Source organism: Anas acuta, chromosome 1, assembly GCF_963932015.1.
Source record: "Anas acuta chromosome 1, bAnaAcu1.1, whole genome shotgun sequence".
In the NCBI taxonomy this organism is placed as follows: domain Eukaryota; kingdom Metazoa; phylum Chordata; class Aves; order Anseriformes; family Anatidae; genus Anas; species Anas acuta.
The window spans coordinates 49,550,297-49,622,385 of record NC_088979.1 but is presented as its reverse complement, the minus strand read 5'-3'; the positions used below and the strand labels follow the sequence as shown (position 1 = coordinate 49,622,385).

The 72,089-nt window shown below is 36.7% G+C and overlaps 1 protein-coding gene across 2 annotated transcripts; it reads right to left on the bottom strand.

The window, feature by feature from the left end:
* Positions 1 to 37,031: 37,031 nt before the first annotated feature.
* Positions 37,032 to 44,184, bottom strand: SLITRK5 (SLIT and NTRK like family member 5). Of its 2 annotated transcripts, none has more exons than XM_068676944.1 (2): positions 44,055 to 44,184; positions 37,032 to 41,549 (listed from the first exon to the last, which is right to left on the bottom strand). In XM_068676944.1, exon 2 carries the CDS (start codon positions 41,539 to 41,541, stop codon positions 38,668 to 38,670), a length of 2,874 nt encoding a protein of 957 aa, XP_068533045.1. In that variant the 5' UTR covers positions 41,542 to 41,549; positions 44,055 to 44,184; the 3' UTR covers positions 37,032 to 38,667. The 2 variants fall into 2 exon arrangements, with proteins under 2 accessions (XP_068533045.1, XP_068533038.1); XM_068676937.1 differs by lacking the exon at positions 44,055 to 44,184 and adding an exon at positions 42,535 to 43,446.
* Between the last annotated feature and the right edge of the window lie 27,905 nt (positions 44,185 to 72,089).

Sequence of the window (72,089 nt, the reverse complement as noted above, 5' to 3'; positions counted from 1 at the left end):
AGTCAGTCACATGAATGCATGCTAATGGTATGCAAAGTGTGAGAATGTTTCAGATCATCTAATTGAGGACCTTGTCAAATTGTGATGATTACGAAATAGATAGGAGGCAACAAAAACATAAGACAAAAAGACACAGACTTGCAGACAAGCAGTATTGGAGACAAAGACAAGAAACAAACCTTATTAGTCATAAAAATTGATGGGCTATCAAGAAACTTGAGTAATCATTTCAAAGAAGGTTATCCTGGACTTTGCAATTAAGGGTGCAAATCTGGAAATCTCAGATATTGGGACTGCAGAGTTGTTAATGAGACTATGAAAACCAAGTGCTTGTATCTTCCCTGAACTGGGTGGGAGTGGGACAGTACATGTGTATTTTTCATTAAACTTCAAGCTGGTCTAGACAGTGAGTAGGAGAGCCATGGAGCGGATTAGGATGGTTTGGGATCTGGGTAGTGGTATTAAATGTAGAGAGTCTGTGCCTGTGCTTGGAACATCCACAAATGTGTGTGTGCTGGTGAGCCTGGAGTTGTATATCTGCCTGCACCAGGGACCTGCTGTCTCTGCCATCCTGAGTGGAGGAGAGGACCTGGCTGTGCTGGTGCTTTGCTTGAGTCCTGTGTGTGGATGCTGTTGAAGACTGCATTGGGTCTGTAGCAAACTGTGTAGTCAGCCATGTTAGTTTAATTTGTGCATGTGTGTGTCTGAGGAACACATACTCAGTTTTACTATTGCTAGAATCTGGGAAAGAGAAAATAGCAGTCATAGCTTGAGTCTCCAGGCTTGGCTCCATTGACCAAGCAGGAAACATTCACAGACTTTAGAGTGCTTGGAGGTGACTGCTGCTTGTAACATCCCTTAACACCTATATAATGTGCCCTAAAGAGTTAAATAAATGTAAAATAATAATAATAATAATAATAATAATAATAATAATAATAATAATAATAATAATAATAATAATAATAATAATAATAATAATATAGAGACTATAACTAAAGAAATAAATAATCAGAATATGAACCTGAGTAAACAATCAGTACTTTCCAGTCAAGGCAATCATCCAGTGATTTTTGAATATTATAGTGATTAGACACAGCTTTGTCTTTATGAATTTGAAATGCAAAATAATCCAGGAGAAACATATGGAAAGACCAGAGTATAATTCAGTGACCTAAACAAAAGAATTTAATGCAGGTTTAGATGTTTTAAGGTATTCCAGCTCACCTCCATCTGCCACTCCAGTAAAACACCAATCTTTTTTAAACCTCATGTCATCTTATCAACCTCATGCTGTTGTCTTCAGAATTCCAAATGCACTCAGATGAGAAAATTAGAATATTATGTTAAAGAAACTGTATCCCATCATCAAAGCCTGAGTTAGTAGAGAACACCAAATAAACCTGCCCAGACTTCAATACCAGGTGAAAAACCATCCAGACAGAAACACATTTTCCAAGCACAAGTAGAATGCAAACAGCATAGCAAAAGAAAAATATCAGGAATGCTAATTTAAAGGATTTCCTCACAGCAGAAACTGATATAACTACATCTGAAACTGCATGGACCAGTAGCTCTAAACAAACAAACAAACAAAACAAATTACATTTATTTGCAGTCAGCTTTTCAAATCAGTGCGATACCAAAATGCATGATATTAACATTGAGTAAAATACAAAAGTTAATAGAAAATTAAGAAAAATCTATGAAGCACAGGTATTCTGGAAGTGACCTGGTACCTGCCAAGATTGTACTAACATGCATGTACAAACCATAAGATTGTACTACCAACTAACTGGACATTCACATATGAATCAGGAAAAAAAAAAAAAAAAAAGTGTCTGCTACTACTGAGTTAGTAGTTTCAAAGACAACAAATCCACAGCATCAATGGAGTAAATGGAGTAAAAAAAAAAAAAAAAGAACCCCAGAAAACTTCCAGTGAAGTATAAATGAACAGAAAACAATACTTTTCATTACCAATTACAGGAGTGATTGTGGGAAGGTGACATGTCAAGTACTTTTCTGTAATTTGTAAGAATCCTAAGATTTGCCAACTTTGTAAAACATACTACATTTTCATCTATTCAACAACTCTTTTGAGGAGACGTTTTTTTCTCCCTATTGCATTGTGTACAATATTTAATATGTTTCATATTGTTCATGTTACAGATGGTGCTGTAGTCAAAAAAAAAACAGTATTTTCAAAATGAGATAGAATATATTTTCTAAGAACTTTTAGATTAAAGATAAGGAAGCAAGAATGTAAATTTCATAGAATCATTGAGTCATACAATATCTGAGTTGAAAGGGACCCACAAGGATCATCAAGTCCAACTTCTGGGTCACCAAAATGTATTTTGGAGAAGAAAGATAACATGGGGATACATATAACATAATGGAACAAATATGTAAAGCAGAGCACCTTAAGTAGCTAGAACTTCAGGCTACCTGTACCCAGAACTAGAATTTTGATCTCTGCTTCCTCAGCTTCTTCTCCCTGAAGATCTGCGGTGTTACAGCTAGCCTGCTGTGGTGTTACAGCTAGCCTGCTGTGAATACATTGAATGATTTTTTAATTTGTATTTTTTTCCCAAGATCTGGTACTTATATATCAGTGAACTGAAAGCAAATTGTTATGTTATACATCAGCTCTTCTGTTAAATTAGTGCTCAAGCCCAACATGAAAAAAGTTTTGTCAGATTTCTTGCCTGAGTGATCAGCTTCATATGCTAAACAAAGTAATCCTTTTTTTGGAGACAGTATTTATTTATTAAATGATTTTGTTTAAATCATAGAAAGAGACTGTGTGCAGACATTTTATTTTGTTTTTAATTTGACCCCTTAGGGGTCTGTTTTGGACCAGTGTTTTTCCATATCTTCAGCAATGACATAAGCAATGGGATTGAGTGCACCCTCGGCAAGTTTGCAAATAAAACCATGCTGAGTGGTGCAGTTGATACCAAAGAAGGAACAAATGCTATTCAAAGGGACCTGGACAGGCTGGAGAAGTAGGACCATGTGAACCAAATGATATTAAACAACTCCAAGAGCAATCCCAGACAGGAGTATGGACATGGAGAAGAACTCATTGAGAACAGCCCTGCAGAGAAGGACTTGGGGATTCCAGTGGACAGAAAGCTCAACAAGAGCCAGCAGTACGCACTTGCAGCGCAGAGGGCCAGCTATGTCCTGGGCTGCATCAAAAGAGGTGTGACCAGCAGGGTGAGGGAGGTGATTGTCCCCCTCTACTCTGCCCTCATGAGGGCCCACCTGGAGTACTATATCCAGGTTTGGGGCCCCCAGCACAGGAAAGATGTGCTCCACAGAGGAGGGCTACAAAGATGATCAGAGGGCTGGAGCACCTCCCCTATGAAGAAAGGCTGAGAGAGCAGACAAGGTTGATCTCAGGTGGAAACACTTAGTTTTGGGGGTGTTTAAGGAAAGGTTGGATTTGGTGCTTAGGGACATGGCTTAGGGGGTGACATTGGTAGTAGGATGATGTTTGGATCAGATGATCTTGGAGGTCTTTTCCAACCCTAACAATTCTACAATTCTATGTTCAGCCTGAAGAAGGGAAGGCTCCAAGGAGATCTCTTTGCAACCTTTCAATACTTAAAGGAGTCTTATACAAAGGATGGAGAGGAACACTTTACTTGGGTAGGTAATGATAGGACATGGGGGAATGGTCTTAAACTAAAAGAGGTTAGATTTAAATTAGACATTTGGAATAAATTCTTCACTGTAAAGGTACTGGAACAGGGTGCCAAGAGAAGCTGTGGATGCACCATCCCAGGAGGTGTTCAAGGCCAGGCTGGAAGGCGCCGTGACCAACCTGATCTAGTGGGTAGCATCCCTGCCCATGGCAGCAGGGTTGGAACTAGATGATCTTTAAGGTCCCTTACAGCCGATTCCATTCTGTGATTCTGTGATAGTTTCCCAATACTGACAAGCCCATTATTATTATCTTCTTTTAACTTTTTCACATCACCAATATTTACAGGTGTGATCATACAAAGCTAAATCATTCACTACTAGTTCTTTGTGTATGAGATGGAAATGAATTATAAACAGCATTCAAAAAGACAATCTCTGCTTCTTTTACAATTCTTATATTGCATTTAAATAATGCTTTAATCTAGTGATCTGTATTCCTATACAAATTCTAAAGCTGCACAAATAGTTTACCGATACTGTTCTTCATATTAAGATCTCAGACTTGGTTAAACTTATTTTACATAGAAATTATGACTGCTTTAGAACCTGTTTGTGGTTTTGTTTTGTTTGTTAACTGTACTCAGTTAATCTGGCAGAATTAAGAATCTAATTAAGAATCTTTTTTTTTTTTTTTTTTTGGGGGGGGGGGGAGATGGGGGGACTTTCATAACAGAGTGAAAAATAACTGTAACATGGACAATAACAAATGATCAACACACTGACCATAACATAGAGGCTCTTTTCTATATTATCTGTAGAATTAAGGAATTGCAATTTCATCTTGCAGGTGTCATTCAGAATAAAATATTATGTTTTAAAATATAATTCAAAATTATTCAAAAGTATTCAAAATTATGTTATGTATATTAAAATTATTCAAAATTATTCAATAAATATTCACAATTCTGCTGCTTAGCAAAAAATAGCAGCACAAACATTTTTAGAGTAATCTTTGAGTTTTCATATTTAGCAGAATAAACTACTATACTACAGGCTAGTCATTTTCAAATTTTTCCCCCAGGAAAATCATGTAGAAGGCCCTCGTGGAAGCTATTTTGCAGGGGAGGAATGAACAGGGAATGGGCAGTATGGATTTACCATCATTTGCAATAAGCCTGACTGCTCTTTTATGATTGGTTTTCACTTCTTTGGGAAATACTGCAGAATACAAGACAGGAAAATTGATGAAAATTAATCCTCACTGCCCTGAAAATTGTGCAGTTATCACTGCCAAATAGGAGGGTAGAACCATCTCTGTAACCTTCTGACTACTCTTGAAATGCACCTTCTTGCAATGCACCCACAAGTGCAGAAGGAGCTGGTAGATGTGATTGTGTAATCACACTCTAATCAGTCATGGCAAATGGGAGAACTCCCCAAAGACTGGAAGAAAGCAAATGGCACTCTTATCTTCAAGATGGGCAAGAAGGAGGATCCAGGGAAAAATAGGCTGGTCAGCCTCACCTCAATTCCTGAGAAGATGATGGAACAGCTAGTTCCAGAAACAATTTTCAGGCACATGAAAGACAAGAAAACTGTTGGGAGTAGTCAGAGTGGATTCACCAAGGGAAAGTCCTCTTTGACTAACTTGATAAACTTCTATCATTTAATGACCAGCCTGATGGATGAGGGGAGAGCAATGGATATTGTATTCGTGGACTTGAGTATGGTCTTTTTTTTTGACACTGTCCCCGTAAGGTCATTATAGAGAACCTGTGGACATAGGGGCTCAATGAGCAGACATTGAGGCAGTTCATAAACTGGCTGAATGGCTAGCCCAGAGAGTAGTTTTCAGTGATGCAAAGTCTATTTGGAGTCCAGTAACTAACGGTGTTCCCCAGGGGTCAATACTGGCTCCAGTCTGGTTAAACATCTTCACTAATGATCTAGACGATGGGGTGGAGTTCACCCTCTGTAAATTTGTGGGGTGACACAAAACTTGGGTGAGTGCCTGGCTCACCAGAACACCATGCTGCCATCCAGAGCGCTGCTGACAGGCTGACATGGGCCAACATTAATTTCATGAATTCAACAAGAAGTGCTGTACCTGGTGAGAAAAAACTACAGGTTCCAGGACATGCTGAGGGTCACCCAACTGGAAAGCAGCTCTGCAGAAAAGGACCTAGGTGTCCTGGGGGACACCGTCTTGAACATGAGTCAGAAATTCATGTCTCATAACTCACCACTGCCCTTGCCACTAAGATGGCTAATGGTATTCTTAGATGCATTAGGCAAAATATTGCCAGCACATGTAGGTAGGTGACCATTCTCTGCTCAGCACTGCTGAGGCCACACCTGGGTGCAGTTTTGGGCCCCCAGTATAAGAGAGACATGGACATGCTGTAGAAGGTCCAACAAAGGGCTTCAATCATGATTAAGACACTGGAGCACATTACCTATTAGGAAAGGCTGAGAGAGCTGAGACTTTTTAGCCCAGAGAAGAGGAAGCTCAGGGGGGATCTTATCAATGTATATGAATCCCTGACGGGAGCTTGCAAAGAAAACAGAGACAGGCTCTTTTCAGTGGTTCACAGTGGCAGGACATCCCAGGCACAGGAACATCAGTGTGTTGGATTTACTGGAAAGATATTGGTAGCAGGGAGCTGCAGGAGTGGCCTCTGTCAGAAGAACCCAGAAGCTGCCCCATGCTAGATAAGGGCCAGTTTCAGCTGGCTCCAAAATGACCTGCTGCTGCCCAGAGCCATGACAATAAGTGATGTTGGTTGTGCCTCTGTGAGAACAGATTTAAGAAAGGGAAAACAACAACAACAACAACAACAAAACTACTGTACAACAGCAGCTGGAAGAGTGAGACATGAGAAACAGCCCTGTACACCCCAAGGTCAGTGCAGAAGGAGGGGGAGGAGGAGCTTCAGGCACCAGAGCAGAAATTAACCTGCAGCCTGTGGAGAGGCCCCTGGTGGAGCAGGCTGTCCCCCTGCAGCCCATGGGTACCACAGTGGAGCAGGTCTCCATGCGGCAGCCCATGGAGGAGACCACAGTGGAGCAGGTGGATCTAACCTGAAGGAGCCTGTGGCCTGTTGCCAACCCCTGCTGGAGCAGGCCCCAGGCCAGAGCTGCAGGCTGTGGAGAGGAGCCCATGCAGAAGCAGGTGACCTGGCAGGAGCTGCTGCCCATGGGGGACCCATGTTGGAGTTGTTTGTGCCTGATGGATGGACTCATGTTGGAGCAGTTCTTGAAGTACTGCTGTCTGTGGGAAGCCCACAAAGGGTCATTTCAGGAAGGACCGTATCCTGTAAGAGAGTCCACACAATGGAGCATGGCCAGACAGTGACCATGAAGGAGTGGCAGAGACAAAGTGTTACTCTTTCTCCCTCTGTGCTTAGCATACTTACTTGCTAGTCACCATGTTTGGTTTGCTGTTAATATTTTTCTATGTGATCCTGTTTTATGTTATCTATGCCATGTTTTCCCATCTCCTGTATGGAAACTAATCTGTAATCAAAGTTATGTGTTATAGGAAGACATTTGTAGTGGGTTTACGTGGCAAAGTTTTGGTAGCAGGGGGCCATAGGGGTGGTTCCTGTGAGAAAGATCTAGAAGCTGCCCCATGTTTGGGAAAGGCCCCATTGTTTTCCAGAGCTGAGCCAATAAGTGATGTTGTTTTGCGCCTCTGTGAGAGAAGATTCAAGACAGGGAAAAAAATGCTGCGCCACACAGCAGCTGAGAGTGTGAAGGGAGTGAGGAACTGCCTTGCAGGCATCAAGGTCAGTGTAGAAGGAGGGGGAGAGGTGCTCCAGGTGCCGGAGCAGAAGTCCCTTGCGGCCTGTGGTGAGGACCATGGTGAAGCAGGATGTCCCCCTGCAGCCCATGGAGTACCACGGTGGAGCAGGGTTCCACGCTGCAGCCCGTGGAGGAGACCACAGTGGAGCAGGTGGCCCTGCACCGATGGAGGCTGCCGCCTGTGGAAGACCCCTGCCGGAGCAGAGTCCGGGCCGAACCTGTCGCCTGTGGAGAGGAGACCACGCAGGAGCAGGTGACCTGGCAGGAGCTGCTGCCCGTGGGGGAGCCAGGTTGGAGCAGTTTTTTCCTGAGGGATGGACCCTGTGGTACGGACCCATATCTGGAGCAGTTCTGGAAGAGCTGCTGCCTGTGGGAAGCCCACGCCGGATCAGTTCATCAAGGACTGTATCCCGTGGGTGGGACCCCACAGCACAGGGGATGAGAGTGACCGAGAAGGAGCAGCAGAGAAGAAGTGCTGTAGACTGACCATAACCCCCATTGCCCTGTTCCATTTGCCGCTCGGGGGGAGGAGGTGGAAGAGGGTGGATGGGGGGGGAAGGTGCTTTTTTTTTTTTTTTTTTTTTTTTTCCTTTGTTTCTCACTTCTCTCACTTGTTAGTAGTAGGCAATAAATCTTACTATCTCCTTATGCCGAGTCTGTTTTGCCCGTTACAATAATTACTGAGTGATTTTCTCATCCTTGTCTCAACCTTTGAGCCCTTTTCACATATTTTCTCCCCATTCCTCTTTGAGGAGGGGGAGTGAGAGAGCGGCTGTGGTGGAGCTCGGCTGCCCACTCGAGCAGAACCACGACAACACTGCAGAACCAGTGACAGGTCAACTTCAGAAGGAACCAGTCAAGTGCAACAATGACTTGAGCTAAGCTGATGCTGGCATCCAGAAATACTTCTCCACCTGTCCTGAGTGACCACTTTGACAGATGAATCATCAAGAGCTCTTACAAACATTTTGGGAGAGGTCTATAGGATGAAAAGAAGTACCTATCCATAAATATGTTACACGACAGGGAGATGTGGTGATCAGAATATCAATGTACTGAATTATGTGGGACCAGACTGTAACACAAATGTTATGGAATAAGAGGTAGAGGTTGTATTAGGTCTGACTGGGAGGGAGTTAACTTTCCCTGCAGCAGCCCATACAGTGCTGTGCTCTTCACTTGTAACTAGAACAGCATTTGTATCATACCAATGCTTTGTCTATTGCTGAGCAGTGCTGGCACAGCAAACAGATTCTCTCCAACTCCTCCTTTTCCATCCCCCCACACCCCCCTCCCCAATGGCCAGCAGGCTGGGGGTGTGAAAGAGGTAGGGAGGTGATGCTGACCACCAGAGATGCTGACCTAAACTAAACAAAAGGATATTCCATACCATATGGTGTCACATTCAGCAATAAAAGTTGGGAAAGGGGAAGGAGAGGGGCTACTGTCCTTATGAAGATGTCTGTCCTCCCAAACAACTGCTATGTGCATTGAGGCCCTGCTTCCTGGGACATGGCTGAACATACCTTGTTGTAGGGAAGTAGAGATTTTCTTTTTCCTCCCTCTCTGTACTTCCACGTGGCCTTTTCTTGTGTTTTCCCTTTTCCTTTTCTTTTTAATTAAACTATCCTTATCTCAATCTGTGATTTTTTTTTATTATTATTTTTTTTTCTGGCACACTTTCTTCTCCTCCCTGTCTTCTGAGGAGGGGGAGCTGGGGGAGCAGTTGCAGTGGAGTTCAGTTGCCCAGCAAGATAAAACCAGCACAAGCTCTCATAAATATGTTAAAACTGTGTCTGTGCCACTAAAACTACAAATATACAAAGCTCATTTGAAATACATAGTTTGCTTTTCATAAATTAACAGTGTGTTCAGCACATGCCTTCTTCATATTTAATATAAAAATTGCACAATTTTTAAGACAGTTAATAAAAAATACAAATTATTTACTGTTCACAGTATTTTGCTATGTTTTCATCGCACACGTAGAGCTCAGAAATTATATTTAGAGCTATATTATATAGAGCTTAGGAAATATATTTCTTCTTTAACTTTAAATTCCAAATTATTTTACTTTGGGAATACTTTAAATATTACTTACTTAATAATTCATATTAAGAAACAGCAGGGTTTCAATTTGAATTCCTATAGTATGCTGCCAAAAACTTTCCTATGACTCAAAAAGATTAGATTAGATTTAGCCTATTCAACATAATTTATTTTGATTCTCTCATATGTATGCTTAACTATTTGTAAAGGAAACTCATCTTCTTTTCTGCTGTAATTAGTTCGGCTAAATGCTGCATTCTTTTTCAATAAAAAATATAGTTCTTAAAACTGCAGTGATTTTTCACCTTTTGTAGTTTTTGTATTCTCTACTTCCTGTACAGATAAAATCGTGTTGTTTTTTTTTTTTTTTTTTCTCATTAAATTAAAATTACTATTTGTATTTTTTTGTATTAGATTGTTTGTAGGATAGTTTCAGTATTTTTGATGATATCTCCCCAGTGTACCCACAAATAATATTTTATATGTTTCTTCCTTCTTTTTTTTTTTTTTTTTTTTTTTTTTTTTTTTCCTAGGGGTAAATTAATTTAATTAAACTATACTAGGTTTCTTTGCTGCCATTTTAAGGATATGTCAAAAATGCTGTCTGGCTTTGATCAACCCTACTTCTCTGCTGAAATCCTCTATTAAGAAAATAATGTAAAAATTATGCTTTAGTGATTATGTGGTTATTACTGTTTTAAAAGACAGCCCAGTCTTTTGTACTTTACAGGACTATTGTATAACAGGTTTTTATATAGTGTTATAAGAGAGAAGTCAGTTGGCAAATTTTACCTTGTGAAAAATACTTTTTCCTTTTTTAATCTACACAGGGAAAACATCAGTTTAGACCTCTACAAAAATCTCTTTCAAGGATCTCTTTTCAAAACACAGAAATTAGTGACTGTTTTATTCACTTCTCCAGCCTGGACTTAAAGGGAATAAACATTTACATCTTCTTTATATAAGTGGTAGAAAGTGTTTTAGAGTGGCAGCAGAGGTCATATAGCTTCAAACTGAATAGCTAGTGACTGGATTGAATGATTCACTTGTAACTGTTCTGCAAAATTGTTTTTTTTTTTTTTTTTTTTTGCATATTTAATATGCAATAAAACATAGAAGTAATTTTTGAGATTGTGTTTTTATATTTTAAGTAAACAAGTCATTTTACTTCAATATTCAAATAATATTTACTTAAAATATTAAAAGAAACCTCCTTCCATACTGTGTCTATATCTCATCCAGTAAATAAGATGAAAACAAAAAAAGAGGTCTAAATGCACAGTATGTCCTAGGTATTCTACTACTCTGAGCTGCTTTGCTGATGAAATGTAGCTGTAGCTATTTAGACATTACATTGCTAGACAGCTTTCTCTGCGCTGCTGTTATGAAGTAATGAATAAGACTAAGGTGGATGAGAACTTTAAAATAAAAACCCTCTTAACTCTGTAAATGTTGATTTTGGTTAGTTTTATGTTTGGGTGTTTGCATGTTTAATTTGTTTTAATGAAGTCAGAGAAGAAAAAAATAACACACCAAAATACAAATCTAGGAACAGATAACATACAAATATGGAACAGGTTTTTATTTATTTATTTATTAATACATTAATAGTCATGGTAATTAACCCAATATTAAGCAAAAGAAATATTGAAAAAATATGAATACTACCTATTGCAAACCATCTCATTATATAAACTATAGTTCAGTTGAAAGGGACCTACAAAGATCATATAGTCCAACTGCCAAGGCTATATAGTTCACTTATAGGGCTATATAATCCATTTAAGGGCTAACCAAAATTAAAATATATTGTCAAAGGCATTTTCCAAATATATTTTGAACACTGATAAGCAAATCACCATCTATATCCCTAGGGAGCCTGTTCCAGTGAGTTGACCACCCTCATGGTAAGAAATACTTCCTTATATCTAATCTGAACCTCCCTTGGTACAACTTTGTGACATTCTCATGTGTCCTGACTGGTTACCAGGGAAAAGTGCCCAACACCTCCCTCTCCATTTTATCTCCTTAGGAAGTTGTAGAGAACAATGAAGCTGCTCTCTTAGCTACACTTTCTTTTCTCCAACCTAGACAACACAAGTGTCCCAAACCTGTACTCAGAAGGGATGCTTTCCATCCTTTTTATCAGCTTTGCTGCCCTCCTTTTCATATTGTGGGGCTCAGCACTGCATATGATGTTCAAGGTGAGATTGTTCTAATGCTAAATTCCAATGTTCTCCAGTGGAAGAATCACCTCTTTTGACCAACTGGCTGTGCTGTGTTTAATGTATTCCAAAATGCAGTTTGTCCTCTTGGATGCCAGGGCACAGTGCTGACTTATGTTGAGGTTACCAGCACCCCTAAATCCCTTTCTGCTGAACTGTTTTCCAGCCCCTGGTCTCTCCCAATCTATATTTGTGATCAGCATTAATCTGTCCCAGGTGAAGAACTCACCATTTACTTTTGTTGAACTTCAAGCTGTTGCTAACCTCCTAATGCTTCATTCTATTTAGATCTTTCTGGAAGACCTCTAATCCAAAGAGTCAGCAGTACTTCCCAGTGTCATGAACAAATTTGCTGAGAATTCTTTCCACTCTTGCCTTCAGATCATGGATAGGTATGTTAAACAGGACTGACCCTAGAACTGAGCCCTGTGGAACACTGATGCTGACTGTCCACAAACCAGATGTGAAATCAGTATCAAAAGTAAAGATTTGTAAAGAAAAAATATTTACAGAAAAATATGATCAAAATGAAATATGGTATTAGATTATATTTTTATTGATTTTAAGAGTTTAAAGGCAAGATTTTAGATGTTTTCAAAATGAAAGCTTTCACATGTAACATAGATGTCAGTCTGTTACTTTTTGTTCAGATTTATTATAGTTCATGTGTCCAAAATGAAATTAAACCAAGTTTAGTTTATAGCAGTATGGAATGCTTAACTTGACTTTACTTGAATTGTCTAGGAAATACTGTAAATCTAGATCTTGTATAACTTTAATTTGTGTGTGTGTGTGTGTAATGGAGAATAATACGGTACTTTGTTGTGGTTTTGCGTTTGTGTGCTTTGTTTGTTTTGTTTTGTTTGTGTTTGTTTTGATTGGCTTTGTGTTTTGTTTTAATCATTAATTCTAAACTGTTTCTTTTATTAGTTTTTCACTATTGTTTCTGAACTGACATCTTAACAGGTTCTTCAGGTTCTTTCTCTGATAAAAATTTAAGGATAACTTCTTTAATTAGAAATCAGGAAAAAGGTATAAACAACTCCAAAACTATCGTATAATATAGTAGTTACTTTTGGAAGTATGAGATATATTTCTTCACTATTTGGGTCCTACTGTATCTAATAACAAAATCACCAAAACAATATATCAATGCAGTTTTGTGCTTTGTGTGAAAATAAATTAGTTGATTTTATTTTACCATAGAAGTAAGGTTGAGAGAAAAATGTTAATTCTTCAGTTCTGTGTACATTATACCTCTTATGATTACTAATCATCTGTCTTGGAGTATGAAATCAGGAAATAAATAGACAACAGGTGACGCATCAAGATCTCAGTCATTTATTGCAAAAATTACTAATGGCTCCAAAAGATGTACAGCATTGAGTTCCCAACATACTAAATAGCCAGTCTCCAATTCACCAATTCAGCAAAACACATTTTTAAGCTTTTTTTTTTTTTTTTTTTTGTGAATCAAGGTCATGTAGATTAGGGGCTAATACCTTCATCTAGGTGTGTGTTTGGTAAAGATCTGCTGCACTGTACTCTTTCCTGCTTTAAGCGGACTGGTAGATTTAGCAAAATAAGAAATAGTAACATTTTAGTATTATTGTAATGCATGTTTTGGCAAACCTTTGCTCCATCCATTACTGGGCCTCTGTTAAGTTCGCTCCTGTCTGAAAAGAGTTTTCACTATATGTTGAACATGAAGGTGACAAAGGTACATATCTATGAGAGTGGCTTATCCTCCAGGAAATCTGAGCATATTCTTAGGCTAAGCTATCAGAAAGACTCTCTAGTGTCACTGGATCATTTAAAAATGAATCTACAAGTAATGCAGACAGGTCTGAGATGGCTCTGAGAGTTTTATTATTGTCATTATAGTATTATTATTATTACTATTATTATTATTAATAATAATAATAATTAATGTTAATCGGTAGAACATGATAAACAGAAAACTAGATTAGAAAACTAGATTCTGTCTAGTTATCAAACTGCTTTTTCTGTAAGGTATCACTAGTATCTTACTTGATACTAGTGCTTATTACTAGGTAATGAACATTACCTTGATACAGAATGAATGTGATACTAGGGTTCATGAAAGGCAAGTCCTGCCTGACCAGCATCATCTCCTTCTATGACCAGGTGACCCAGCTGGTGGATGAGGGAAAGGCTGTTGATGTCGTCTACCTAGACTCCAGCAAGGCCTTTGACATGGTCACCCACAGTATTCTCCTGCAGAAGCTGGCAGCCCATGGCTTGGACAGGTACACTCTGATGTATTAAAAATTGGCTGGACAGCCAGGCCCAGAGAGGGGTGGTGAATGGAGTGAAATACTTCTGGCTACCGGTCACAAGTGATGTTCCCCAGGGGTTGGGGGACATCTTCCTTGATATCTTTATTGGTGATTTGGATAAGAGAATGCACCCTGAGTAAGTTTCCAGACAACACCAAATTGGGGGAAGTGTTGATGTGTCGGAGGGTAGGAAGGCCCTGCAGAGGGATCTGAGCAGGTTGTGTCACTGGGCAGAGGCCAATGGGATGAGGTGCAACATGGCTAAGTGCCAGGTCCTGCACTTTGGTCACAACAACCCCATGCAACTCTACAGGCTTGGGGCAGAGTGGCTGGAAAGCTGTGCAGAGGAAAAGGATCTGGGGGTGTTGGTCAATGCGTGCTTGAACATGAGCTGGCAGCTTGCCCATGTGGCCAAGAAGGCTGCGTGTATCAGGAATAGGGTAGCCAGTAGGACCAGGGAGGTGATTGTCCCCCTGTATTCAGCTCTGGTGGGTCCACACTGCTAGTACTGTGTTCAGTTTTGGGACCCTCAGTACAAAAAGGGCATCAAGCCTTGGATCATATCCAGAGAAAGACTATGAATCTGTTGGAGGGATTTAGTCTGGAGAAGGGGAAGCTGAGAGGAGACCTTCTTGCTCTCTACAGCTGCCTGAGAGCAAGTTGTGGGGAGCTGGGGGTTGGCCTCTTCTCACAGATAACTAGGGATAGGACTAGAGGGAATGGCCTCAAGTTGTTCCAGGGGAGGTTTAGGTTGGAAATTAGGAGACATTTCTTCTGAGAAAGAGTCATTAGGCATTGGAAGAGGTTGACCAGGGAGGGGATGTAGTCACCATCCTTGGGGGTGTTTAAGGAAAGGTTGGATGCCGTGCTTGGGGACATAGTTTAATGGGTGATATTGATGGTAGGGTCATGGTTGGAACAGATGGTCTTGGAGGTCTTTTCCAACCTTAAAAATTCTATGATTCTATGATTTTGGCTTTACCTGAACTGATGCCTGATGTTTTGCATCCATGTACACCTCTTGCAACGTGGAAAAAAAAAAAAAAAAAAAAAAAAAAAGCACTAAATAAATCATCAGAGACAGAAGAAGCTGAGAAATAATTCAAAATCAGTTTCTTCAGCCTTGGGGATATATGGGACAGTGGAAAGCATTATTTTTTAACTCTTCCCCTACCTATCAACATCAGATTTTTACTGAATTCTTCTCTACTTCTGATATTTTGCTATGTTCCAGTCATGTACTAGGGGGATTTTATATTTTAATAGTAGTTATCAAGTTTAAGATTCATCTCATATAACTGAAAACATCTGAGGTTACCCATTTTGCCATTATCATTCTCTTATCTCCCTCTATGTTGGTTAGATAAAGGATAATGGGCAGAGGAGAAGAAAAAGAAATGTCTTCTTTTTACACTAGCTATAGGACACAGGCCTAGGGTGACACTCCCCCTCCCCCTCTTTTTCATATATTTCATGCATGAAAATGTAATTTAACCCAGGAATAGAGCTTAGATCCTATCAACTAAAAACTGATAAAGTGTACTACCTTGTACACTAGAATTGTTTTTGCATCTGTTTCAGATCTAGCCTGCAAATGGTAAATAGGATGTCTATATTTTTCTTAAGCATCAAGATTATTTCCAATACTTTTCATATTTTCACACTGTCACTTTGCATAACATTACATTAATGCATATCAGTGATATACACATTTTTTTCAGATAAAAAACGTCACTAAATTATTGTTAAATGGAAATTAATACTGACAGACTTCACAAGTATAAAGTTTTATGTAGCTATTATTGCATGTAGGTTAAAAGCAAAACTCTAAAAATTTACAAAACGTTAACTTTTGCCAAAAACATCTTTCTGTTTCAAAGGGAAGTAGTATGAAATGGACTATTTTTATTCATATATTTTTACTGTATAGTCATTTCTGTAGCTCTAAGTCCAGTTGGATATGTCTCTGACTGTTGGAGTAGCATGGAGCTCAGTGCAAGCTAACTACACATTTTTTTACCTGACCTTTCAGGTGGATGTTCCATTTCATATCAAGTTTCACATCATTATGTTTATACTCTAGCCTATTAAAATCAGTACATAACTGGTTGCAAGAAGGATATTTGTGTTACTGACAATTTTTATGAGCCTTAAAATTTACAAAGAAAATATTGGTAACTTCTTTGAAGAATAGTCTATTGATAATAGCTATCCTGACAAAAACTGTAAAATTAAACAAAAACACTGAGACTAAACATTGAGACTAAATTTGCCAGGCTGACTCAGAAATATATATATTTCACAAAATATATATACTTTTTATTTTATTTTAGGCAAAGAAATACTTCCCAAGTATCCTTTTCATTAGTCAAATTAATTCTATACGTAATCCAAAAGTGTTGCTTAATTCCTCAAACATGGCCTTAAAGTGTATAAACTAGAATTGCTTCTGATTAACTAAAGATCACTAAGTTTATAATTGTTGGCTTTAGTCTATTCTCTCTTTCTGGTTTGTGAAGAGCTTTTTTCCCTTCGGGCTTTCATTTGTCAGTATAGAAAGGTAAATAGACAATAGGCTTTTGTTTGTTTGTTTGTTTTTCCTACATCTATGTTTCACGTTGTGAAAACTATGTCTGTTGACAATCCTAATACTAACAAATTTTTTTAAAAATTACCTTTTTTTACTTTTTTTTTTTTTTTTTAATCTCTCCTCCATCTCTAGATTTTCTTTCAAGCTGTCTTTCAAGCTCCTAACTCAATGGTGTTCTGGTCTACAACTACAGATGCGAGTGAGGTAATGATGTAGTTCTGTTGTGCTGATAATCTGTTGGCAGATAGTGAGAAAATAATTTCTTATGCTCTTCCTCTTATTTCTGGATGCATCATGTAAAGATGGTCTATTTTTAGATATGATTAAACTATACAGAGACACATTGCAACTCTACATATCCTATGAATACATAAGGCTTCATATTTTATAGATCACTTTACCATTTTGCCAGATATGGTGATATTCTCACAGAACCCTTACTCCCAGAAGCACAAGTTAAAACAGATTCTCAAATCCCTCTTTCATACATTCAGCAAAGGAAGAGTGATACAGGTGACTGTTTTGTTGGTGGTGGTGGTTGGTTGGTTCCCCCAATGGAATCATTAAATGCCATTCCAGACATGTCTAGAATTATAAATTAAAACTTTCTAAAACCTATTTACTGGTATTTCTACTGACTGTCCTACTTGGCTGAAATATATGTTAGACATATTTACACGTTACTTTTTAACTTCACTAATATGAAGTTGAAATCTCTCTATAGGAGCTTGTACATGAAATGATTGTAAATACACGTGATTTAAAAGCATGTTTGATTTATGTTTTTCGGCTGTTACATACATTTCCACACAAAGCTTGTGGAAAAAATGCAGTTGTAAAGACAAAATACATTGCTTCTGAAACAGAAATCCGTATTTTTCTGTCAGTGCCTTTGAGTTTTCTATGTCACAGCTTCAAATTTCTTGTAATTTAAAGCATCTGACCTTAGATTATGAGGGAAAGAAGATTATTAAATGTTTAATAAGGAAAATAACCTGTTTTTAACATAAAATAAGCATAAAAATAACTGTTTTCCAAGACTAGTTGAATAGCATTTGACTTACATATGTAAGTCTACAACTTCCTCATAAGGGGGAGTGGAAAGGCAGATGATCTATTCTCCGTAATCACCAGTGATAGGACCTGCAGGAACAGTGTTAAACTGAGGCAGGGGAAATTTAGGCTGGACATCAGGAAGAGGTTCTTCACCAAGAGGGTGGTTGCACTCTGGAACAGGCTCCCCAGAGAAGTAGCCACTTCACCAAGCCTGTCTGAATTTAAGAAGTAATTGGACTGTGCACTTAGTCACATGGTCTAAAATTTTGGGTAGACCTGTGCGGTGCCCAGAGTTGGACGCATGGGTCCCTTCCAACTCAGGATATTCTATGATTCTATGATTCTATGATTCTAATATACTTAAGATCTTCAAATGCCTTTAAATACCTAATATTTCATCCTCAGAATGAATATACTATATGCTTTCTGTATCTGTACCTGTATTTTTCTTCTATAAGAAAACCATTTTCTTTTTAAGTTTGGCTTTACTCGACTTGGCTTGTTTCACAGCTTTTGTCTAATTTAGCAACCTTTTATAAATAGTTTTAAAGAAAAGTAGGCAACAGAATAACAATTCTTTTCTTTCACCATATTGTCCTCTGAGTACTTTGAAATGAAGATAATTTAATTGTTTAGGATGTGCTGAATTTTTGTCATTAGTTTAAAAGCAGCTCTAGATTGTATGAAATAACAAAAATAGCAAATATCAAACTTTTGTTGTTGTTGTTGTTTGTGTGAATGGGGTAAACATTTTTTGTGCATGTGTGTGTGTGCATGTGTGGTAGAAAAATGGAAAGGAGTTATATCACCAGTCACCTTTCTCTTCCATATCTCCATAATGACTAGCAATCAGTTATTTCAACAGCCAGAATGGAGCACTAGTGTTCACTTTAATGCTTCTCACACAAAAGGGTAGGTATTTTAATATATATATGACTGTTGATCATACCTTAAGGACAGAACACTTATTGTAAGGAATCCAGGACAGGAATATGTCTATTGCTGGTTTTAATATACATGAATTTTACATAGTAAAAATAATCCCCAACATACTGGCCACTAAATGAAAGACACATAGTGACTTCCACAAGTGTTTTCTTGGCTTAAAAATTAACACTTGAAAAGGAAAATGGTCTCCTATTTATCGTACTTGCTCTTGAATAGAAAAAAAATATTGATTTTTTCTGTGTATTACTTGGAGTGATTCAAAGTTGTTATACTCCTAAGGTCTAGGAATAATGTCCTTGTTAATATTCAATATCTTTGCATTGTTCTAGAAGAAAAGAAGTAAAAATTAAAAATAATAATAATAATAATAAAAAAAAGAACCTAGACATCATTCTCCTAAAAGAAATTTAAGACCACTTCATGCTTTTGGTTTGAGGTTAAAGCTTCATGTTTCATTAAGAAAATACTTTTGTTTGCAGAATGAAGCCAATGAGCACAATCTATTCTGCTTAATAAGACTTCATACACTGAACTGATGTAGATTTTTCTTTTTTTTAAAAAAGGAGAAGAAAAAAAAAAAAAAGGAGAAGAAAGGGTACTCTTGCATTAAGGTGAGACTATCTCCACATAGAATACTGGAATCTGGGCAGTTCATACTGATCAGAACAAACAACTTATCTTGAAATTAATATAAACATGAAATTAACTTTTCACTTATAATGAAATAACATATCAAATGATATTTTTCAATCAGGAAAATGCTTACAGCTTATGGCACCTAACTATAAATCTTTGGAATATAGTAAGAATTCTCTCACCACTTTTGCTTCAGACCAGTGTGATTTGTATCTATACATTGCCTACAGTAAAACTACTTTGAACACTCTGGGAAATCCTGACTCAACATAGATATGGTACTTTGTAATGATTTACTTACAAAAGGCCTGTGAGTAAGAATGTTTTATGACACAGGCAAAAAGCAAACTACTATATACATCTAAGAGAGAAGGTTATCTTTGTTGTTACACTTTTAGAACCACTATTCAAAACAATAGAGTACTCATGTTTGTGAAACACAGCAGGGCTGACTAACAGTGAGAAAGATCAACAAGAATATATGATGTTCATGTCAATTAACAAAAGTATCACAGATGAGAGGATCATTTTTTTTTTATGAATTAGGTATTAGATTGAATAGTAATTTTATAAAGGAAATAAAACAGTACCTGAAAAGTGAAACCTTTCCAATTTAGTGTTAATCAAAAGGTTAGAGGGATGATGTAATTATAAATAATTTGCAATATATATACATTTCTTTTTATAAATGTGAAGCTTCATAATATCAAAAACATCACATCAAGAATTAATAACCAGCAAAGACTTAATGGTCTATCGATGCCAGATATTATGTGGAGAAGTGATTTTCAGCATAAAAGTAAATATTATTTCTATTACACTTTTTAATAATGATTTGCAAATCTGTAAAAATCTGAAAATATCAGATTTTTCCAAGTGCCCTGAACTTTTCCTGTTAATTGGGTTAATTTTCCATCATAGCCTGCTGTATGAATGTAGAAGGTAAACACAGAAATCTGTATCATTTTGCATATGCAACTTCTATTTGTTGATGTAAATTGTTATATTTGCATGTTTGCATAATGTGTATATGCAAATTTTTCCACATAGATTGTATGATTAAAAATATGAAAATAAAGTTTTCAACACATTTTTTTTCCCAGATTATTATTATCCATATATCTAATATATTTTCCTTCTGTCTTCTTCAGACTTCAGGCTGAATTTGTTTCCACCAATGATTCTATCTATCTATCTATCTATCTATCTATCTATCTATCTATCTATCTATACTACATATATATTGTATATATAGTATATATATATATATATACATGCTATATATATACTATATATATTATATAATATAGTATGTTATATATAGTATAATATAGTGTATATATATAGTATATATAGTGTGTATATATATACTTTATATATATATATACACACTATATACTATATACTATATACTATATACTATATACTATAGTATATATACTATATACTATATACTATATACTATATATATATATAGTATATATACTATTTATATACTATATATATACTATATATACTATATATATACTATATATATAGTATCATATCGTGTATATATATATATAGAAGCAATAGGAAAAAAGTACAATACTGACAGAGAACAAAGCTATTGAAACAGTTATCTACAGCATTATTCTGGAGAACAGCAACAAAAATCTTCATTTAAGAACTGTCAGGACAATGCTTTGCTGGAGGTCATTATGTTATGTCTTTAAATGCAGATAATCACAAAATTATTTTGACATTCAGTACCACCATATATAAATTTATATATAACATTTAATTTTAAATAGCATTTAATTGAGAAAAATAGTGCTCTTCAAAGACAGTTGTGACCTAGAATAATGAAAAGCTTGAAACACCTCAACATGCATTTTCCAGTGTGGCCTGAGCTGTGTACCTTAAAATTTGGGATAGAAACAGTATCTGAACTATTTAAATACAACTAGGAATATTTGTATTCCCCCTACATGAGGACTAGATTAATGCAGATACTATTTTGTAAAGAATTTTCAGAAATGAAAACACAATGATGTTTAAGAAGAGGCTCTGGTGTAAAAATATTGACAAGTACTTCAACACTGTAAATCCATGAGATAATATTATTGATGATGGCCTTATTAATATCTGGATGTTAGAGGTTTGTTTGTTTGGTTAGTTTGTTATTGTTGGTTTATTTATTATTATTACTTTGTCATTGTGCTACATGTAGCTGTATGACAAATAACCTTTCAGAATTTGAACTCCATTATGCTATGTTGAACCATGCTGTATGCTAAATAAGTGAACATAATCCAAATTAGATTTGCTGGATCCAGAATATAAATATAATTTAAAGGTATTCCTTGTTCTGAAATGTTTCACCTCAAGAAGCACTGTAGAATAGCTATAAAACAAAACAACAGGAACAAAAACTGTGCATCCTTTCACTTAGTCTGATCTAAATTAGGAGTAGCTTGGACAAAAAAATGTCCATGGACTTCATTAGTACAAGTCAAGGTGAGAATCACACATATATTTTCACATAAGTAAAACAATCTTTCTAAAACCAACAGTTATGTGTATGTAAATAAGGATTAACATTTGGTGTAATAACAATAGTCATTGTTATTACTACTTCATTTTCCTCTTTCTCTTTGTCATCCCATTTCCTACTCCATCCTTGAAAAGCAGAGGTCAGTATGTCTAAACTTAATGACCAGATAATTTACAACTACACTAGGTTGCAGATAGCTTTCATGTCACTTCCATAAACATAGGCATACAAATATGCATAGGCATCTCCCTCCAAAGAACATCAATTTTCAGCCATTTCAGTATGTTTTCAGCTTGCCTGGTTGTCATTTCTCTTTAGTCCTGCCCACAGTGTTTTTTAAGCATGATGGTTATTTGGTTTTCTTATGCCCAGTACCAGATAGTTTTTACCTGAAGAGCAAAAGAGAGGGCAGCGAAAGGCAGAACCCTCATGAACTGGTGCATGCCACTATGAAAGCTGCCTGACACAGTAGACCTCCTTTGAGAGGGGAAAGGACAGGACAGGTAGCAGAGGGGAGAAGATAGAAGGAAATGCCATCTTGGGATTCTAAAACCTTGAAATAAAAGAACATCCTGCTGCTGGCTTTAATAGTCCATAACAACAGTTGTCTTCCCCTTGTGAATGTTTTCTACCATGTAGCATTCCTTCATATGACATTCTTCAGTTCCATCTACCTCTCATATTGCTACATGTCTCACTGCACCACAGGAGGCACTACATTGCAAAAATCTCTTCTGTTGTGAAGTGCCTAAGCACCACAGGGATAAATGTTCTCTGTCAGAATGAAGAGTCTTTATTATATAATCCAGCTCCCTTTTTTTTTTTTTCTTTTTTTTTTTTCCCAGATATATACTAGTTACAGTGAAAGTTCTCTGACACCACTTAGTAAAATAATGTAACACATTTCAGTGAAAATGTCAAACACATTATGGTGGCACTTCGCTGCATAATTTAGAACCAATGTGCTTTAAAATATGTGGTACTTTTAAATACATATGTAAGCATAAAGAGATATCATGTACACCTATGATGTATTAATCTGAATGGAAATATACATAGCGATACGTATTTATAGTTATAAAGTTACATATATATTATGTGATGATTTTAACATTCAATAATGTAAATATAATTATTTTCAGTGTAAAGTCAGACTTTGGATTATTCCCTTAAGAATCTTGCTGTATTTTTGAGGTATTAATATTACTTGATAATTGCTTTCTTTACTGTTCAATGGAGGATAATGTTTTTCATTACTACAGAAAATTGTCAGACAAAAATACATGAACCCATAAGATGATGTTGAAAGAGTGAATACTCAGTAGATTTTTTATTGTTTTTGCCCTACTAATCAAACAATAAAAAACTGAAGATTCAGTCCTGGAAATGGCTGGACATATGAACAGCTTTACTCTTATATGTAGTTTTAGGTGATAATATTTACATACTGAAAGTAAAGTTATTCATATAGTTCAGAGCATGCAAGATTAATATAGGAATATATAAACTATTAAAAGTGTTTTTGTTCTTGTTTTGGCTTTTGGGGTTTGCTTATTTATTTTTTGTATTTATTTTTTGCTATAGACCTGTGTTTTAAATATATATTCTGCTTAACAGTACCGAAGTTAAAACCAGTATGTGAAATTGCTTGACCTTGTGTTTATTGAGTATGGCTTTTTAGACATATTAAAATGAAGTCTAGAAGAACAATTTAGTTATTAATTATTTTGAAACCTACAAAAGAAGGAGGAGGAGGAGGAGAAGAAAAACAAGAAGACGAACAACAAGAACAAGAAGAACAAGAACAAGAAAAAGGAGAAAAGGAGAGAAAATGAGAAAAAAATAAAAAGAGAGAGCAGAAAAACAAAAAGAAAAAAAAAGTGAAAGAGAAAAAAAATATATAAAAAAAAAAAGAAAGAAAAGGGAAAAGGAGAAGGAAAAGGAAAACAGAAAAGGGGAAAAATGGAAAAAAAAAAGGAAAAGGAAAAGGAAAAGGAAAAGGAAAAGGAAAAGGAAAAGGAAAAGGAAAAGGAAAAGGAAAAGGAAAAGGAAAAGGAAAAGGAAAAGGAAAGAAGTGTTAATTTAAAAGAAGTGTTAATTCTATGATTTTTTATCATAGAATAATAGAATCATAGAATGGCTTGGGTTAGAAGGGATCTTAAAGATCATGTAATTCCAGTGCCCCTGCCTTGGGGCATGTCACTCACTAGACAAGGTTGCCCAGGGACCCATTCAACAGTTAAGGATGGGGTATCCATAACGTACAGATATGCCAATAAAAACATGTTTATTGGAAATGACTGTGAATAAAATAGTATTGTAGTACCCAGTCAAGTCTTACAAAATATTTATTAGTGAAGAAATACAATACAAAAGATTTTAAGGGTTGGATCCTACAATGCTTTGCTGAGCAAGATGGAAATTACCAAAGAATGCAAAAATTGACCAGAGCTAATTTATTTCTAATACAAATATATATATGATCTTAGTATTGCATTAGTCATTTAGACCTGGATCATCAAAGGCATAAGACTTTGTCCCTTAAATATTTTTGAGTGATTGCCATTTAGCCCTTATTTATTACATCATTCTGTATGAATTAAATAATTTTAAATTTAAAGATGAGATTGAAATCTTCTTCACTAAACACCCCTTTGAGTGTTTTGCCTGATTAAGGATTGCAAAATCAGGTCTTTTGCAGGGAAGATCTAATAGGAAACATACTAAGTGACCATGAGATCAAACAGTAATCCTATCCTAAGGATAAAATCTAATCCTATTTTTGACTGAAGTGCTAAATTCCTTCTGGCCTAAGTCATCAGCACATGGATAGTTACTTATTTCTATCTTTCATTTTGTGTGTGAAACAATTCAGTATCAAATTTAATAAGTCTCTCATTAAACTGTAACCTATAAAATGTGTTTATGACATAGTAATGACTTAATGACTTGACTGAAAGTATTAAGAATTCAATACTTTCATTGAAAATAAAAATAATCTGTTAACTTCAATGACTATTTTCTATATCTGTCTGCAGCTTTCTGGAACAGTAATGTCAAATTATTTTTACTTAAATTCTTACTGGAGAAAATGAGTTTTCTAGATAGATTTAGAGGTAAGAAAAAATGGCATTTGTTTATTCCATATAGATTTATTAATTTTTATATTTCTAGGTTCTTATTGTTATAAAAGGTTGTAAAGTATTATATTTTTAGTAGATGAAGACATTTAGATCTATGAATGAATTAAAAACGCCTTTCTCAAACACATTCAAAATTGCTTGAAAGCAACATCTGTACAATAGTTGTAAACAAACAAAAACAAAAACAAAACAAACAACAACAACAACAACAAAAACTTCTATGAATATCCCATCTTCCAATTCTGATATGGCCAAGGGAATTAAATTAGCCTGTCCAGCTACAGAACGAGAAAAAAAAAAAAATCTTTAAAAATTGGAGTTCTCTCTGTCTGTCTCTCTCTTTAATAAGGTAAATATAATATTTTGTTGAACCATAAAGAGCATTTTCATCTTGAACGTGTCAAACATGCAAAGCTGCATCTTCTGTGATTTTGCCAGAAGATTTAATAAATATTTACCCCAAAAACTAGAAGGAAAGTGTTGAACTTTCTAACTACCCCTGTAATCTATAACTTCTTTTTCAATATACTGCATTTATGAACCATTTGATTCAAAGACTTCAGCTGACAGATATTCTACTAGATAAGTTGTTCTGTACCTTAGTTACTGTCAGAGCTGCTTATTTTTCAGTCTTGTCTGAAAGCATCTAAATAGATTCAAATAAAATAGTCCAACAACTAAGGAATATTTTATACTTTGAAAGTTCTCCTCTTTCATTTGGCAAATTTTAATAATTTTAAGACCATTAAAATTTTTAATTGATCATTCAGTAATATTTATAAAAATAGTTGAGTGAAAAATAATTCAAGCATTTTTACAGTATTATTAATTTCTGAATTAGATCACCCTTATTTTCACTACTGTATGTAATTTAATATTTGTTTGTTTGTTTGTTTTGTAGTTACATGAAAGGCCTAGTTTTAAAAATAGAAGTATCAGAATACATGATGTAAAACTTGCTTCCAACTGTCTGGAATAACAGGTACAAAAAAAAATAAAAAAATAAATCTAATCCTGTCATCAAACTACTGCAGCAATTAGCTTAATATGCAAAATGAAAAAGTATGGAAATATATGCCAATATTGTCTGTAATTCAACTCAGGCAGCAATTACAAAACAATCAGAAAAAATATTACAATATATATACACTATTTTCTGCATTTCCATGTTATACTTTTTCTGAAATTATTTTATTCTATTGCACAAAAAATTCAAATCTGACCCCTGAAGTAGGTGTATGTAACACATGAACAATTAAAGTGGCATCAGTGCATCCGTCATTATAACTAAGTAAATTAATGTTCATCTATGAGGAAAAAAAAATACAAAAAATGTGTTTGGATGAAGTCTCAGACAGAGATGTTAACCAAATTTGGAATATTAACTTTAATATTTGGACAATCTACTCCTTTAATATTATATTTCCTTTCATAAAAATGTCTGTCTGCATATGACAATATTCACTTTCTGTCTTAAACCACTTAGGAATATTGCTTTGTGAGTTGAACACTTATATATTTCAGTGGTAGGAGAAGTGGTATTTGAATGCAGTTCTTATTGGCTTAAGTGCCCAGAGATGTTCACGTTGGCAGCGTTCCCACTGACTTCAGTCAGGGCAAGAACGGGCTCCAGTTTTGCAAGGCACTTTAAGATCCTTTTGGGAAAAAAAAAGGTGTTAGAGGAATGCAAGCCATAATTATCAATTAGTTTTCAACAAAGCACTCTCACAAATATCTCCCATATTCACAGAACATCATATGTTAATTTCAAGTTTCAGTTTGCTGTAGCAATTTTAATGCTGCTGAGTAATTATTTGTCCGGGCACTAAGGCATTTCATGACATCATATTTTCCAGATTTGACATGCAGAATTTTGATTCCTGTGTAAACAAAAATAAACCAGCTGATCAAAAAGATTCTTTTAGTTATATAAATTTGATCAAAATATCTGCCTCTGTTCTGACTTTTTTTTTCCTGCTATGTCTTTTATATGAAAGAATCTTATAGCAAGGGTTAAAAGGCTGTTTATATGTTTAAAAAAATGTTAAAAATGTAAGATTTTGTAATATTCTGAATATTCAATACTATACTTTTTATATTTTTACTTTTGCATGTATGTATTTGGACAATGAAAAAATAAAGGTATCCTTTCTACTCCTAGTAGCAACAATCCTTGCTTTCAGACTCTTTGCCCTGCAAGTAAATACTTTCTTCTCAGTGTTAAGAAATAGTTTCGACAACATTTATCTTTTAGATATTTAAAATTAGATAAATATAAATTGACATATTCCCAAAATGTGAATTAATTAAAAAGGGCTCATATTCATGACTGAGGAAATTCAACTAGCATAAAAGTGCAAAGATATTAGCCCTCTATTTAAAAATAAATACGATCTGATTTTGCAAAGTTCAACAACAATAATGACAATTCTTGTTGAAACCTTTGGTTGATGGCTATTAAAAGTCATTCAAAACCTGTTTTTCTGTTTGAATAAAAAATCTAATTTTTTATATGACAGGCCTAAATGAAGAAATTCAAAACATAACTACCTATAATTTATGCATGACTTTAGAATTTGGATCTCTGAATAAATAAAAATCTTTGTTAATCCTTCCAGTACCTTTCTGCTTAGACTTAAGAATTATTATAAATAACCTTCTCAGGCCAGTAACATTAAATTAAAAATAAATCAAAACAAATCATAACCCTTTCAGAAACCTAACTTGTATTAGGTTTCAAGCACTCATGCCTTACTGAGCACATAAAAATACTGTAATGTTGTCTAATGCATAAACGTAATCACATATTTTCTACACAAGTATAAACAAGTTCTGCTAAGATTTTTGCTTCATCTTCAGAGGAAGTAAAGACTTTGGTTACAATTATCATTATCCTAATATGTTAAGAAGCAGTTAATTCTCAGTCAAGCAAGCCAGAACTCAGACTAATGATTGACTTGTCTGTATGTGTCAGACATATATTTGCATGCCTTTTTTCAGACATGAAAGTATGTTATACATAAATCTCAACTAAATCAGATAAAACTGCTCATGTTAATCACATTATTTACATATGGGAAGTAGTCAGAAAACAAAATCTATGTTTGATTTTTTTTTCCTCATTACCATGTTACATGATTATTTTGGGTGTGAAGTAACATTAAGATTTAAGGATTAAATGATCAAATGTCAAGCCTTACATTAACACACAGAACAGGAAGTAAGGGTAACTAAGTATAAGGCAAACATAAGAGAAAAATAATTTCACTCAGTAAGTAATTTGAACTGATATTGTATTGATCAGGCCAAATCTGGGAATTCTTATTTCACTATGAATGGTTAGTTAGAGTAGTAACTAATTCTCAAACATCTAAAGAGTAAATGTGTTGAAATTAGCATCTTAACATTTTAAAAATCTAATTAATTGGTGAGAGATCTAGAGATAAATATTATGAAAACACAATGATGAGAAGATGCTTCTTTTTTCTTGTTCCATAATTAAACCTCTGATCCTAACCAAATCTAACAAAACTTATTTGTAATCAGATAATTCTTAAGAAATATTCAATTACAGAACTCATTCAGTATCTAAAGTATACTGAAGATTATGGAACACATTCAGTATCAAAACTCACATACGGATGAAAAAATATTGACCAATATAAATACAGCCTACGCTATTTCTAAAAACTGCTGGATTTACAATTATTATCTTAACTACTTTTCATATTAAAGAAACAACTTTTCTCAAAAGAATAGCAACTTATTCTCTTATTCTTTAGGGAAAATGATAAGGAAAAGTTGATGTACAAAAGGCATTAGTAGATTTTTTAATTAATATATCACACAATAAACCTAATAGATTTTATTATTCAATATGATATTATGGTACCTTGTCACTTTTTTTTTTTTTTTTTGGTAGCTATTACCTGTTATGCCAAAAAGGTAAAAATAAACATTTCAGACTTCATTAAAAATTATTGATGAGGTCTACATCTCTATATATCTAGATATTAATCAATACATACTGATTTACCACTGAAATTATTGTGCTGAAAACAAAAAATATGTAAGCATTGCCTATTTATAAAACATTTTTTTTTTCTTGAGACAAGGTGCATTTAAAAAGGATAAAGGAAAAAGGAAAAAGGAAAAAGGAAAAAGGAAAAAGGAAAAAGGAAAGGTTCGTTCTTCATTGGTGCCCAAACGTAAATACATATAACTATATTTATATATGCATATGCATATATTACAGGCCTACAACAATGATGCTACAAGTAGAATTAAAAAAAATATATAATAATAATAAACCACAACAACAACAACAATTCTACCTAAAACATAATTTCTAGTCACACTGATGAGGATTTTGCTTATGGTATTACTCCAGCTATCAGAGCTACATGGGGAAACACTCATGCCTCTTCACTGCCTCCCAGTGTTAAAATTGGGAGGGAGGGAGGGAGGGAGGGGAAGCCATTTTCTGCTTAGAAAATCAATATCTGTACAAAGAGTCTAATATTTTTTCTTTAAAAGAAAGTATACATACTTGAGAACAATAGCTTAGGTCCTTTTGCAGACTATTGTGGTCCATGCACAATATAAAATAAAAAGCAGACTACAAAACAAAGGAATTATTCTATGAATGTGGTTTGATTACAAGTAATGAATAGGGAAAAAAAAAAAAAAAAAAGACAAGAAAACAGAAAAATAAAATGGAAAATGTTCAGCTGTTAAGTCAAATTTATACAGTTACAATGTTTTTGAAACATTAATAATATAAAATTTATGAATTTGTCAATATAGAACATTTTAAAATATTTTCCACAATGAGAACTGATTACATTGCATGTTATTTTTGGATGTAGATAAACTAAAAATATCCACCCTTAGAAAGACCAAGCATATTGTAATTGCCTTAGACAATAATCTATAGAAACACTCACTTATAAATCACTTAATTGTTTTAACTGATTGAGATGTTTAACAGATAAAGATTTGAAATTCATTTGCAACATATATTTTTCCTATCTAATGTAAGCATTTAATAACCAGTCTCAAATATTGCAGGAGGAAACAAAGACATAAGATAAACTATAAAGATTTATTTATTTTTTTAAGGGGGAGGAGGGGAAATTTTAATTTACATTAAAAAAAAATCAGATACACTGAATAGTCATATTATTTTTCCTTTGATGCACTTTTCATCATACCCAAGCAAGATTTTTATACTTGGGAGGGAAAGACTCAGCAGAATATTCATTCTTTAAAAGTGTGAAGTGTATGTCTTGAGTTATTTGATCTTAATATTGGCATTTCTTATAAATTTTTATAAATTTGAAAATTTATGACATATATATTCTTGAATTTTGATATTAATGTGAGCCATACTGTAGCCTATCAGTATTTGTTTTTGCTATATATTGCTATATATTTGCTATATATCCGATAAAATCTAACAGAATGCTCAATGTAACTATATTATAAAGTAATATATCATTGATAAGTAGTTCTATGAATTACTTTAAAAAGACAAAATGTAAAACTGTTTAAAATTGTAAAATTGGATTATTAATTATTTTTTGAAAAAAAATAAAAAGTCAACCTGAAATTGCATTTAAAAAGTTTAATTTTATAAATTTTAAAATAGAACTTACAATGAAAAAAAAGGTATCATATCTGAAGAGTATTGATACTGTGAACAACCCTGCTTTAATTTTATTTGAAAACAACTGCTATAGGAGTAAGAGCTTTAGTATACCTGCAAGTAAAAAACTGAGTATTTCACCTAAGATCAGCATTTACACAGGAGCAAATCTTTGCCTGCAATGATTATTTCATAATTAAACACAGTTATGCATTTATTATTTTAAAACTGAAATCAGATATCTAATATTCGTAAGGACTGTTTTCATTTTCACAGATACATTTGTCGTGTTTATTTAGCCACTTGATTGGACAAATTAATTGCTATTATTGTAATGAAATTACAGCAGGTTTAAATTTCTGCCACTCATTATGTGACACTGCTTCAAGTGTAAAAAGCAGAGTTTTAAGAAGCAGGAATATCAATTTTCCTCACTCTATATTCAAACAGTTGTAAACTTGATTTGGGCTTGATCATTTGTTTCTAGTAATACCAAATCAACATTTATATAACTATATAGTTATGTAGTTATATATAATATATATATATATATCATATATATATATATAGTATATATATGATATATATAATATATAAAAGTTATTGTCTTTTATGGCTAGTGACATTTCCGTAATTTTGAAAATATAGCGGTCTACCCTGTGCTTCATTCCAGGCTTAAAAGACTTAAAAAGACATATGGAAATATTCTTACATCAGATAATGTTAACTAATGAAATATAGATAGATATGTGTATGCATACATACATGTATATATATATATACATACACTTTTGTATATATACACATACATATGTATATGCATTTATTTTTTAGTATGCAGATGGTAGAATTAAAATATTAATCTTGGTAATTAAATTGTTTTCCTTAATTAGAAAACTAGATTTTCACCTTTCAAGCTTTACTTTAAGATATCTTAACTTAGTCATTTTTTAAAAATGCAATTTTAATTAAAGCTGATATGATTTCCCTGACAACAATATTCGTCCCGTTTCCCAAACAGGAATATAAACTTTTATTTTTTTTTCTTTGTCAAGATATCGCTACAAATTTAACAGAATGGTTGAATGTATTGATAATCTAACACTCACAAAATCATATATATTTTTGAAATCATGACAATAAAATGTTTTTATTACATGATATATTAAACTAGACATTTATCTTACCCATATATCTGACTCTATCTTACCCACTGTAGGTGTATTTTTGGAAGGTCACCCCAAACAATGTCATGATATATAACAGTTAAAAATGTGTCCAAACAGAAAGAACAAAAATAAAAATCTTCTTTTAGTTTTGACATCAGCCACAGTTTTCTGCAAAACTTAAATACATTGTAAATATAAGGCTGCACAACTACAGTAAAAATGGTGATACGCTCAATGAGTGAAAACAAACAACCAAGCAAATAAACAAAACATGACATGAAAAATAATTTTTATCAAACCTAATTCAAGGTTGGAGTACCAAGCCCACAGAATTAAATAAAACATGTTGTCACTTCATTTTGTCCATCATGCGCAAGGGCTACATACGTATATGTAAATTGAACTTCCCCACATAATCAGGACATTATGGTTCTGAGATAAATTTCACAGTGATATACTATATTAATGTTCAGTTAATTTGTCAGCAGATTGGAAATAGATGTAATTCATTTTGAGGGTAAATAGTAGTACTGCAAATGTTTATGACTATTGTATTCAAATTTTTCCATTTACGAAAGAATAATGCTAAGAGAATGGCTTATTTCAGTGACATAAAGCCCAACTCACAAGAGCAAGGTAAATGTTTTTTAACTTTGACAAGTCAATGGAATCCAGTTTTATACCACTAGAAGGCAAAATATGGCCCATTAGCTATACGTTATATAGTTAATTTGATAACCATTTGATTACAAACTTCATTACAGTTTATTTCTTTGTATATTCAGTGAATTAAATGCCTCTGGTTCCTATGACCTAAATGCATTTCTTTGTGCTTCCTAACAATGTTCTGTTCAGTGCTTTAAGAATAAAAAAATAGTCCAAAAGTGCATAGTATTTCTGAAGTGTTATCATACTACTAGGTACTCTGAAATGTAGCTAAATAATGAAATGTAAGAAAATAATATAAATTGTAAAGAGTTGTGATATATATATATATATTAGGATAGTATTTATACATAGATGGATAAAGACAAATCCAAAAGGTAGTATTGCTTGACTGAAAGGAGATTTATATGCTTTCGTTACAGCAGAGCACATTGCAAATTTTCTTAGAAGATTTGGGAAATTATTCAAATGAACAAGTGGCTGCCTCATTCATAGTGCTGCTATTCTGTCCAAACTTCTCACACAACCACCTCACACATCTACTTCTCCACCCAGTTGTCACTCTTTGGCTTGAGGTTCTACACTCTCCAGAACAAATGGATGTTGCAGAAAGGAGGTGCAAGTTCCCTACAATCAATTAATCAATACAAGCGTTAAGACCATTTGAAGGCTGATGGCTATGGAATTGTGTCTGCCATTCTCTCTTTTCTCCCTTAATTTTTCTTCTTAATGCCAGTAGTACCAATATCATTCTCAGTTCTGCATGAGACAACCAAAGATTCTGGCACCCTTCTCTGGGGGCTGTTTTGGAGATGCTGCATTTCAGTATGCCAGTTTTTACTCACATGAAAGGCTATTCAGTATCCCCAGAGACACCAGGTAATATAAAGAGCCTTCTCTCTAAAAATGAAGAAGCTGTTATTCACCCTGTCATCAAGTCCGATCCTTCAAGATTTGCTTTAACAGACTGCCCTGAGTGGGAACCATATGCATTAAGCAGACTCAGACTTCTAAGTTTCTGTAAGAAACACACAACACACTGGTCACATTTGAGCTCTAGCTCAAATGTGTCTAAGCAACCTCAAGAACTTGGATATTACCTTCATATTTTACCACCAACCATGATTATCTGTTAGTGACTTTTCAGATATATTTTCTTAGATGTGTTTTCTGTGGGACAGAGGCTCTTAATTAATGATATTTAAATATTATTTTTGTCATATTACTTTAATAATTATTATGTGATATGAGAAAAGGTACCACTACATCTAACATATAAAGGAAATGCTCCTAAGAAACATTACCAAAAAAAGGAAAACATTATAGAAAAAAAATGAAAATACAAGAAAACACATGAAGATGTGTTTTTCAAAAATTAAAACATAGGAAAACATTCAGAAATTAAACACTGCAGTATACAGAATCACCTGTATATGTTTTTACAAATTTAAGTGACCAATAAAATAATGGGACAAAAAAAAAAAAAAAGTGATAGAATTTAGGCCCTAGAGGCATTATATTGGAAGCTGCATTTATGTTAGACTGTTAGAGAGAAAAAAGAATCTCACCCTTAAACTCACCATGAATATTTAGGGCATTGAATTGGCAAAATACTGAAAAGCAACAGAAAATACAAAGAATTTCTTTTATTCGATGAGCTTAAATGTTCTGTATTATCATGGTCCATGTTTTGATTCTAGTAGTAACATTGAGAAGTCTTTTCCACCTTTTTTCATCTTTTATTACAGAATTTCATGCACTTTTTGGAAAAAGAAAAAAAAAAAAGTGAGGCCACATGAGTGATTCAGTAAGCTCAATATAACTCATCAAAAATAAATAAATAAATCAGTCTGGCCACCGGACTAAAATAGTCTGATATAAGCCTAAAACAGGCTAAAATAATATTTTGAATTCTTAAAATAGGGATAAATGTTTTTTTACTTCTGACACTTTTACCCCTTTGGTCAGCACTAACCATCATTCAGCTTTCAACAATCTTGTTAACAAAACAGAGACATATTCATATACAACACTTTTTCTTAAACAAACAAAACAAAACAAACAAACAAACAAACAAAAAACTTATTCTGTAATTTCAAATCTTTTGTCAACTGACATTTCCATCTACTTTTTCTTACTATAATTTTCCATAGATGGTATATCATTGTAGCCATTGAGTGGGAAATCCTACTTCCATTAAAGTCCTCATTCACAAATAGCCCTGTCAGGTGTACTGCAGGATAATTATAGACTGAAGATACTATTTTACACTCTGCATCCTTTTTGAAGATTTGTCTTCAAGAATGCACTATCTGAAGGTAACTTAAGCATCTTTCTTTCTCCAGTAATGGAACTACTATATAGTAAAATAATATATTTTTTCTACTGAAAATGAGAAATTGAAGGAATTTAAATGAATTGTTCTGATTTTCATATAGATGCTAAGAGAAAAAAAAAAAAATTCAAATCCTGTTATTAAATATATTTAGAAAATGTGGAAGCATCAGTATTACCAGCCTCAGAAATAGCAACATCAGAATGCAAGCATAAAGAGATTGCTGAGGAATAGTTATTGGCTATTTAATAATTGGCTATAAATTCAAGCAATTCCTGTTCATTTACTCATTTGTGGATGCTGCCTCTTTGTGGCAGAATGCCATGTAAAATGTACCTTTCACATTAAGAACCTAATCCTACATTTCTGTTGAATCCCATGCAAACTCCTGTTTATAAGTTTAGACCCAGAGAGAAAAAAAATACATATACACATGAAAAGCTGCACACTGTTTGCAGGAATTTCTCATTCAATTCTTACTGAGTAAGCCTTCCTTCCTCTTACTGAATGACAAAGCCAGTGAAGCTGAAAATTTCCTTACTTATACCCATTTAGCAACAGTGGGCCTTTACTGAGTTTAAATGAAAGGAGAACCAGGACAGTGGTTTCAGCAATAGTTAGAAAGGAGGTAATTCAAAATTAGGGTTCCAGAACTGCACCTCAGGTAGCAGTAGTCACATTTCTCACTACTGTCAATGAGAAATCCGCAGGAAATGAAGAGCAGTACAGATAATAGATAAGTTATTTCTCTTGTGACAAAAGAACACTCTATCTGCACTTCAAACTGAAATAACACTCCATATAATAAACTGTCCAAGTTAAATAAAGTCATGTGGGGGGTTTTGCTTTTTTTTTTTTTTTTTTTCTTTTGCTCTGTGTTGGTGCCATAGAGGAAAGAACACATGCCAACCAAACATATATCTTGAATTCCAAAGGACCAGCTATATAGCTTTGTTTCTGTAAAAAGTGACATACTGCACATGGATAGGAAAAACATAACAGAACAGAACCCTTTTGCAATAAGAGATGTACTAGTGATCAACTCTGCAAACAATACCAAACATGACAACCTTGTCAAGAAAGAGAAGATCCCATGTGAAATATACCCTTTTCCATATACTGAAGACCACTTTATCAAGGAAACAAAATGTAAATACAGAACTATCCTACTCAATATGTTGGTGAGACATTTATTTATGTGTAGTTCTGACCCACGTTATATATGCTGGTAATGACCGTATATTGCGTTTTAAAGATAAAGAACACGTTATATGATGCCTAAAAATGTTATGACTTTCTGATGAAGCATAATTGCTAGTAAAGAGAAACCAACAAATAAACAGATGATATTGGCAAGAAATTTTAAAATTCAGATACTCATCATTTCATATTCTCACATTTGAAATATTTATCAAGTGTTTATTCAGAAACTATTAAAAAATCACATGTGCTGGGATACATATGAGAGACATCAGTTGTCCCATCTTACAGTGATGCTGTGTTTATCAATATACTTGCCATTGCCTGCTGCCCAAAGGGGTAAAGATATTGTAAATAGATGTGTACAGTCCATCGTTTGATCTTCTGAAATGCCAGTAAACATGAGGGTCCATACTAAGCAATCAGAAACTGGCTACAACCACTGTCAAGTCATTGTGTTTTGGTTAACTAATGAATGAAAGAGAAAGAAAGAAAGAAAGAAAGAAAAGAAAGAAAGAAAGAAAGAAAGAAAGAAAGAAAGAAAGAAAGAAAGAAAGAAAGAAAGAAAGAAAGAAAGAAAGAAAGAAAGAAAGAAAGAAAGAAAGAAAGAAAGAGAAAGAGAAAGAAAGAAAGAAAGAAAGAAAGAAAGAAAGAAAGAAAGAAAGAAAGAAAGAAAGAAAGAAAGAAAGAAAGAAAGAAAGAAAGAAAGAAAGAAAGAAAGAAGAAGAAAGAAAGAAAAGAAAGAAAGAAAGAAAGAAAGAAAGAAAGAAAGAAAGAAAGAAAGAAAGAAAGAAAGAAAGAAAGAAAGAAAGAAAGAAAGAAAGAAAGAAAGAAAGAAGGAAGGAAGGAAGGAAGGAAGGAAGGAAGGAAGGAAGGAAGGAAGGAAGGAAGGAAGGAAGGAAGGAAGGAAGGAAGGAAGGAAGGAAGGAAGGAAGGAGGAAGGAAGGAAGGAAGGAAGGAAGGAAGGAAGGAAGGAAGGAAGGAAGGAAGGAAGGAAGGAAGGAAGGAAGGAAGGAAGGAAGGAAGGAAGGAAGGAAGGAAGGAAGGAAGGAAGGAAGGAAGGGAGAGAGAAAGAGAAAGAAAGAGAGAGAGAGAGAGAGAGAGAGAGAGGGAAAGAAAGAAAGAAAGAAAGAAAGAAAGAAAGAAAGAAAGAAAGAAAGAAAGAAAGAAAGAAAGAAAGAAAGAAAGAAAGAAAGAAAGAAAGAAAGAAAGAAAGAAAGAAAGAAAGAAAGAAAGAAAGAAAGAAAAAAAAAGGGGGAACAACAAAAAAGAGAAAGAATACTGATAAAACCAAAGCATTTTTTTTCCTGTTAAAATGAATGCCTACTACATGTCCCTCACTAGCTTGCCCCGCTAGATGCCTGAGCAGGAGGTTGCTAAAAGGTATATTTTAGCATAAAGAAACATTATTTTTTCCTATTGTGAACAGGTTATATGTCTTAGATTGTCTGTTAAGATTTGGTCTTAATTGGGATTATGTATAATGATTTATAAGGTTATCATGATACTGTATTGGCTTTGAGAAAAAAAAAAAAAAAAGGAAAAAAAAAAAAGCAGCTCTCAATGTAGTGCAACACTTCAGAGCATCTGCAGACTTTGGAACCCATCCTGGAAAAAAAAAAAAAAAAAAAAAAAGTCCCAGTAGTTTTACTTGTAAGAATGATGAGTATATTAATGCTCTGCAGGGTTACACACATGATTAAAGTTTTTCATGTGCTTAAGTGCCTGCAGGATGAAGGTTTAAGCTGGGACTTCTTTCACAAGTAAAGATACTTCAGTGAGTAAGAATTTGCAGGATTTGTTCCTAAAATAGTGAAGGAAAGAGAAATGCTAATGTGCATATAAAAATAGGTGCTACAATAAAATATTTTTTTTATATTTCATCAATAAGTTATTTTCACTACCCAGTTATGGATCATATATCTCTGCACTCTTTAATGATTTGTCCACATCTACAGTGATCCTTTTAAAGATCATAATATATATATATATATATTTTAATTCAAAAGCCCAGAAAGCATACAAACACATCCTTAAAAAAAGGAAACCTTGTATTAAAGTCGGGGTGTGCTAATCTCTCCATAAAAGCCATTTAAACTCACCCATGGCTAACATGGCTAAAAGGGGAAAATGTGCGCTGTACATAACCAGAAAGAAAATAAAACTAAACAATGTTGGTTTAAAAGAAAACAAAACAAAACAAAAACACTGACACACAAAAAACAAACAAACAAACAAAAAAAAAAACAAAAACAAAAACAAAAAAAAAAAACACAAGGACCATGACTTTTGTACTTGTAACCTGAATATGACCTGACAAGACCCTCCTGCCACCTTTCCCAAGCACACATAGACTCATGCACAATACCAGTGTTGTGCCCAGTTTACATAATAGGTGGTTTTCTACTTCCAGAGTAAAAAATAAAAAAAATAAAATAAAAATAATAATAAAAAAATAAAGGCAGCCGAAAATGAAATAAAATAAACAGCACACTCTTTCAGAATCATTCCCAAAAGCTGAAAAATCCCGTGCCAAGGCACTTCACCCTACAATAAAATGAATTTAAGGGGAAAAAAGAGGGGGGTGAGGTGGGGCAGGGGGAGGTCAGCATTTATGTTTCTTTGTTTTGCATGTGGTTATTAAATACAAATACTCTAGAGAAGGAGCTGCTGTGGTTGGCGGGGAAAGGGGAGAAGCACTGTTTCTCAGAACTGGCTGAATGTGGTCTGTTTTTCCAGCACTTCGAGGTAGTCCGGCTCTGCATTTAGTTTTGCTTTTAGCTCCAGGTACTCGTTCCTGTTGGGCTCTACATAGACAGTACTCGGGGGACTGTAGAGCACCGTTTCCCGGAGCCTGCCGTCCCCCGGCCCCGGGTGCAAGTACTGGTGGGGACGCCTAAGGTCATAGTTGGGGGAATAGGTGTAGGCGGCGGGGAGCTTGGGGTAGTCGGGGAGGGAGGAGCCGGCTGTGCCCAGCGTGGAGGAGGAGGAGTGTTTGTCGGGCTCCAAAATGCCCCTGTAAAAGCGATCGGCGTCTTGCACCGGGGAGAGCAGCTCCTCTCGCGGCTCGATGGTGCTTACGCTGTACGCGGGGCTGCGCCCAGGCGCATCCTCCCCGCCGGGCGCCGTCGGCGGCGGGGGCGGCGGGGGAGGCTGGGTGCCCCCCCCAGCTTGCAGGGGGTGGCTGCTGTAGGTGACCTTGAGCTCGTGGAGGTCTTTATAATCCTCGCCCGCGTTGCCCTCCCGGGAGCGGTAGATGGGATTTTTGCACATGTGGCCCAAGGGGTGCGGGATGTACTCGTAGACGTGACCGGCGGGGGTCTTCACTTTGGGCAGCACTGCGCCCCCCCCGCCGCCGCCGCCGCGGTGGGGAGGGTGCTGCTGGAGGTGCGGGTGGTGGTGGTGGTGGTGGGCGCCGCTGTAGACGCTGTACTGCATGTTGAAGGAGCTCACGTCGGAGTTGTTGGCGCTGGCGTGGTCACCCTGGCCCTTCTTGCGCCGCTTCATCACTAACACGAAGAGCCCCGCCGCCACGAAGACCGACATGATGAAGACCAGCAGCAGGCTGAGGATCAGCACCGAGAGCGGCACCGAGGAGCCGCCGCCGCCGCCGCCCGCAGGCGTGGAGCCGCCCACCGCCGCTGTGCCATTGAGGCGCACGGTGGAGGAGGAGGGGGTGGTCCTGGCCGGGAGCTGGCCCGGGGACGGCGTGGGCGTGGAGACGACGATGTCCGAGTAGTCGGGGCACAGCAGCTCTGCCCGGACAGCTCGCATGTCGCTCTGGGCGAATTTCTTCGGGGACTCGCAGATCACCTGGTCCACTAGGACGCCGGTGTTGAGCTGCTCCAGCCACAGCTTCATGCCTACCACGTCGCAGGTACAGTCCCAGGGGTTCTCGTGCAGGTCGATCTGCAGCAGGGATTTCAGCTGGTCCAGCACCCCGCTCACTGGCAGGTAGGAGAAGTGGTTGCTCCGCAGGCTCAGCCTGTAGAGGGAGAGACCAGAAAAAATGTTCCCAGGCAAAGATCTCAGAAGATTGTTATTCAAAAACAAGAGCTGAAGGTTGGGGACAGGTTCAAAGGTGCCCGCCTCTATCTCCCGGATGACATTATACTGCAGGAAAAGGTACTGTAGGCTTTGTAGCCCATAGAACAGCTCTGGGCTCAGCCGCTCGATCCGGTTCCCATTCAGGTACAGCCTTCGCAAATTAGTTAAATCCCCAAAAGCCCGGTCCTGAATGACCGAGATACGATTATTGCCCAGGTGCAGTAAATCCAGCCCGGTGGCATCCACAAAATCTGCCCTGCGTACCAGAGCGATGTAGTTTTCTGTCAGATACATCTTCTTAGGATTATAAGGTTTGGGCTGTAGCTCAGAAATGCTCTCAATCTTCCTCTCCTGACAATTGACATTGAGGCCCAGGTCAGAAATCTGCAAGTTGCAAGTGCAGGCAGTGGGACACTCCAAAGGCACCGGGGATTTGGTCTGGTAGGCAATGCTGGGTCCGTAGTTGCTGTATCCCAGGTCTTTGGAGGGCAGACGGGAGGTGGGTCGCACCCTCGTCTTGTTGGGTTGGCGGGTCCCTTTGGGGGGCTTCAAGGGGGATTTGTAAACAGCTGAAGAAGAAGTGGCCACAGAGTTGACTGAGGCTGGGGTAGTGTGGAAATACCCTGTGGTGCTCAATGGTGTCTGTGGTCTCATTTCGTAATCCGAGATGAGTCTCCTGGGGCAAAGCTCCTGCTTGGAAACTTCATCCAAATCTCGACCGTGTAAGCGAAAAGGGGTCTCACAAACCACATCTCCCACCAGTGCAGAGTAGGAGATACTGTCTAGCCAATCCTTTAGAGCAATCAACTCACAAGAACAATTCCAGGGGTTTTCCTCCAGCTGCAGCTCCACCACTTTATCCATGTGCTGCAAAAGGCCCACATAGGGCAACAGCTTCAGCCGGTTGCCCCTCAGATCCAAGTGAGTTAAGGGCACAAAACGGAAAAGGTTGTTGGGCAAACTGGAGAGGAGGTTATCATTGAGAATCAGCACCTGCAGCAAATGCAGTTTGCTGAAGGCATTAGGTTCAATGATACTAATATAATTATAATCAACCTGTAGGTATTCCAAACTCTCTAGACCAAGGAAAGTGTCGTCTCGTAGAAGTTCCAGCTTGTTATTGTTCAAGTGTAGCCTTCTTAAGCCTCTCAGACCATGAAAGGCCCCTGTTTCAATGTCTTGTATGTCATTGCTCCCTAGATGCAAAATCGAAGCCCCTGTGTAATTAACAAATTGGTTTGGGTACAGCCTGTTCAAAAGGTTCCCAGACAACAAGAGGTGGTAGACAGGGAACCTCGGTGGACTGATCTCAAAAAGGCTGATGATCCCTCTGTTTTCACAGCTCACTGTTAGGATGCTGTCCTTCTCCTCACAAGGACACGCATTATCACAGATTTCTCCATAATACTCGATGCTTTCTGCCCACGAAAGGACTAGCGATGTTAAAGCAAACGCGATCGTCTGCAGCATCCAGATATGCATTTTTTTGTTGAGGTCCTGTTCCAAAGTTACTGTGGAGCAGCAAGCGTACATTTTATTTCCTGTAAGGGTAAGGAAAGAAAAAAGAAAGCAACATAATAGCATAACCCCGTAAAATTTAAAGCGGACACAAAGTTTGTATATATCTTCAGTGGAGTGGAGAATGGACTGGTAATCAAACAAAAAAAAAAATCCTCCTGTCACTTCTAATTCCCACACTTTTGAAAACTGAATGACATGCATTGATTAGAAGGTTGATGGGAAATTCCTAGTGAGTCAAATGCCTGCAGTGTTTAAAAAGGTGAGATCGCAGTAGGAATCATTCTAGTTCTATTCATATGTGGTACATTTCAATGTTTCATTGGATTTCTTTTTCACAACCAGCCCCATAAATATACATAAAATGGCTGTCAGTTCGGTTTCACGGTTCTAATTTAAGAGAAAAGAAGCACCATTTTACGAGGTTTCCCACCTCCCCTATTACCCAGCTCCCCCTTCCCTTCAGAACCTCCTCAGTGAACAGCGCATTAAGGTCTTTCCCTATTTTAACAGAGCCAAAGTGCTACCTTGATTTTTAACCAGTGTTGGAAAAGCCATGGTAGGAAGCCAGATAAAAATGCCAGTGCTGAAAACAGCAGCTTAATTCAACAGAGAGGATACTGACAGTTTCTCCAAATCACCTATTTCTTAAAACTCTTTTATGTGATTATTTTTATCTATACATTTACAAAGCATGCATGCACACAGGCACACACCCATCTGCACATATGCACACACAGCCACACAGCCATAGCCACACACACACACACACACCACAGAGGACTTTTGTGGCAGAATTATTCGGTAATGAAATTAAATACATTAGCCTCCTACTCAGTGCACTTAAAAGCTGTCGAGTGAGAGAAATTTTGTATCTTTACACAAGTAAATCATCTTGATTGGAATTGAGTTATGTACAATGTAACAGTGAAGAATATCAGGCAGAGGTCTTACACACACAGCCACACACACACACTCACTCTTAGAGGAAATGTTTTAACCACTCACCCAAAATTTGTGAAAAATGTAAAGCATGCAGATCATCTTCGGAGTCTCAGCCATATCTGACATACCGCTTATTCCCAACGTTCTGCAAAACTAGCCTGGTAGAAGCGGAGAGATCTAAATAGGTCTCATGGAAATATCTCATCGCCAACACTCCAAGCATCAGAGTTACTGATTATAAGCAGCGATGGCTGTCAGTACTCTTCATCCTTTAGGGGAGAAGACACCCAGGCTGATTAAAAGCCAGTGGGGAGTGGAGGGGGAACCCTACCATTGACCTGCATCAGTGATTTAACACCCAAATTTCATCTGGTCAGAAACAAATCCCATTTCCATTCCTTCTTGCAGTCTTTCTGACTCCTTGTGGCTTTCTTCTACTTCTACTAGCCTAAAAGCAATGTGAATAAGGAAAATATATACATTGTGTGTGTTGGTAGGGGAAAGCTAATAAATCATCTGGGCTTAAAATTCTAGGGGCTTGGAGCAGGCTTGCATTTTCTATTGCCCACCTCAGAGCTTCTATCCTCATGCCACAACTCGTTTGGAGGAACGCATCCTAAAAACCGTCAAGTCTCAGCACTGCAAGACATCTCCTGTGGCATCAGGTTCAAGGCTGCAAATTTGGCACTTGCAGCAAAGGCAGTCATGCAGCAAGAAATCGGAAGTCTCGGCAAATCTCTCTAATTCTGACCAGACGTCAACTGGATCGGAATTACTCAAACCAAAAGGCTTCACTGCAAAAAGGCAGCAAAAATTTTACTCAAAGGCATGTCTCTAGCATATTCTTTCTCAGCTCGATCAGATCCATTCATTAACTGACAGATCTTCGGAGGGAAAAAAAAGAAAAAGCTATTGAAAACCTGCTCGGTCAGTGTTAAACTCCCAGGCATTTTACAACTTTAATTCAATTATGGTTAGCAAAGGAGGCAAATACAATCTTCCCTCCCGCCTCCTTTCTCCCTTTCTCTGAAAAAAAAAAAAAAAAAAAAAAAGGGGGGGTGGGGTGGGGTGGGGTGGGGGGATGGGAGGTAGAGAAAATAAAGTTGTAGCTGGCTATATGCAAGGTTGCAATCCCGCCCTGGAAACCCCTGTGTGATGACTGCATGCTGCTGTTCGCCAGCTCCCTACAGAGGTTCATACTGGGAGAGGGGGAGGGGGGGAAAGGGGCTGCATGGGGATTTTTCTCGTGTGTGTGTGTGTGCTTTTTCCCCCAAAGAGTTCATCCCTCAGATTACCGCACTGCATATCCGGCTCGAAGCAGCAGCTTTCAGTACCGCCGACAGCAGCAGCAAGCAAGCGGCCCCAGCCGGACACTGCCACCCAGCCGAGCAGCACCCAGAATTGGGAGAAATGGCTGGGGGTGGGGGAAGGGGGGCGGAGGAGGGGCGGGGGGGGGGGGGGTAGAAACAGCAAGGAAAGACCCGGCGGGAAGGGGCGGGGGGGTGCGTTGGAGGGGGGGTGGAAGGGGGAGAAGGAAGAGAGGAAGAAAAGAGAGCGCGAGAAAAGTCAACCCTGGTACTTACTTCTCCCGAAATCCCCAGGGCCCAAGCATGGTGGCAGCACATGAAGGCGCCCGTTCGGTGCGCGGGGGCGGTGGCGGCGGCGGAGGACGAGGAAGCCGAGGAGGATTTTTTGCGGCCGGGGAAGGCTTCGGTGAGAAACGCACACAAACAGCACCCCGCGGCCGGGCGGCGCCGAGGCACTGGCGTTCACACAGGGGCGCGCGCACACACGCGCACACACACACGCGTGCACACACACACACACACACACACACACACACACGCGTGCACACACACTCACGCACAGACACGCTGCACGCGCGGGTGGGCTCGTGCCCGGGCAGCCGCGGCGGCGCGCCCGCCCGCGCCCGCGCGCTCCGGCGCGCGCCCGCGCGGGGCGGGCGGGGGCGGCCGGCGGAGAGCAGCGGGAGGGGAAAATTAGGGAAAGGATGGAGGGGGGTATGGGGGGGGGGGGGGAAGGCGGGGCGGCGTCGGGCGGGGGCTGCGCGGGGACAGGGTTGCGGGGCGCCGCGGGGAGGAGGAGAGAGGAGGCGGGGGGGGGGGGAGGGGAGGAGGGAGGGGGACACGGGGGGAAGGATGAGGCCCGGGGATGGAGGGGGAAACGGGGGAGGGGAATGGGGGGGCAAGGAAGGGGGTCTCCCCAGCTGAGAGCGCGGTGGGCGCTCAGCGTCGCGCACGCCGCCCGCGCGGTCCCGCAGAGCGCACACGCACGGCGGGGCGCGCACACGCACATGCCGATACTACTGCCGCGCCGCCGCCCCCGGCGCGCTCCCGCTGCCGCCCGCGGCACCGGGCAACTTTCCCCGCTCGCCGCCGCCGCCCCCGTACCCCGACCCCAGCCCTCAGGACGGGGTCCCAGGTCCTGGCGGCGCTGCCGTCCACCCCCCGTCCTCCAGCAGCGCCCGCTGACCGCGGAGCGGAGCCGCTTCCCCCAGGGAACGTGCGGGAGCGTCCGCCGGGGGACCAGGTGGCCGCGGAGAGGGGACGCGGCCGGTTTGGCAGCGCGCGTCCTCTGCATCTGGGGCTGGGGGGTGTGCAGGGTCCGCGCGCGTTGCCTCCCTCGTCTGCCCACCCGAGCTGGGGTGCAGCAACGGCAACGCAGTGACTCCGGGGACGTGCCCCGTTCCTTGCCCTGACCGCTCTCCTCACAGCGGTTGGAGGCCGGGGGCCATCCCCAGGCCCCCTCCGATTGGCCGCGGAGCGGTGCTGCACGGAGCTGTACCGTGCGGCTCCTCCCGCTGCCGCCAGGTGGCAGTGCAGCGCCGCCGGGGGCTCCGCGGAGCGGGCGGTGCTGCGCAAGGGCTCCGCGGGGGTACTGCCCTGCCGCCGGGGGGCGGAGGCCGCGGCGGGGAGAGGCGGCGGGGTTGGCAACGCTGTGGTGATTGCCTTTCTCCCTCACCGGCTGAGAGAACTGTGGTTATGCCGTTTGGCTAGGACACATGATGGTTTTTCTTTTCTTTTCTTTTCTTTTCTTTTCTTTTCTTTTCTTTTCTTTTCTTTTCTTTTCTTTTCTTTTCTTTTCTTTTCTTTTCTTTTCTTTTCTTTTCTTTTCTTTTCTTTTCTTTTCTTTTCTTTTCTTTTCTTTTCTTTTTTCTTTTCTTTTCTTTCTTTTTTCTTTTTCTTTTTTTCCTTGTAAAAAGCTGGATGTGGCATAGGTGACTTTTTAAGTTTAGCTCTAGGTTTGTTTCTCAGAAAGAAAGATATATTTAACTGCATATGTGCAAAGATGTCCATATTTGCCTCTGTGTATTCATTATTCTTTGTGCTGTGCACATTTCAGTACTTAAATCATCAGTATTATGCATACAATTGCATGTAAAATTCATTCCATGTTCACAATACAGAGGCTGAAATCTGACTTTAACTCAAATGCAATGCTAAGATACAGTTGTGCCTTCATGGACTCATTCGTGTCTCAGCATTGCAGAAGGAAGAGAACGTACTGTACCCTATGAGAATGCATCACATCTACATCTTCAGCAGACCTATGTCAGTCTTGTTTCTTAACATCCAAATGTGCAAAATACATAGTGTAAATAATCACCTTTCCCTTAATGTTCAGCCTTCCTCAAAAGGTGTGTTCTTCTCTGCAAATGTAAAAGTAGTATGACTCTAATCCTTTTTCTTTGGGCCTGAAACAAGCAAGATCTGGTATTTGGATGAAAGACATTATGGTCTTATATGAATCAAATGGAACCTTGGTTCTCATATGAACCATTCTTGTTCCTTTAGATGTTTTTTACTCCTGCTCTTGCAGAAGTTTTTGGAAAGTTTCTCAGTGGGACAAAATACCTACTTCTATTTTTAAAGAATCTATGAAATTCCTGTTTTGATGCAATTGACTCAATGGAACAATTTAAAAGTCTTTACATTGAGCACCAAGATGCAATGTTTAGTCAGGGAAAAAAAATCAAAAGCATACTACACGCTTCTGTTTTCCCTCAGCCACCATCATTCTTTAAGACTTTACTATTCTACATGAAATATATGATAATAGGTGAAATGAAAAAAAAAATCATAGGTAGCAATGAGGGCTGTTTTATGGAAGATTTTTATGAACTCACTATTTTTGAAAAATATTTTTTATTTGAAATCATAATTGAATATTTTGAATATATGGGATTTTATGCATATATGCTTTCATTTCTAGCCCAGTCATATATATAGCACCTGTCTGTGTTTCTGTACTGTTTTTCTCTGACAGATTTTGGATAAATTAGATAATTTATCTAAATTTTAGATAAATTTAGATAAATTTTAGATAATTTTTTTTATTAATAAGAAAACAAGCTATTTCAAATAACCTTGGTAGCTAGACTAAACTTAACTATTTCAGTGAAACCATTTTGGAGAAGTTGACGCTTCATAAACCTGAAACAATGTTAAAAATGCCATGTAAAGGTGAGTATTGTACAAATATTTCATTTTCATTATTCTAGTCCTGTACTAATGAGATATTAAAAAGTATAATGAATAGAAAATCCGATTTAATAAAATCTTACTTTCATCTTGTTAGACTGTTAGATAATTTTAGTAGCACACATGAGGTTTAAGTAGTTATTACTGTAGAACTATCATGCTGCTTTTCCATTCATTCTTTTTATGATTAATATTATACTTCTAGTAAAGTACCTTAAAGTTCTGTAGAATGCTGCAGAAAATTTATTTCAATATATTTATTTTAATATGCTTGTGTAGCATGAGATCACAGTTCTGTATTCCTTACTGAAATCAGCTATTTGAATGGTGTCTACATAGCCTGAAAGTACTACTTATAATAAGAAGTTATATCTGAATATTTGAACTAGAATTGCCATAATAAACTTGAGCACAAGAACAGCAAACAATAAATGCTGCTGAGAATTTATGAGAAATAATGAGGTCTTTATTACTATTGAAGTAGTAATAAATTAGCCTTTTGCTATTTTTAATCTGTTTGTCATTAAACCAGGAGATGCTAAAAAATGCATTCAAAAACTCAGGAGGAAGGTTGGATGTTACTTCTATAATCCTCACATGAAATACAAATGGAGAGAAGTGAACTAGACAGGAACAACAGAATAAATAGATTAACAAAAGAATATTAGGAATACATAGATTATATCTACAACAACTTTTAAGGTCTACTATGGTAGACATATTGCAGTAATTTAGTCAGTAAGAGTAGCACGAACAGTTGATTTAGCACATAGAACCAGACATTATGTGGAAATAGAAGCACAGAAGTATCAAAGTCATAAATGTTGGAACCGATGGAAACACATAGTTTAGGAAAGACAGAAAAAAAGGTGGTGGAATAATTTCATTTTAATGGACTAAAAACGTTCAATAAGTAAAGATTGTTAAGCAATAATGCAACAAAGAAATTAAATTTGATGGTGAAGATGAGAATGAAAATCATGGAGGAAAGGATACGAAAAAAACTTCATGAGGATGTAATCTATCTATCACAAATCTCTTTGAACAGATTTGATCTGGACAATAATCCCTATAAATACTAGGGGAGGAAATAAAGTAAAAATTGATATTGTGCGATTATTTTAATTTATGTGATATCCAGTGGGCAAATATTAGAGGAAAACAAACAAAGAAACCAAACCAAAAAAAAAAAAAAAAAAAAAAACACAACAAAAAAATTTAAAAAAAGCACTGAATATGCTATTGGGGAAAATACAAACTTGAACATGACAAAGAATAGCTCCTTTATGAAAAACAAACAAAAACATTGAAATACAAGGACATGTTAGTTTTAATGAACAATAGGATCCACAGGAAAAACTGATAATGTCTTAAAAGCAACAACAACAAGAACAACAACAACAAGAACAACAACAACAACTAGGTTATCTTAGGTCAGTTGATTTTGAGATTTTACCAGTTCACATGAAGCAGCAAGACAGAAAAAAATGCAGTTCTTAAACTGTAGTCCAGTGTTCCAGGAAGAAAAACTGAGAAACAAAATAAAAATTAGTGAGATAATCTGGAGTGAGGAACATGAGAATTAAAATTCAGATGAGGCATTTTACCTTTAGATTTACCTTATGTAAAAAAAAGCACAAATATTATTTTATATTTACATTTAAGGAATGTGGGGGGAAATACAGCGATGAAAAAGAATTCCCAGAAGATAAAAGCTTGAGCAGATTCTCAAGAAAATATAAAGTATGGAAAAAATATATTGATTAGCAAGGAAGGAGAAATCTGCATCAGTAATTAGAAGGTATAAAAGCAAACCAAGAATAGTCAAAAACCTTGTATAACCAAATCTTGCACAAAAAAAAAAAAAAAAAAAAAGAATAATAGAAGTTCTTAAGACATGTAAGAAAAATCTAAGAAGTAGCATGCATGCTAAAGTGTGGTATGGACATTAAAAATATACTAGGCATGGACTAAGTAATTGATGTATACAACGCCTCTGCTTCTGTTAAAACTGTATATGTAAATGATAATGAAAGAGCAAGGGCAAGAGAAGTCACGTCATCATTCATGTACATGCAGTACATAGCTGGTACTGTGTGGAACAAGCATTTGGTCAGAAAAAAGTTATATCCTAGAGTACTGTAAGGATCAAAACAAGAATTGTAAGTCCATAAGTAAGGACTGGAAACATTTGAACTCAGAAAGAGATGAGTGTGTTTGGATAGAGTTTGTAGACAAAAAAGAAAAAAAGGAAGACTTGCTGAGGAGAACTAGATAGAGAATGAAAAAATCTATGCATATATATACTGTCTTTATACGTGTGTATGTGTATACTATTTAAATATTAATATATATTTATATATTCACATATATATTATATATATATATATTTTAACATCAATATTCTAATATTTGATTATTTATAAGTTTAATTAGTATGCATATATATGTATATTACAATAAACACAACACGTATTATTTTGTCCTGGACTGATATGAATTATTATCTTTTGATTTAAACTGGGGTGAAAAAAACAGATTAAACAATATTCTAAAAGTCTGAAGGTAGTGGTTGATCAGAAAGTAACTGTGTTGCCATTATAATTGAAATGCTGATATAATTATAATATAATTATATAATTATATAATTAATATAATTATAATTATATATATATATATAATATTATATATAATACTTATATAATTATAATTGAAATGCTGTTGCATTATAATTGAAATGCTGATATAATGGGAAAAGAGTAACATGATTCAGTGATGTATTAGGCACGATTGTTCTAATAGGAGGGAAGGTGTCAAAACGATTGTACAGGACTAAAGTTTGCATGCTTTTTGATGAAAATTAAGAATTAATTTTGATGAAAATTAAGAAATAAGAAATTTACTGACCACATGAGAACTGAGATATTAGGAAGGTCTTCCAAATAGGTAATGAGGCCAAAAAAACTTTTTTTTAATGAGGCCAAAAAAACTTTTTTTTTTTTTTTTTTTTTTTTTTTGTGGTGGTGGGTTTATAATTTTATTTTAAAGACAGAACTTGAAAGGCTGATAGAAAAAAATGTGTAATTGAATAAGACAGTTCCTGGAGGAAAGTTACATTTATGCTGAGTTGGGAAAGAAAAGGCTTTTTGAAGAAGATGGAATATGGTTGTTCTACATTTATACTGTATCTGTTCTCTGCCTCAGGGCTTACTGCAGGCTCTCAGGTCAGAAAGGATGTTTTCTCTCTTATAGTATAATTTAGATTTTGAGTTCTGTTAATTTATTTCATTCTTGAGTCTTTTGTTCTCCTTTGTAACGTGGAACATGTTTTAATACCTTGAACATTTTGTATACATTTTTTCTAGTATATTTCCTCCTATTTCTGAGAAGATTATTAGTGGTGTCCTTGTTCCCCTTCCCCTTCCCCTTCCTTTTTTTTTTTTTTTTTTTTTTTTTTTTTTTTCCAGAGAACATCTGGTCTAGCTTTTGGTCTTTATTGGAAAAGTTAAGATTTTGCTTAAGTATTGGAAAATGTGCATCTGAAGCAAACATTTTAAATATCTAGTATATCTGGTTGCCCAGAACTGTGAGGATTTATACATTTAGATAATCCCTTCCAGCCATGTTTCCCTATCATTACATACAATGTAAAATGATTAAAATCGTATTCAGCTCAGTTCCATTATCCCAAAGATACTAGCTAAACTTTCAGAAATTTCAGTAGGACATGACATTGATTAAGTATGTCTCTCAAATTTCCAAAACTGGCCTAATATACCTTAGATCTGACTTTTCATCTCTTACCTCATCAAATTATCAAAGAATTAAAATTATATTGTATATAATACAATATATTATTGTAGTATATTATATTGTATTGTATTGTATATAATAACGTCTAATGTTAGGTATCTAAATCTAGTCATAATAAATGGAAGGATTCTGATTTAAAGTGGATCTGAACACTTCCTCAGGGGTAGCATCTTAGCTTTTTTGTTTTGTTTTGTTTTGTTTTGTTTTGTTTTGTTTTTCTGTTGAAGAGGTAGAACAGGAATCATACAGACATCTATTCATATTCATACACATAGGACTAACCATAAGGTACAAATCACAGAATCACAGAATTTCTAGGTTGGAAGAGACCTCAACATCATCGAGTCCAACCCCTGACCTAACACTAACAGTCCCCACTAAACCATATCCCTAAGCTCTACATCTAAATGTCTTTTAAAGACCTCCAGGGATGGTGACTCCACCACTTCCCTGGGCAGCCTGTTCCAATGTCTAACAACCCTTTCGGTAAAGAAGTTCTTCCTAAGATCCAACCTAAAACTCCCCTGCCACAACTTAACTCTCCCCCTGCCTGTCACCAGGCATGTGGGAGAACAGATCAACCCCCACCTCACTACAGCCTCCTTTAAGGTATCTGTAGAGAGTGATAAGGTCGCCCCTGAGCCTCCTCTTCTCCAGGCTGAACAATCGCAGCTCCCTCAGCTGCTCCTCATAGGACTTGTTCTCCAGACCCCTCACCAGCTTCGTCGCCCTTCTCTGGACCCGCCTGAGCACCTCCATGTCCTTCTTGTAGCGAGGGGTCCAAAACTGAACACAGTACTCGAGGTGCGACCTCACCAGAGCCGCGTACAGGGGGATAATCACCTCCCTAGCCCTGCTGGCCACACTGTTTCTTATGCAAGCCAGGATGCTGTTGGCCTTCTTGGCCACCTGAGCACACTGCTGGCTCACATTCAGCCGACTATCAACCATCACTCCCAGGTCCTTCTCTGCCTGACAGCTCTCCAACCACTCATCTCCCAGCCTGTAGCTCTGCTTGGGGTTATTGCGTCCCAGGTGCAGGACCCGGCACTTGGCCTTGTTGAACTTCATACAGTGGACCTCAGCCCATCAGTCCAGCCTATCCAGATCCTCCTGCAGAGCCTTCCTACCCTCGAGCAGATCGACACACACACCTAACTTGGTGTCATCTGCAAACTTACTGAGGGTGCACTCAATGCCCTCGTCCAGATCATTGATGAAGATGTTAAAGAGGACCGGCCCCAGCACCGAGCCCTGGGGGACGCCACTAGTGACTGCCCTCCAACTGGACTTGACTCCATTTACCACAACTCTTTGGGCCCGGCTATCCAGCCAGTTTCTAACCCAACGAAGCGTGCGCCAGTCCAAGCCAAGAGCAGCCAGTTTCTTGAGGAGAATGCTGTGGGAGACGGTGTCAAAAGCCTTGCTGAAGTCAAGGTAGACCACATCCACAGCCTTTCCCTCATCCACCCAGCATGTCACTTTGTCATAGAAGGAGATCAGGTTCGTCAAGCAGGATCTGCCTTTCATAAACCCATGCTGACTGGGCCTGATCGCCTTCTTGCCCTGCAAGTGCTGCATGATGACTCTCAAGAGGATCTGCTGCATGAGCTTCCCTGGCACTGAGGTCAAACTGACAGGCCTGTAGTTTCCCGGGTCAGTCCTCTGGCCCTTCTTGTAGATGGGCGTCACATTTGCTAGCCGCCAGTCAACTGGGACCTCCCCCAATAGCCAGGACTGCTGATAAATGATGGAAAGCGGCTTGGCCAGCTCCTCTGCCAGTTTTCTCAGTATCCTTGGGTGGATCCCATCTGGCCCCATCGACTTGTGCACATCCAAGTGCTGTACCAGGTCACCAACCAGTTCTTCGTGGATAGTGAGGGCCACATCCTGCTCCTCATCCCCTTCCACCAGCTCAGGGTACTGGGTATCCAGAGAACAACCGGTATTGCTGCTAAAGACTGAGGCGAAGAAGGCATTAAGCACCTCCACCTTTTCCTCATCTCTGGTTATTCTTTTACTTCAATTTCTATGCTTCAATTTCTTCTACAATAAGTAAAATAGATTTAACAGGAGAAACTCAGAGTTGTCAAGCATTTTCAGTCTTAATGGTTAAGGTATTCAGTAGAAAGAGCTGGATTCAAATTCATACTCAAGATTAGTCAATAGAAATTTGAGCATGATGAGTATACAGACATAGAGACTGACCTGTCTTGTCAGTGCTCATCCTCTGAGAATTTCTATTTAACCAGTTCTTACAAACAAAACAAACAGGTGAAGTTAGAAACAAACTCTGTGGCTACATATAAATTAGAATTCTGAGTGACTCTTCAGTAACAGCACTAATGTGACTCCTAATTTTTCCTAATGTTCTAGGAAAAAAAAAAAAGTTCTCACCAAAACAATACGCAGCAAAGAATGAAGGTCCACGAGGCACATGAAGATACCCAGCAGGAACTTTGTTGATGATTTTAATGGTCTCTCAATATTGGATCTAACCACTACTAAAGATAGATAGGATTCATATATATTTTTGTTTACTTAGCCTTGTGTGACCATATGTAAATGTAGGCACCTAGCTTTATGTTTTGTCATTTGAATAGTTTTGTTTGAGAATAATCAGTTTTTGGTGCTGGTGGTGTTCTTTGTTGTTGTTGTTGTTTGGATGGTTTTAACTTTTTTTTTTTTTGAGATGTTGTTTAAGAAAACCTATCTGTATAAATAAGTGATTCTTAATGAGACAGCTTGGCCATTATTTAAAATAAATATAAGGCTTATTTACATAATGATGAGTAAAAATTAAGCTATTATTTAACCATTCGGCCATATAAGAATGATAGCTATGTTGTTATTGTATTAAGAAGAAGTAAGGAATATTTTTATTTGTTTGTTTGCCTTTTTTCTTTTTTTGGATTAATTACAGTAAAAGGGCAAACACCTTATAATGAACTGAAGTTGCATGTTCTGGCTATTTAGCATGATGTTCAGGATTTCATATTGCTGGTGATGCCTCTCTGTCTTCTAACTGGGAAATTTTCACCAATTACTGCCACTAGGTGTCCCTACATGCACCTATGTGTAGGAACCTACTTAAATAAAAATTAAAAATAAAAATAAAGAAAAAATGAGCAAGAGTAGTAGAAAACATGATAGTAAACTTTATTCATGATGTTTAGAGTTCTGTTTGACAGCTATCTTGAAGATTACTGAAGAAGGCATGTTAAAAGATTCATGATGGTGCAGTTAAATTTCAAACTAAACTTTTTTAAAAAAATGGATGTTAATGTAGTCTTAGTGTGGTCTTTCTGACATATATATATATATAGGCATATATATAAAATGAAAAAAAAATGAAAATCAGGTCAGTTAAAGTTTTCTATTTAGTAAATTTATTATAATGTTTAAATAATTTCAAACAGGTTTGTGTAAAAATGGATTAACAGATAGTAAAATCTTTTAATTAATTATGAGTCTAAGAGTGATGGAGAAACGTGTATTGTGATTAACTTCTCTATAACATCCTGGTAAATGGGATATTTCAAGAATTAAAGATTTTTAATAGACTGTAGAGTTATCTGATCCTTACAATTAATTTTTGAATAGATGACTAGTAATGTAAAATAATTTGGTTAATGCCATAATTCTTTTCAGAAACAAGTTATTATTGAATGTCATGGCAATGTTGTTATTAATTGAATGTTATGGCAAAAAGCCTGTTGGAGTTTAATAAGTGTTTGAACTGTGCACTTAGTCACATGGTCTAAAATTTTGGGTAGACCTGTGCAGTGCCAGGAGTTGGATTCAATGATCCTTACGGGTCCCTTCCAACTCGTGATATTTCAGGATTCTATGATAAGGTCTTGTAGTAGGCCAGTTGTTACATTTAAGTCAACAGCTATTGATATCACGTAAGAACTTTTTGCCAATATTATTTTATTTATCTATTTATTTATTTTATTTTATGTCAAAAGGAAAAATGTAAAAGGATCTCTGCAGGTGTATTCTTTCAATTTTAGTAAGCAAGATACTTGGCTAGATATCTCAGAGTATTAAAAACTTATTTCCTGTAACATGAAAAGTGGCATATAGAACACTAAGAACTTAATCATATGGATACTATCTGACAAATTTAACCATGAGTTCTTGAGCAACATCTTCTCTTTTTCAAAATATAGGACTTTACTTAAAAAAAAAAAAAAAAAAAAAGACTTTCTTAAATGATACTGTGGTATCTTTGCATATTCTTTACACCATAGGCTGGCAACAGGCTAGCGTGAGCATCTTTATTAACTTAAAGTTTTAACAATAGTACATAAAAAGAGAAGTGGCATTTAAGGACTGGTCTTTTCTTTCATTAATTTGTTAACTTACTAATTACTGAAACTGATAATCAGCTTTAAAATTCTGTATAGTAGGCAACAGATGGAAGAGTGCAGACAGTTGCTTTACTGTTCAAAATAAAGAAATACAATATAATTTGTAAGCAATACGTCTTAAGCGTTATTATACCAGTTATATCCATTATTACACCAGTAGAAAACACAAGTATCTGCATGTGTCTTATTATCAGCAAAATAACTGAATAATACCATTGCTTTATATAATATATTAAGTGTAAAGCATCGTGATATATGTAATAAAAGTTTCTATTTTACATATAATCTCTGTAAAAAGTATGCAGCTATCTAACAAGACATTGAAAATACAATATACTGTATAAAGAGAAAAAGAAAAAGTCATTGTAACTATATGATGCAGTGTAGTTAAGAATATCAAAATGCTCTGTAAACATTGTCTTATTTCATCCACAGTTGCACTGTTCTAAACACCCTCTAATATGCTCTGTTAAAGAAGGCAATCTGCAGAGGAAAAACTGATGATGAACAATTTATTCCTGCATAGAAGTGATATGAAATTTATGATTTAATTCTGTTTATTATTTCTAGATTTATGATCCTATTCTATATTTCTATCCACGTCACTATGGAATATAAACAACTTAGAAAGCTCAAGTAGAAAACTGCATAGGATGTTGCTATTATGCAACCTAGAAGTTGCAAATGGCATCTAGATTATCCATTGGACACCTCTAATAAATATTAATGATACATATTGGCATAATATAACCTGTGACTTAGAAAGAAAAAAAAAAAGTGGAAGTTAGTGTGTCAGTCCTTTTGAAACTGAATAGGGTGAAGTTACTTAATTCTACTTTGCTACCTGGAAATTTGCAGGCAAAGTAGAAAAAGCAGATCAAGGAGAGGTGAAAGGAAATATCATCCCTAGTCTTCATTTGAGAAAGCAAAATGAGATCAGTTAACTGAAATGTTGCATATGGTATATGGAATGCTTTACTGAGTTAATTCAATTTGTTTCTCAGAATTTCCTCTCCAATATCTCAACCAGAAAATGAATCTGACACTTAATATAGCAAAATACCGGCGATGTTTAATGTCCTTTTATGTCTTGCTTCAATACGTATTTTTTCCTGACAATGTATTGCTGAATTGAACATCAGCAGAGAAGTTTAATAAATAACATCATCAGTACCTAAATCGTTAACTTTGTCTTGTCTAAGATCTAAGATAGACTTCAGCATTTTGAAGCCTAAATACATGTAGGTTCTGCAAGCTTCAAGCTTTGTTAGGAAGCTGTCATCCATTACAAAATGTTACCTACTTCTAAAATGCATCTATGCAATGTTGAATGAAATTAATTCCTTCCACTTGAACAATTTCCCAGCTTCTGTAGGAAAGGCAAAAAATATTTTACTTAGGTTTCCAAAAAATAACCCATATATTTTAAAGGCAGACAGGCACCAGATTTTTAAATAATCTTACTAGGAACGAGCACAGTGTCTAAATTGGGTCCAATGCATCTTAAATACTGTCCTATAGCTAAAGATCCAAAATAGACATCTCCAAAAGATAATTCTACTTATGTTTTCAGAAGTCTGCTTTAAATATATATCCCTCACCACTATTTGTGGGGACTTACTACATTTAGCTTTTTAGGTATCAGCTTGAGCTGATACCTAAAATCAAATGCACTTAATAAATGCTTTGTGAATGTTCAGTCAATGTAGTAAAAAGAGATATTTAAATGTAACTGTAAAAAGATTATGATATATTAATAACTTATGTCTTATTGACCTAGGCAGGGCCTTGGGGGATATGCAATGCTACTTACCATGAGAAAGATATTTTATCAAAATCAAGACTTACATTAGTAAAAGCACTTTTTAAAACTCAATATTAAAGGAAATATCTCAAAGTTCTGTTTTCAAAAAAATAAAATAATAATAATAATCATCATACCATTCTTAGCAAATGCACATGGACTAATATTTTTATGTAGCTATGCTTATAATAACATATATTTTTTATTTTTTTCTTTATTCTGTTAAGTTGATGTGGATGAACATATAGATTGTGGAATATTGCTGTCATTATTAATAATACATTAGCAGACCCATGTATTAGCCAGGAAGGGAGGGGGAAACTGTTTCTTTTTTTGTTGTTGTTTGTTTTCTTGCTTATATATTTTATATATGGACTAAGATGTGGATGCCATAGTAGGAAATCAGTTTTCTTCTTATGTGCTTATTTTTCCTTATCATAAAAAAAGAATAGTATTTAGCAAACAAACGATTTTTAATGAAAATAATTTTCTGTTGATTCATATTTTATTTTCTTCCATTACACACTTTGTTTTTCTTAATAATATTCTAACACCTGAATTTATTTCCATACTGTTGCTTGAGCTAACATTTAATGCACGTGTCAGAGAAGGACAAGAATAGTTCTCATAGTTACAATGAAAGGAAAGCAGAATAAAATAAAATAAAAGCAATATAAAATATTATCATCAATCTCAGCTGAAAACTGCAGATATATCTGGATATCCAGAGCAATGTCTGACATTTATACATAAAACAACTACTAACTACCACATAATTTAACTTGCTACCTTAACACCCAAAAAGCTTGTATAAAACATAGTTTATTTTCTATCCATGCTTTTGAGAAAAACTCATTTGATTGACTTGTTAATGTACAAATCCTTGCTCCACATTTTTAACTAGAAGAATCTAATACTATAATGAAAAACTTTCTGATCCTTACGAATATCACAACTATGGAAACAGTAGTCATTCATCATATGCTGTTGCTTACAGCATACTCTTTCAAACAGTGTATTTTAAATATCTACTATTTATGTAGAGTACAATGTACAATAAATATTGTTATCTTGTGAAAAAAGTAATTATATCATGGATTCATGTTACATTATCATATAGCTGTTAAACTGTAAATCAATAAACTTTTACCACATATTATTTTGATATGCCTTCTTTGATATTTGATATGATCTGGTTTGAGTCTCTTTTTCTAGTCTTGACACAAACTGTGGTTATATTTTTATATAGTATTAATATTTTTTTGAGATATAACCATATTGCCACAAGCTCTTTTTTAAATTTATTTTTTTCAGTAAAATTATCTTTGAATTTTCATGCAGAGTTTCCCAATTTGTATAAATCATTTCTCATTCTGGAGCAAATTTGAGCACTTTACTTCACTGAAAGTATTAGTCCCGAAAAATGCAAACTCCATTAAGAAAATCTATGAGCAGAGACGCTTCATTTGTCTTTTTGGTATTTTTCAATCAAAAGCCCGTATTTTTACTCTTTCAAAGTAGTTTCAAAGTAATCATAATGGTCATATTTATTTAATTATTTATTTCACCTGCGTGTGCATGCACACACACACACACTCACCAAATGTTCTTTGTAATATTTTTGTCAAGGAGTAGTAAAATTTGAAAACCTGAAATATGCTAATAAGATATGTCTCTGGAAAAGCTACACAGTTTCTCCTCACCATTTGCACCCTTGCAGAAGTTATTGCATTGCATACTCTTCCAGTATGTATAACATCTATTCAGTGGTTTTCATGAATGAAACTTTTAATTAAAGCTGCTAATTTACAGAACATCAATGCTTTAAAGTGTTTCCTCAGACATCTGACACATACGTTAGATAAATTAGCACCTGTGAAAATGCATCATGTAGTGTTTATTATTAACATTGTTGATTATTCTCTCTTTTGACATACATTTCAGTAACAGTTAATATGAAATTTTGACTAGTGAGTCAAATTTTAATATTAATTTAATGGCATTTTCAAGTCGATAGGCTTCAAGCTCACTTCTTCCCTATCAGAGGTAACTGGGAGTTTAGCAGGTTAGGCTTTTATATTTCATTAAGACATTTATTAAGATATGTCTATACATACTTTTTTATTTATATTAGTTAGTTAATAATTTTTTCAAATGATCTGAGCAGCCTTAGGCCTAGCATTCCACTTCAGAAATACCTTTTTAGCCACTGGCTTTTTTCAGTCTGTTTAGGTAGTAGTTCAACATGACCTTTTCAAACTCTAAATAAACAAGGGCAGGGTTACTTTTTCAGTGATTTAAATTAAACAGTAAAACAAGGGTTGCATGAACCCACAGTGCTTACGATATTGGTTATCAGTGTTGTCTTGATCCTCTACACACTGACAACACAATTTTAAAAAGCTATAATTTCCTTTGGTGACTTATTCACCAAAGATATGAAATGACTCAACAACTTGAATCATTGAAGGTCAATGCTTGCAGTTATATTTTCAACTTTAAAAATATATTTGAAAACATCACAGAGTTTAAAAAGATCTCAGAAAGATCACTCCTCAATCAAGGGAAAAGTCTTCAGTTCTATCAGAATAGAATCTGCAGACATTATTTTCTTTCTTTCCACACCACATGCATATTTTACTTTTTCAGTGGAGAATAAAAGATTTTGACTACCAAACTCTTGAATGTTTTCATATAATCAGACACCAATTCTGGATACTCTAAAGATTACCATGAGATGAAGAAGTTTGAGATCCAAAGAAGTTTGAAGAAGTTTGAGATCCAAATGAAGTCTACTGTGTGGCATTATGTGTTTCCAGTTGATCATTTGTTTGCAAGATACATACTTGGATATATATCCAGTGTAAATGTGCAAGACCATAATTGCCAAAACATAACTGAGTAAGAATTCAAAATTAAGTTTCTGAGCATGGAATTTGCAATACCTTTCTGAATTAACTTTGTGATAGGTGTTATCCAATTCTTTGAAATCTGCTTGCTAATACATACTGAAAAATTATGAACACATTCTGGAATACATAATGCATGCTGAAAAGTCCTGAGAAGGAGACTTGATAATTAATTGTACACTATAGCAGGATTTTTTTTTTTCATTCTTAAATACATTTTTTTCTTAGATATACCCTCCTATTTTTTTTCTTTTTCAATAAGTCTATATTACACATATAAGAAAGTAGCAATGGAAGTGCAAAGTATATACACTAGCTTTTGTTTTGCATAGCCTATGGTCACATACTATTTCAGAAGTACTATTGAACCTGCATCTCCCAAAGTCTTTTAAGGTCAGTTTGACTGCTGAATAAAGTTCTTCTGTACTGAAAACTGATATAACTGCATGACAGGAGAGGAAAAGGCTTACAGCATTCACTCATGAGAGACATGGACAGGAGTGGCTCTGTAGATGGCAAACTGCATATAAAGGTCCTAGAGGCATAACTGTCCTATATGTATATATAGGTGTGTGTGTTGTATATGTATAGGAGAGCATATAAATATATATATATATTATGTATATAACTCTGCTATATTATATGTAGAACTATAATTCTGTCTTTTTTTTTAATTATTTATTTATTTATTTTTTGGGGGGAAAGGGGAAGGGAGGGCAACTTATTGCGTGATGGTAATGCATCACTCCTCACTTATGCCTTCTCTAAGATACCACACAACTATGCAACTATAGAGGAAAAATGCCAAGAGATTCTGTCTTGGCACTGTCTGTGCTGAGACAGTTCCCAAGACTCTTTTTCTACAAGTAAGGTATGTGAATACATGTATAGGCATAAAGTTAATACCAAATAATTTAATATACATTAAGGATATAACAGCTTTTTTAAAAACATTCTTGAAAGTAGTGGAAGCTCAGTGTCTAAATACCTTGGAGAGTAATCTGGGTGTTCAGATTACTTAAATGATATCTGTGGTGGCAGCATCACAGTAATTACTAAGAATGCTATAACTGTGTAATTCTTAAGATAGAAAAAAGTAATTCAGTGCATATGATCCTTCCTAAGCTGAAAGGTCATAAGGTTATAAAGGAAAACTCAGGGTAAAGGACTTCTTTTTTTTTTTTTTTTTTAATTAATTCCTTATGAAGAAGAGAAAACAGTTAAAATATCATCAGTTTTAATTAGGATTAAGCAATTAGTGATAGGAAAAGATACTGTTGAAATAAATTCTATTTCAGCTGAGTATATTATGATGTTAAAGAATTCATTTTTGTGCCTAACATCTTTAAACACTTTGAGGTTATTCATCTTGAAACCTATATTACCTTTTACATTAACACAACAGCACTCTGTTGCACCATGTTTATGACACCACATTTTTACAGTATTCCTTATACACAGTAAAGTTTCTCAGTTTTAGGTATATATAGAGTGCAAAACAAAAAACTTGCAATCCCTATATGAGGAAAGAAAGATAGAACATTGGCAGATTTTGCACATTTTTAGATATGCCTAGTCTGCCATGCCATTTCCTAGCATGCATTTAGAGCATTTTTCAGCCACACAAGTGAATGAGTTTTGGAGCTTTTCCAGAAGCTCAGCTTAGACTCAAAGAGAGAAGTCTACATTTACAAAGAACCATTCACAGCTGTCAGAAGTTAGATGTCTGTGGAACTCAAAGTACAGCTGCAGTTTTTCCAGAATACTGACAACTTCTGTGGCAACCAGAGTCTGTTCAGTAGTACTGGGATTTCTGAAGCTTTATCAGAAAAGTCTCAGTGCCCTATGCCTGTAATTACCATTTCTGTGGTTTTATTACTCCTTTATTATTTTGTATTCTAATGACATACTGCATTGCTTTCTAAACTTGAGAAATTATCAGATATCCCATTTTGAAATAAAATATTTATTTATTTAAGTTTCCATAATGAACAGATGAACAGAAAACAGTAAACTGTCTTTTTTTTTTTTTTTCTTTTTTTCTGCAACATATAAAATTAAGTTTGTGGCACTTAAGAAGAAACAGCAGCAAAATTTAAACTAAATAGGAGTGATGGGAGTGCATTGTCCCGATTTTGCTACATTTGGACGTATATAGATATCTTCCTTTTCATTTCTGTAAGGATACCACTTATGACTGCATTTCTTCTGAAGACACTCTGAATGTGTGTGCATATATATATATACACGCATATATAAGATACAGAGAAACACAGAGAAACAAATACATTGTGATGTTGTGCAGTGTCATTTTCACATGTGGAATACCTCTGTAATTGTAGTTCTCAGAAATGTAACCTAAACTCAAATGTGTTATGCCTATTATTTGACTTCTTTTTTTCTAAACCCCATCTCTCATTGTCTCCTTGAAAAGTTTGCATTATCATAGCAAGAAGATGGCAATTAATTGGGAACCAAAACTAGCTTGGTACTTTCTTATTTCTTCTGAAAAGCATACAATACATATTAGAATAATATAAAGCTGCATATAATAAGCACTAACAATTTTTGAACTATATCCCAGAATGTCATTTTAAATAATATGTTAAATATAAAAAGATAGAATAGAGAAAGAAAACAAACAAAAAGCAAACAAACAACAACAACAACAACAACTACAAAAACAAACAGTGAAGCTAGAGGGATCCAGTCAAACATTTAACACCAGAAAATAATTAAATAAAGAAAATCAAGATAATTTTATGATTTATATTTTAAGTCTAAGGCCATTTGAAATTTTTCTTTTAACTAAGTTTTTCTGTTTTCCTCCCACTGCCCCCGTCCCCTGAGTAAATTTGGTAGTTTTCAGGCCAATTGAATTTTATGCATGAAAATTTTAGGTGTTAATGCAGAGGAGGATTGCAAGCTTAGCAAAAGAGCCTTAGCTCAAGTCTCTTTTTTCTTTGTGTTACTTGGAAATAGCTGAAAATGCTTGTGAGTTCATACAAGGAATCACTGTTAAAGAGAGAAGGAAAAAGGGAAATGACATTTTAAGAACCATGACTTCTCCTTGGTTTGTTATTCCTGACCCTGATCCACATCATGTATTCCTTATCGCTTCTAACTATATTGCATTCTTGAGGCTGACACAGAAATGTAGAAGACCCCCATAGACTTACAATGAAGACCCCCTTTGAAATCATGGCTGGATGTATCAGGCTGTCAAGCTGCTTTCCTATGGCACAGTAACTAATTGCTGCTCAGTGAGAGTCCAGCTTCTCTGATTCCACTGATACTAGCAGTGGAAAAAAGAATTATTTATATTTATATAAATATATTTAATATTTTATTTATTTTATCCTAGTAAGTAAATTTTCTTCCCCTTCTTGATAAAAGCTATGATGACAAATGTTCCTCTACCCCATGGAGTCCAAGAAAATATATTAAACCTTTTGAAAAGTAGCACATTGTTATTATATTGTCATCATGTTGCCACAGTTTTCTAAGCATCCTTCACAGAATCACAGAATTTCTAGGTTGGAAGAGACCTCAAGATCATCGAGTCCAACCTCTGACCTAACACTAACAGTCCTCCACTAAACCGTATCCCTAAGCTCTACATCTAAACTTGATGCATTCATTGGGAAATATTGGTCTCATGGAGTTTGACATGCCCATTTTTGGTAGAAAAGTATCCAAGTGGAATCATTTTTCATCATCTCAGGTCCTGCAAGTTGTTAATAGAATTCCAAGAGCAGATCTTTAGTGTGTTTTGTTGCTATATTCCACTTTAGCCACTGTTTATGGAAGAGAAGGTGAAATAGAAAACAGAAAAAAAAAAAAAAAAAAAGAAGTGTGTGTATATATGTGTGTGTATATGTATATGTATATGTATATGTATATGTATATGTATGTGTATGTGTATGTGTATATGTATGTGTATATGTATGTGTATATGTATGTGTATACATATATAGAGAGAAATGTTTGTTTGTGAAACCCAACATTGTACACTGTTTTCTAGCACAATAATAAACTGTAACTCAAGCTGAAACATGACAAATAGAGATGCTGAATATGGAAACACTTAAACAATGCCTGGTTAGTACAGGCAACTCATGGTACCCATTGAGTAACATTCATCAAGATTTGAAAGAGAGTTACATTTCATATTATGTAACATTTCAGATCATGCAAACAAACAAACAAAAAGCAAACAGAATTGAACCGTTAAAATAGAGAAGAAGTTTAGAATAGTGATGATCTCTAATAACTCTGGTGGGTTGACCCCAGTTGGCAGCTAAGCCCCCACACAGTAACTTGCTCACCCTCCCTTGTAATGGGGTAGGGGAGAGAATCAGAAGTGCAAAAGTGAGAAAAACTTGTGAGTCAAGATAGCAGTTTGATAACTGAAGGGACCCCCTCTCCCATCCCACCACTCCCACCTGGGAAAAACATAACATAACAACATAGCAATAACATAACATAACATAACATAACATAACATAACATAACATAACAAAAAACAAGTGACGCACAAATGCAGAGTTAATCATTCATTCTTCACTTCTCACTACCAGACCAATGCCCACAGTCTCAGAGCAATGGCTACCATAGCAAAAAAATCCCTCCATTTCCAGCCTCCTACATACGCTTTATTTTTTTTTTTATTTTGTTTTATTTTTTTATTTTTCTTCTGAGAATGACATATCACATCCCTTTCATAAATTCAGGTTGGCTGTGTCTCCTTCCAAGCTCTTGTCCACCCCTAGCCAACTCCCTTGGTGTTCAAGTAATTGCAGTCCTTGAAACTTGCTATTTAGCAACAGATAAATCATTGTTATGTTGTCAACACTGCTTTAGTCACAGATCTAAAACAGCATCATATGGATGGTTACACTGTTCAAAATTTGTTTTAAAAGTTTTAGATTGATCCTCTTCTGAGAGCAAGGCGTCATAAGAATTGTCACCAAAATATGCATACTGTTTACTCAAAACCAACCATAATAAATATGTTCAGATAAACATAATCAGTAATGACTGAAAGTAAAAATATACATCAAAATATATTCCCAGACAACTTTATCTGCACTGCAATATATTTCTTTGGAAATAGAAAGATGTTGGCTTGATGACTTCCAATAACTTATATACCATATTTCATCAAATGTTCCCTAAAGAGATGAACAAATATGTATATGTGGCCATATATACATATGACCACAGATAAATCACAGAATCCCAGAATATTTGAGGTTGGAAGGGACTGCTGGAGGTCATCTGGTCCAACCCTACTTACTCAATGGGACATCCCCTGGTCATGACCACCTAGAGCATGCTGCTGCAGAATCAAGTCCAGAAAGCTTGTGAATGTCTCCAAGGAAGGACACACCTCAATCTCTCCAGGCAACATATGTGTCTACAATATATGTCTATATTTGTGTCTGTGGTATTTATCCATCTTTTTTTACAAAATTGAATTGGGAAAAACTGAGACCTCTGGCAACAACCTATCAAAATATTATAATTTACTTTTAAAGATACAATGCTTAATCGTTTCCACTGGATATGGTTAAAATACATATCCATTTTGTCTTTTTTTTTTTTTTTTTTTTGTCTATCAGCAGTAGAATATGCTATTCAATTTAATAATTCTGAGAAAAAATAAATATATACATATATATAAAATTAGGAGCATTTATCCTCACTAAATATTTCAGTGCCTTGACAACAATTAGCAAAGTTTTGTCTTTTCAGGGCTGCATGAGATATTGTGTTATTTTGGTTTTGATTTTTTTTTTTTTTTTACTTTAAGCAATAACAAGACAGCCACATCTATACCTCTTTCTTTTTCTGCATATAAAGACATTTCACATTTTCCTTTTTAAGAATACTTTATAATACTTTAAGTACTACAGTTTTCTCTATTTTAAAATGTTATCTATAAGTTTTTGTAAGCTTATTTGTTATGGTGCTATGCAGTCATATTATGCTTTGAAAAAAATATTATATGAGGAACTTTACCTATACACCTACATATCTAATCTTCAGATCATCTGTAGTGGAATGCTGAACCAGTAAAATCAATGAATAAATGATTTTTTATTTTTTTTTGGGGGGGGGAGGGGGAGGGAGAGATAAGTTTTGTTTTTATCAAGATTCTATTATCTTAATAAATATTTTATTAAAGATTACTTCTCTGGTTCTGATTTTGTATTTCACATGGAATTTGGAAATATTTGATCAAGTTAATAATATTTTTCAAATCCTAGAATCATAAACTCATAAAGTAGGTTAAGTCAGAAGGGACCCTTGAAGGTCATCTCTTCCAACTCCCCACTAAAAGCAGGGCCAAATTCTAAATATTGGTCTTATCAGCCTTTTTGTAAATTCTTTTGACACAATCATCAAGGGAGTAGCTGAAAGTCTACTTATATCCATGAAGGAATTTCTTTTGGCTTAACTTGACTTTCAATTAGCCCACAGTCATTGATAAGAAACGCCTTTTGAGTTCCTTTGAAAACTGCCTTGTACTAGTTTGAGTGATCAAATATTATGTGTACGTATACATGTATATGTGCGTGTATGAAACTGCTGAAAATGCAAAGAAGCTATGGAACTATGTCACAGATGAAATTATGTACTCAGAGAAGCAGCAATATATTTATTCATATAATGTAAGATATAAATAAGACAGTGACTTAAGATTCGAGATGGCGAGGTGCACTTGATTTTTTACTGCATGGAGGACACAGTAAGTCAGACATATTGGGGAGTCCCTTCCATTGAGTCAAAAGGTTCAGAGTGGACCCTCTGTTTTCTAAACTCCTTGAACAGAAGAAGAAAAAGTTTAGGCACAACTGAATATGCTTCTAGTCCCAGACATAGTGAATGGTTTACGTCTAAAGAATACTATGCGCACAATCAATATTATAATATTATATTAATATTAGCAAAGCTTACAAAGTTAAGAAAGCTATTAATTAACCAAGGATTTATTGTGGCAAGGAATCTCTCATGAAGAGATGAAGAGATGAAGAATAAGGGATCTCTGCATCAGGAGTGACCTTGAGAGACACCCTTATATATGGGGAGATCCTGTCATGCAGTCAGCTGCCATGCAGAATAGCTCAAAGGGTTCTTGGCCGCTCAACTTGAACCGATACTTGAGCCGATATTGTGGTTTCTATCTGCCTGAGCAAGGCTGTGGATGTAGCCAGTACATCCAGATTATTTGCCTGAGAGAGGCCTTGGGATAAACAGCCAGTGTTTGAGCAAGGCCAGATGACCAGATTAAATGTGAGAATTCAGGGCAGGAGAGGGCACACCGTCAGAGACTAGTATACATTTTATCCATTCTTTAAGAAAGATTTCCAACCATGCTGTAAATAACTTTCCAAGAACTCTAGTAAAGCATAATGAAATAGGCTTTAATTTCCACCAATTCCCTCTATCCACTTAGAAAACAATGTCCTTTATCTTAGAGGTTGTTTAGGAAAGAAGTGCCTTGTCTCTTTCATGAAATGCCTGCAATAGTTCTTCAGATTTCCCAGCTGAGCTAGGTGTTTGAATTCCCTTATTGAGCATGCAGAATAGAACACTTCTAACGTGTACTTCATCTCATCCTACAATATATCAGATAGGGTAATAACACTTTATTTCCCTATGGAAAGAAACTTCCTCTTTATATTAACTCCAAAGGGAAAAGAGATAGAACAAATCACAAAGCCTACATATGCATTGTAGACACCTAAATTTAAGTGAGATAATTCCCATTCAAATAATATTATAAAAAAATATTATATTATAATAATATGTTAGTATAATATAATATTAATTAATACATTAATTAAATTAATAACAAATAATATTATATAATATAATATATGTATTGTCAGGATTGACAGAGTCCATGGTAGACTCTGGTACTTAATTTCACTTCCACATTCTTAGGATTTTTCTTATTGTGTCACTGGTGTCTATCCTTCCTCCGGTAGTCTTTTTATTGGGAATAGCTTCCAATCATCATGCTTTAGCTATATTCTTTCCTTCTTTATAAAATGTGGTTGAATGATGATATAAAGCTACTCCAGATTCTTTGTTTTCCAATCAGCCCCCCAAAATGGGAGAAAAAAATAATGCATGTGCTATTTCTTCTTATTGTATATAACAGTTACAGTGAAGTCCAAACTGATGTAATTGGTTTAAAATTTAAAATATTTTTCTCTGTACAAACATTACAAACAAATTCTTATTTGAACCTTTTATTTTTAAAGTATTAATATTTATTTCATAGAATCATAGAATCATAGAATATCCTGAGTTGGAAGGGACCCTTAAGGATCATCAAGTCCAACTCTTGACACCGCACAGGTCTACCCAAAAGTTCAGACCATGTGACTAAGTGCACAGTCCAATCTCTTCTTAAATTCAGACAGGCTCGGTGCAGTGACCACTTCCCTGGGGAGCCTGTTCCAGTGTGCAACCACCCTCTCTGTGAAGAACCCCCTCCTGATGTCAAGCCTAAATTTCCCCTGCCTCAGCTTAACCCCATTCCCGCGGGTCCTGTCACTGGTGTTAATGGAGAAAAGGTCTCCTGCCTCTCGACACCCCCTTACGAGGAAGTTGTAGACTGCGATGAGGTCTCCCCTCAGCCTTCTCTTCTCCAGGCTGAACAAGCCCAGTGCCCTCAGCCATTCCTCTTACGTCTTCCCCTCCAGGCCTTTCACCATCTTCGTAGCCCTCCTCTGGACACTCTCCAACAGTTTCATGTCCTTTTTATACTGTGGTGCCCAGAACTGCACACAGTACTCGAGGTGAGGCTGCACCAGTGCAGAGTAGAGCGGGACAATCACCTCCCTTGACCTACTAGCGATGCCGTGCTTGATGCACCCCAGGACACGGTTGGCCCTCCTGGCTGCCAGGGCACACTGCTGGCTCATATTCAACTTGCTGTCTACCACGACCCCCAGATCCCTCTCTTCTAGGCTGCTCTCCAGCGTCTCATCGCCCAGTCTGTACGTGCAGCCAGGGTTTCCCCGTCCCAGGTGCAGGACCCGGCACTTGCTCTTATTGAACTTCATGCGGTTGGTGATCCCCCAGCTCTCCAACCTATCCAGATCCCTCTGCAGGGCCTTTCCACCCTCATTCGAGTCCACAACTCCTCCAAGTTTGGTGTCATCAGCAAACTTGCTCAAAATACCTTCTATTCCTTCATCCAGATCGTTTATAAAAATATTGAAAAGTACCGGCCCTAAAATGGAGCCTTGAGGGACCCCACTGGTGACCGCCCACCAGCCTGACGCAGCCCCATTTACCATAACCCTTTGGGCCCTGCCCGTTAGCTAATTGCTCACCCATCGTATGATGTTTTTATTTAGCTGTATGGTGGACATTTTGTCCAGTAGGATCCTATGGGAAACCGTGTCAAAAGCCTTGCTGAAGTCCAAAAAAATCACATCAGCTGGTTTCCCTTGGTCCACCATACGGGTGATCTTATCATAAAAGGAAATCAGGTTAGTTAGGCAGGACCTACCCTTCACAAACCCATGCTGGCTGGGACCAATGACTGCTTTGTCCCCCAGGTGCGCCTCAATAAGTTCGAGAACCACCTTCTCCATGATTTTACCAGGCACTGACGTGAGACTGACAGGCCTGTAATTGCTAGGGTCTTCTTTCTGACCCTTCTTGAAAATCGGCACAACATTTGCCAGCTTCCAGTCTACCGGGACCTCTCCAGATTCCCAGGATCGTTGAAAAATAATTGAGAGAAGTTCCGTGATGACGTCCACCAGCACTTTCAGCACCTGGGGATGAATCCCATCCGGACCCATGGACTTGTAGGGATCCAGGTGGAGTAGCAAATCCCGCACACGTTCAGGATCGGTTGGGAGTTTGTCATCCCCACCGTCCCGGTCCTCCAGCTCAGGGCACCCTGGGTCCCGAAGCCCATCATCGGCATTGAAGACAGAGGCAAAGAAGGCGTTAAGCGTCTCTGCTTTGCCTATGTCATTGTCTGTGAGGAGACCTTCCCTATCAAGGAGCGGCCCTATGTATTCTTTAGTTCTCCTTTTTCCATTCACATATCTAAAAAAAAACTTTTTATTTTCTCTCACAGACACAGCCAGCTTCAACTCTAGGTGTGCTTTGGCCACACAAATTTTCTCCCTACAAACACGAACAGCATCCCTGTATTCTTTCCATGACACCTGGCCCTCCTTCCAGTAGCGAAACACTCTCTGTTTCCGCCTAATCTCCATCAGAATGTTCCTGGTCAGCCACGCAGGCCTCCTGCCCCGCCTGCCTGACTTGCGATATTTAGGAATTGCCTGATCTTGTGCTTCTAGGAGGCATCTCTTAAAGAATGACCAGCACTGGTGGACATCGAGGCCTTTAAGAGCAGTTTCCCAGGGGACCTTGCTGACTAGTTCCCTGAGCAGTCTGAAGTCCGCTTTCCCCATATCTAGGGACGAGGTTTTGGTGGCACTTTTCCTTCTGTCACCATAAATTTTGAATTCAACCACTTCATGGTCGCTACGACCAAGGAGGCCACCAATCACCACATCTCCCACCAGACCCTCTCTGTTTTCTAGCAACAGGTCTAGGAGGGCACCTTTCCTAGTTGGCTCCGTTAGCACCTGCACCAAGAAGTTATCATCTAGGTGCTTCATGAACCTCCTGGACTTGCTCGTGTCAGCCGTGTGGCACTCCCAGTTAACGTCTGGCAAGTTGAAGTCCCCCATAAGGACAAGGAGAGTTAATCTTGAGGCCTCTCTTAGTTCTGTAAAGAATAATTTATTGGCGCTATCGTCCTGGCCAGGCGGTCTGTAATAGACTCCCACAACAACATCCCCTTTATTCGTTCGTCCCTTGATCCTAACCCAGAGGCTCTCAACTTTGCCATCGCCGACCTGAAGTTCCACACAGTCCAGCCCCTGCTTCACATACATCGCCACCCCACCGCCTCGCCTACCCTGCCTGTCCCTCCTGAAGAGCCTGTAACCATCTATCGCAACACCCCAGTCACAGGACTCATCCCACCAGGTTTCGCTTATGCCGATGATGTCATAGTTGCGGGACTGGGCCAGGACTTCTAGCTCATCCATTTTATTCCTCATACTGTGTGCGTTCGTGTAGAAGCACTTCAGGTGCGTCTCCTTACACTCAGCACCTTGTGGATCTGACCGAAGGACCTCACTGGCACACAGCCACTCTGATTCTAGCGTACCATCCCTCAGGTCTTCACCGGCGTGCCTGGTTTTAGCCCCTTCCCCCTTTTACCTACTGGCTGTTTCAATTATGCTTTTTTTTTTTTTTTTTTTTTAAATCGAAGTTCTTCCTCCAAAAGAAAAAAAAAATACCCCCCCAAAGAAACACAGCCTCTTTTTTTTTCTAGTGCTCCACAAATATATATTTCTAAGCGACTACTCCTTAAATAAGAACAAAATTCAACCTAACACAAGACCCTTCTAAAGCATTTCTTAAGATTATGCCTTGCAGCCTACTGACCTATAGAATTAACTTAATTTGTGATAGGAAAACATGATCTTAGCCTTAACGAATGGAATCCTGTCATTTTGGGGATTACGTTTTATAAAATGGACTAGTATGCTGAATAACCCTTTCTAAGGTTAAGAACATATAAGCTAATATCATGGGTTTGGCTGGGATAGTTAATTTTATTATAGAGGCTCACACAATGCTGTCTTTTATATTTTAGATGTAAATAGTGGTGAAAACACACTGATATTTTTTAGTTATTGTTGAGCAGTGCTTACACAGAGCCAAGGTCTTTTCAGCTTCTTATGCTGCCCTGCTAGTGGGAAAACTGGGGGTGTATGGGAGGCTGGGAGAGGACTCAGCCACGGTAGCATACCCAAACTATCCAAAGGGATATTCTTTAACAAGTGACACCACACTCAGCAGTAAAAGCTGGAGTAAAGAAGGAGGAAAGCAGGACATTTGGACTGATGTCATTTGTCTTCCTAAGAAACTGCCATGCACTCTGAACACAGCTTTCCTGGAAGTGGAGGAACATTTGAACCTATTTTTGAAGTAAATTTTCAGATTTATTTTAACATATAGAGAGAATATTTTGTGCATTTTTGACCACATTATTTGACTTGGTGCTTCTTATCTTAGCATGATATTGCATGGTTTGTTAATTTCAAGAATACCATGAAGTATCTGTGTTGTCCTTTCAATGAGTCCCAAA

Coding starts and splice junctions, on each gene's coding strand:
- SLITRK5 (XM_068676944.1), bottom strand. CDS start 41,541: ATGTACGCTTGCTGCTCCACAGTAACTTTGGAACAGGACCTCAACAAA.